Below are 72,089 nucleotides of genomic sequence, written 5' to 3' on the forward strand. Positions count from 1 at the left end.
AGATGTCTCATTAAATTATTGGTTTCAGATCTCTCCAATTTGTTGATGTAAGAACTCAGAGTTATAAACTTGCCTCTGAGTACTACCTTTCCTGTGTCCCAGAGGAGCTGGTAATTTGTGTGCTCATTTTTGTTGAATAGCATGAACATTTGAATTTCCTTCATAATCTCTTCCTTCACCCACTTGTGATTCAGCAGTGCGTGGTTCAGCCTCCATGTGTTACGGGACTTTCTTTGGTGGCTTTTGGTGTTGAGTTCTAATTTTATTCCCTTGTGGTCTGTGAGAATGCAAGGTATAATTCGATGTTTTTGAATTTGGACGTTTGCTTTCTGGCCTAAAATATGGTCTATTTTAGAAAATTTTCCATGTGCTGCTGAGAAAAACGTGTATTCTGATGCTGCTGCATGAAATATTCGGTAGATGTCTGTTAAATCTAGTTGATCTATGCAGCTGTTTAGATCTGCGGTTTCTGTGTTGAGTTTTGCTGAGTTGATTTATCTAGTGGGGAGAGTGGTGTGTTAAAATCCCCTACAATTAATGTCTTTGGATCTATATGGGATTTGTGGGAATGTAGTGTTTCTTGGATAAATTTGGGTGCTCCATTGTTTGACGAATAGATATTTAGAATTGTAATATCCTCCTGAAGGAGAGATCCCTTAATTAGTATGTAGCGACCATCTTTATATCTTCTCACAAATTTTAATTTGAAGTCTATTTTATCTGATATTAGTATTGCAACTCCCGACTGTTTATGGGGGCCGTTTGCTTGGTAGATTTTGTTCCAGCCTTTAACATTGAAAATGTGTTTGTTTTTATAGGCAAGATGTGACGCCTGAAGGCAGCAGATGAAAGGATCTTGTTTTTTAATTCAACTTGACACTCTATGTCACTTAATTGGAGAGTTAACTCCGATAACGTTAAGAGATTGTACTGAGAGGTATTTGGGAGTTCCTGCCATGTTTTCCACCTTCTTGGGGGCTGTGAAAACTGGGTTCTTCCTATGTTTTTTGGATTCTCAGTTTGGGTGCACTTTCTTGGCCTTTATTGTGGTCTTGTTGGTTTTCTATGTGTAGGACGTCTTTAAGAATCTTTTGTAGGGCTGGTTTGGTGGAGATGTATTGTTTCAATTTTTCTTTGCTATGGAAGGTTTTTATTTGGCCTTCAGTTATGAAGGAGAGTTTATCTAGGTACAGCAATCTTGGTTGATAGTTGTTTGTTTTAATCGCATGGCATACATCATTCCAGGCTCTTCTTGCTGTGATTGTCTCTGCTGAGAAATCTGAGGTGATTCTAATTGGTTTCCCTTTATACGTGATTAATCTTTTCTCCTTGACAGCTTTAAGGATCTTTTCTGTGGTCTGAATTGATCCTGTGTGGATTATAATGTGGTGGTGGGATGTCCTACTCTGGTCTGGTCTATTTGGAGCTCTAAAAGCTTCTTTATCTGATTAGGCCTATCTTTTTGCATGTTTGGTAAGTTCTTTGCTAGGATCCTGTTAAACAAATTTCCTGGAACATTAACTTCTGTTTCTACGTGCCCCTCTACACCCATTATCCTTAGATTAGGCCTTCTGATGGTGTCTTCCAAGTGTTGGATAGATCTCTCATATTTCTTTGATTTGTCTTGGATTGTTGTATGTCCGTTTTCTATACTATCTAGGCTGTCTTCAATCCCTGAGATTCGATCTTCTGCATGGTCTAACCTGCTGTCAAGACTTTCTACTTTGTTTTTTTATTTCTTTTCCTTCTAATTGGTTGGCTTTAAGGGCTTCAAATTCTTTGTTGGAACTTTGTTCTAGACCTTGTAAGGACTTCTTTACTTCCTTAATTTGGTGTTCAGTGTTTATTCTCAAATCACTTAGTTGATTGGTTATGGTTTCCTTGGACTCCCATTCCTTCTGTTGGGTTCCATTCAGCATTCCTTTTGTGGTCTCCCTGACTTCCTTCAGCTCTATTTTAATGGATTCCATGAATGACTTCAGTGATCTTTGTGTATTCTGATCCTGCTCTCTCAATTCCTGTATTACTCTTGGATTAGCTTCCTCCCGTTTGTGGGATTCCTGTAGTTCTCTTTGAGTGTTCTCAGCCTGTTCATGCCATTCCTGCCTTTCTCTTTGAGTATTCTCAAGCTGCTCACCCAAATCCTGTATCAGTTTTTGAGTAGCTTTGCAGGCTCATGATATTCCTTTATAAAACTTTGGATTGCCTCCTCTCTGTCCCTCTCACACTCATACAGAGTTCTTTGTAGGTTTTTGATCATTGCATTATCATGTTTGCCAGCCGTGTTTCTAGAGCTGTTTAGGTACTGTCTCTGGATTATTCATTATCTGTTCTGTCCCCTGATTATCATGAGTGGGAGTTGAGATACCCGTACTTGCCATTTTTCTTGTGTTTTTCTGGCTTACTCTGCCCATTTGGGATGAAAATAACACAAGTTTTGTTCTAGAACACTTTCTTAGGGCAATCATCAACCAAAGTCTGTATTTGCACAGTCAATATTCTACAGATAGAATCTCTACAGATACATCTATTCTAAATTAAACAACTATATATTAATGGTCCACGAACTGCAAAGAATTTGACAAACCAGAAATTATTAGGGTTAGGGAGAGATGTGGGTAAAAAATAGGAATAGGGAGATGTGGGAAGGCACAAGGAGAGTTATTTTAACTAAGTCCTAATCTCAAAGCAGGAAATAGGTTGGACAGGATGAAAGTAGAGGGAGAGAAAAAGAAGAAGAAAGAGAAAGGGAACAATAAGAGACCACAAAAAATAGAAAGGTAAAAATTAAAGATATTATTCAGATTCGAAAACAAACTATTCAGAGAAGAACATGAATATTATGAGAGAAGGGGAGGGATATAAAGGAGATGTGAAAAACTTAAAAATAAAAATATTTAAAATATTATATAGGTATAAAGAGGTAGTATTTCTATTAAGGAATTTAAGTCTAAGAGGTTTTGAATTGAGTAATAAATTTGTGGAGTATGTGTGTACACAATGGGGGATAAGGTCTAATAATCGACTGTGGGTTTATCTGAGGATGTGCAGAACAGCAATTAAGTCACGTAAATAAAGAAAGAGAAGAGCAGGTGAAAAAGATAAGAAAGAAAGAAAAAGGATCAGAAGTTCAGTAGAGCTAATCAGAAAACAAAACAAAACAAAAAACAAAAAAAGAAGAAAAACGCACACACACACTTATACCCCTAAAATAAAATTCTGAGAGGAAAAAAAATTACTACAAAATAATTTTTTTCAAAAAAGGTAAATATTAAAGATTAAAAAAATTTAGAAAAACAATTTTTTAATTTAATTTTATTTTATTTGTGAACATACTGTACAGAGGGGTTACAATTTTTCTATAAAAGATACAACAAAATAAAGTTCTTTGATTTTTTTGGGAAGGGTGGGAAAAATCCAGTGTCTCCCTTGTGTCCATAACCAGCCTCTTGTTGAAGTCTCTGGTCTGCTTGTGTTCCTGTTTCTTGGTTGGTTACTTAAGTCAGTTTCTTTGAATAGGCAGAAAAATGCTCTGCAATTCTCCTCCCAGGTTAGTAAAATGGGAGGAGATGGATTTTTCCTCGAGTTTGGAGATGCTGTGATGAGGCTAGGTTCTGGGTAGGGTTGAGGCCTTTCAGCAAACAGTAGCTTTTCCCAGGGGATGGTTTGTGAGAAACTGACAGAGCCCAGCCTGGAGCCACTCTCAGGGTTTCTGTTTACTGAATTTCAATTGATTGTCAAGGCTGCTAAAGGGAGGAGCAGCTCTGGCTCTGATTATCCGCTGAAGAAAGCCACTCTTGGGGCTGGGGCCGGAGCTGGGTGACTTTTCCCTGGGTAGAGCTGAGTCTGGCAGGTCAGGTTAAGCTGTTGGGACCTGCTAGATGACTCTAGATTTATTCAAAGGCCTGAGTTGGAGCTAGCAGCTCCGCCGAGCTTTTTTGGTATCCAAGATGGAGATCTCCAGTACTGGGAGAGGAGGGGTGGCCTTCCCTCCTCTGCTCCCGGAGAAGGAGTGAAGTCATTAAGCTTCTACTCACACTGAGTCTTGGTTCCTGGGTCGTCTCTGGTCTGTGAACTGCAGGATGAAGATGTCTGCTCCTTGTTGGTTCTTGCTGGTGTTGAGTAGAATCTGCTCGCCCGCTGTGTCTGACTCCTTCGTCCCAGACTCTCTGTGATTCAGGTATGGCGGCTGCAGTCCCCACCGCCACCACTGCCGTCGCTGCGGTGGCTGCTGGCAAGTGCTCAGGGCTGTCTCCTTGCCTGGATTTTCTCTCTCTGGCCTAACTCTCTGTCCTGTGAAGGCACACTTGGTGTGATTCTCTGGCTTAGGTCTGTTCACTGGAAATCTAAAACTGCTTTCTATGCGAGAGCTTGTTTATCCTCCAGTTTCTCCTCCGCCATCTTCCTACAAAAAAAGATTAGAAAGAAAATTTCTTTGGGGTGATAAATGCAGTTTATTCTATAACAAGTCTCACTTCAGCAATAAATTCAAAAGCTAGACCTCAAGTAAGTGAAATTAACTAAGAAGTTGAGTTTAAAAAAGAAAAAAAATAACTCCACCCACTCTTTCTTGCTTGGACACCTGGTGTGGGTAAAAATGCATCATGCTCCTGAATTGGAACCAAAGTGACAAGGACCTTACTTGCTGGGTCTAACTTCACTGTCGCCTATTAAATTAGCTCGAGAACAGCATTGAATCCATCAGTCTCAAGTGAAACAGACAGTGGACCAAGATACAAAGAAGGCTGCAAGATGGATTGTTCAGAGACACTCAACAGATCCCTTTAAGGATAAGACTTTCTAAGTGTTAATTCGTGCTAACACGTGTGTTTCTATAATTTTCCTGTTTTCTACTAAATTTACATTTTAAGCCTGTTCATTAGGTGGAGAGAAGGGAATTTTTAGCATTTGGTAAGAAGAAATCAAGGATTTGATTGCACATGAAAACCTGTGGGGGATGTATAAAACAACTGGGCCATAATACTCAGCAGGGCCCAGAAATCAATGTGGCCCCATGTCCTGGCCCTTGGAGTGCACGGGGCATGCCACCAAAGGGTCAGGGCATGCTGCTGGAGGGGGTAGGATGTCATCCTCACATGATGAGCTGTGAAGAAGTGATTGGGGGACAAGCAGTTTGTGAAGTGATGGTTGAAAGCTGTTAGGCAGGAGACCCACTAGAATGATGGAGGGGTTCAACCTATATATAGGCTGCATGGTCAGAGTATTGGAATTGAAGAAAATCAAAGGAAGATCTGGAAGAAAGGAAGTGATGAGGTAGCAAGAGGTGAAAAATCTGGGAGAAGAATTTGAGGGAGAGCAGGAAGGGAAGGATGCCAATAGGCCACCAGGCCAGAGAAGTGTAGGCCTATGGATAATGGAGAGGCCTAAAGAGAAGAAGTAAGTGATGGAAGGAAAAAATGTAAATTAGGAAAGGTCTCTAAAGAAGGATTGTGTAAGGAAAAAGGAGAAAGCCTTAACTATTGAAGTTTGGAGCTTTGGAGATAATTTGGGTGTGGGGGGGGGTGGTGGTTTGCAGACCAAACTATGTGTGCGACTGCCCATTGGAGATCTGGGATTTGGTGGTTGGTGCTGGCTTGTCACTGAGTGTACAGCCCAGGACAAGGTAAATGCAGGCCCATTTCTAGTGTAAATAATGTTTTCTTCAATGTGTCTCATTGGATTGTCTTGTTTTATACGTCATAAGTATACAAGGTCACATTAATGGTCTCAAAGGCCACGAATTTTTTAAAATGTTGAGGTCATAATAGGTTTGCAAAACCCAATGAGAAGGTGATATTGCAATGGCAATATGATATCACAATATTAAGTCATAATAATATTTTGATGTCATAATTAGTTGGTGATGCCATAATGGTGATGAGGTCACAATAGATTTATGATATCCCAGTGGGTTGATGATGTCACAATTGCATACTTGACTTCAATTTTCATTAACTCCCAAATGAGAATATGAATTCAGAATGGGATTGTGAGATCTACAAAGTCATACATTGCCCCAAACGTGATGAACTCCCAACAGGTATGTGATGTCACAATGTGACAAAATGCTCATGATATCTGACAGAGTGATGACACAATTTTCAAGATATCAGAGTGTATTTCTAATATCACATGTCATACGAGAAATATGAAGTCAAAAACAGATTATGAGATCACAAAGGGCCTATGTATCACAAGGGCATCATGACAAAGTTATGAGGAAAGAACTGGTTAATGATGTCACACTGGTGATTCTGCCTCCAAGGGTTTGTAATATAACAATGGTGTAGCTGATCTCAATTGTTAGACCATAATGATTATATGAGTAAAGAACTGAATTTTGTTCCATATCTTAGCTATGGTAAATAATGCTGCAATAAACATAGTTGTGCTGGTAGCTTTAGTGTGGTCTTGTTTGTAAACATTTGAGTAAATGCCCAAAAGTGGGATTGCTGGGTCATAGGGGAGCTCTATGTGAAGTCTTTTGAGGAACCTCCATACTGCTTTCCAAAGTGGTTGAAAAAGTTTACATTCCCACCGACAATGAAGTTAGGTTCCCTTCTGTCCAAATCCCCTCCAGCATCTGTTGTTGTTAGGAGTTCTTGATTTTTGCCATTGTAACTGGAGTGAGGTGGTTTCTCAAAGTTGTTTTGGTTTGCATTACTTTTATGGCTAGGGATGTTGAGCATTTCTTCATGTGTCTATTGGCCATCCTTCTTTCTTATTCAGAGAAGTTTCTCTTTAAGTCTTTAGCCCACTTATTTATTGGGCAGTTGTTTCTTTGAGGATTTGTTGTTGGGGAATTTAATTTTTTGAGTTCCAAGTATATTTTAGATATGAGACCCTTGTCCTTTATATGGCTAGTAAAGATCTTCTCCCACCATAGCTAAGATATGGAACCTACCCAGATGCCCTTCAGTAGATGAATGGATCAAGAAAATGTGGTATATATACACAATGGAATTCTATGCCTCCATCAGAAAGAATGACATTGTCCCATTTGTTAGGAAATGGAAAAATTTGGAAAAAGTTATATTAATTGAATTAAGCCAGGCCCAAAGAAACACAGGTCCCAAGGTTTCCCTTATTTGCAATATCTTGTATATGTATGAGTCAAGCGGAAAAGGTCAGATAATGTGATGTTAGGAAAACGATCCCTTAAATATGTATTTTAATGTTTTTTTTTCTTTCATGCCTCTGTTTCTAACGCATTTCTAAGATTATTTCTTTGTTGCTTTGTATGTCCCTCCCCCACAGTATAACCCCCACTTTCACTATATTTGATGTCATTATAACTTGTGGAAGAGATGGGGAAAAAGAAGTCATTTAAGGATTTAGGTGGACCTGTTGCCAGAATGAGAAGTACAAATTGTCATGACAAAAACGAGCTTTACAATGTCGGTGGGGGGGAGGGGGGGAAGGATTGGGTGGGGGGGGAGGGGGAGGCTGGGAAGGGAGGTGAAGGGTAAACAAAAAAAAAGAATTGAATTTTGATGTCACAAAGGCCATATGCTTTTTCAAAGGTGCTAAGAGGTCATAAACGATTGAAATGTCTGAATGGCAATGTGATGACGCAAGAGGTTAGTGATATCACGGTGGTAATGAGGTCACCTATGGAATAGTGATGTCACTACTAGTTTGTAATATTATAATCACATGTCTGATTTCTATTGCTACTAGTTCACAATCAGGTTAAATGTTCAAGGAAGGAGCTAGAAGTCCTAAAACCCATGAATTTTCTAACATGTGATTTCCAAAAAGGATTGTGAAAACAGAATGGCACAGTGATATCACAATGTCAATGTGATGTCACAATATCATGTCATAATATTGTTAAGGGTGTTTGGAGGAAGATGGCGGAGGAAAAGCTGAAGGGCCAACAAGCTCTCTCATAGAGAGCAGTTTTAGTGTTCCAGTGAACAGTCCTAGGGTAGAGAATCACACCAAGTGTTCCATAACAGTACAGAGAGTTTGGCCAGAGAGGGAAAATCTAGGCAAGGAGACAGATCTGAACACTTACCAGTAGCCGTGGCTGCAGCAGATGCAGAGGCAGTGGTAGCTGTAGCCTCCATACCTACAACAGAGAGAGTCCAGGACAAAGGTGCCTGACACAGAAGACTAGGTGATTCTACTCACCACCAGGAAGAACTGAGAAGGAGCATATATCTTCATCCTGCAGATCACAAACCAGTGATGACCCAGGAATCAAGACTCTGGCTTGAGTTGAACCCTGACATCCTCACGCCTTATCAGGGAGCAGAGGTGGGAAGGTCAGCCCTTGTCCCTCCCCCCCCTCCCCACTGGAGATCTCCATTTTTGTGACTGACAAAGGCCCGGCTGAGTAGCTAGCTCAAACTCAGGCCTTGAAAGAAAGCAAAAGAGTCATTTTGCAGGTCATAGGAACTAGAAGTTACCTGCCAGCTCAGTTCCACCCAGGGGAAAGTCACCCAGCCCAGGCCTCTAGAGATAGCTCTGCCCTAATGAGAGTGACTTTCTTCACCGGGTAAACAGAGCCAAAGTCTGTCCCTCCCTGGAGCAGCCTAGACAAACAATTGAAATTCAGTAAACATAAACCCTGAGAATGGCTCCAAGCTGGGATCTGTGAGTGTCTCAGGAGCTAGCCCCTCAGGGAAAAGCTACTGTATACTGAAAGGCCTCAACCCTACCCAGAACCTAGCCTCATCACAGCATCTCCAAACTAAAGGAAACAGCCAACTCCCTCTTTTGTGATACTCAAAGAAGATCTCCCTCCCACTAAACTAGCCTGGAAAGAGGATCAGAAAATCCTGCCTAACACAGAGCATTTTCTGCCTGCCCAAACAAAATGACTTAAGAAACCAATCAGGCCATAAGAAAACCAAACACCACAAGCATACCAGAAACTCCAGAATGGTTACAAACACAGGGGAGATACAGGGTCTTCCCATTCCCCCCCTCCAAAAAAAAAAAAAACAAAAAACAAAAAAGCAAAGAACTTTTTTGAACCTTTTTAATTTTTTTTTTTTTTGGGTCCGGTCATGGGGTCTGAACTCTGGGCCTGGGCACTGTCCCTCAGCTCTTCAGCTCAAGGCTAGCACTCTACCACTTGAGCCACAGCGCCACTTCCGGCTTTTTTCTTTTTGCTTATGTGGTGCTTAGGAATAGAACTCAGGGCCTCAGGCATCCAAGGCAAGCGCTCTACCACTGAGCCACCTTCCCAGCCCTTAAAATTTTTATTTTTAAGTGTTTTCTGTTACTCTTTTTATTATCATAATTTTTATTTTTGGTGTGTGTGTGTGTGTGTGTGTGTGTGTGTGTGTGTGTGTTTAAACTCTTTTGATCTTTTGGTCCTTTTTTGTTGTTTACATTTTTTCTCTTTCTTTTTTTCATCACTTAATTGTTGCTCTGCTCATGCCCAGATATACACCTGTTGTCAATTATTAGACCTTATTCCCCTTTGTGTACATACGTCATCCAGAAATTACTCAACAACCTCTTAGGCTTAATTTCTTTAATAGCAGTATTATTTCTTTATAACTACATAATTTTCAAGTAACTAATTTTAAATATATTTTTGTTGTGAAAATACTGAACAAAGGGTTTACAATTACATGGGCAAAATAATGAGTACATTTCTTATCAAGCATTGTAGCTTCCTCCTTTGTTACCCTTTCTCATCCCTTGCCATCCCTCCCTTCCCCCCACCAACTCCCCCCCCAAAGTTGTAAAGTTCGTTTTTCGACATAACAACTTGTACATTTAATTATTGCAATGTGTCCACCTGTATCCTTATTTAAACGATTTGTTTTTTTTCCTTGCTTCCACAAATTTATGTTTCCTTTCTATCCCTCCCTTCCTCTCCTCCTATCATTTTCTTCTCAATATAATTTCTTTAAACTTATGTAATTTTAAGTGTTTCACTTCTTAAACTTAAATTTTTGTGTTTCCATTTTTTTTTGTTTTTTTAATTTCTCTCCTATCATTCTGTCCAATTCATTTCCCTCTCAAAGATTAGGACTTGGTTAAATTTCCTCTCATTTTACCTCTCCACATGCCTCTAGTCTTATTTTTCCCCACATTTCCCCCTAAAGCTAATAATTTCTGGTTTGCCAAATCCTTCTTTGCTGTTCTTAACCCATTAATCAATGGTTGTTTGATGTTGAATAGATTGTGTCTATTGAACTAGATTGTATCTTCAGCCATTTTGATTGTGCAACTATAGGACTCTGGTTGATGGTTGCCTTAAAATAGTGCTCTAGCACAAAATTGGTATTACTTTCATACAAAATGGGCAGAACAAGCCAGAAAAACACAAGAAAAATGACAAGTCCAGGTACCTGAACTCCCACTCATGATAATCAGGTGACAGAATAGTTAATGAATAATCCAGCGAAAAGTTCCCTGAAAGCTCTACAAATACTACTGGTAAACATGGTGATTGAAATTATTGAAATTTTGCATAGGGAGCAAGAGGAGGCAACCCAAAAATTAATACAGGAATCTTGTTAGCATTAAGAAGCTACTTAAATATAAATACAGGAGTTATGTAAGCAGGTTGAGAACAGTCAAAGAGAAATACAAGAATCACGTGAGCAGGCTGAGAACAGTCATAGAGACTTACAGGAGTTGTGTAAAACATGAGGAAGCTAATCAAAGAGTATTGCTGGAATTGTAAGAGTGGGATGAGAATAGACAAAGAACCATAAAGGTATTCATGGAATCCATAAACAGACAGCAGATAGAATTCTGGAAGACCATAAAGGAAATGCTGAATGGAGCCCGACAGAAGGAACGGCAGTCCAAGGAAAACATAAGCAATCAACTAAGTGATTTGAGAATAAACACGGAACACCAAATTAAGGAAGTAAAGTTCATAAAGATCTAAAACAAAGCTCCAACAAAGAACTTGAAGCCATCAAAGCCGACCAAGTAGAAGGAAAAGAAATTAAAAACAACACAGAGAGACTGACAGTAGGTTAGACCATGCAGAAGATCCAATCTCGGGGATTGAACACAGCCTAGATATTATAGAGAAAGAACATACAACTATCCAAGACAAATTCAAGAAATATGATAGAGCTATTCAATATTTGGAAGACACTATCAGAAGGGCTAATCTCAGGATAATGGGTGTGGAGGAGCACCTAGAGACAGAAGTTAATGGTCTAGGAAATTTATTTAACAGAATCCTAACAGAGAACTTCCCAAACATGCAAAAAGATATGCCTATTCAGATTCAAGAAGCTTTTAGAACCCCAAATAGACCAGACCAGAACAGGACAACCCACCATCACATTATAATCTGCACAGCATCAATTCAGAACAAGTAAAGGATCCTTAAAGCTCTCAAAGAGAAAAGATCAATTACCTATAGAGGAAAACCCATTAGAATCACCTCAGATTTCTCAGCAGAAATGATTCAAGCAAGAAGAGCCTGCAAGGATGTATGCCATGCCTTAAAGACAAACAACTGTCAACCAAGAATTCTGTACACAGCTAAACTCTCCTTCATAACCGAAGATCAAATGAAAAGCATCCATAGCAAAGAAAAATTGAAACAATATATTTCCACCAAACCAGGCCTACAAAAGATACTTAAAGATGTTCTAAACATAGAAAACCAAGAAGACCACAGTAAAGGCTAGGAAATGGCATCCAAGGGAATAAAATTAGAACTTAACACCAAAAGCCGCCAAAGAAAGTATTGTAGCACATGGCGGCTGAACAACACATTGTTGAATCACCAATGGGTCATGGGAGAGATTAGAACAGAAATTCAAATGTTCATGACATTCAACAAAAATGAACACACAAATTGTCACCTCCTGTGGGACACAGCAAATGCAGTACTCAGAGGCAAGTTTATAAAAATCTCCTCTACATCAATAAATTACAAAGATCTGAAACCAACAATTTAATAAGACATCTGAACCTCCTTGAAAAAGAGCAGCAAGATAAACCTCAATCCAGTAAATGGTAAGAAATAATTATAATTAAAATTAAATCAAAATTAAATTAATTAGAATCCCAAAACACCATAAAAAGAATCAACAAAACAAAGAGTTGGTTCTTTAAAAAAAATTAACAAAATGGACAGACCCTTAGCAAATCTTATCAGAAAAAGAAGAGAACACACCCAAATAAACAAACTCAGAGATGAGAATGTAAATATCACCACAGAAACAACAAAAATTCAGAACATTATAAGGGAATACTTCTTAAAGCTTTATGCTAATAAGTTTGAGAACCTGGCAAAAATGGAAGTTTTTCTAGCAAATATCTTCATGCCGAAACTAAACCAAGTTGAGTTAAATCAACTTAACATGCCCCTATCAAGCATTGAAATAGAAGCAGCAATAAGAGACCTCCCATCTAAGAAAAGTCGGGACCAGATGGATTTACAACAGAATTCTACAAGGCCTTCAAAGCAGAGCTCACACCAATACCCCTACAACTCTTCAATGAAATTGAAAGAGGAAGTTGACTACTGCACTCATTCTATGAAGCCATCATGACCCTCATCCCAAAACCAGGCAAGGACTCATCAAAGAAAGAGAACTAGAGACCCATTTCTTTGATCTACATTGATGCAAATCTCCTCTACATAATTTTAGCCAATCGACTTTAACAATTCCTCCAAAAAAACATACACCAAGATCAAACAAGTTTCATTTCAGGGATGCAAATCTGGTTCAATATATGCAAATCAATTAATATAATTCATCACATCAACAAGAGGAAGAATAAGAACCACATGGTTACCTCAATAGATGCAGAGAAAGCATTTGACAAGATCCAACACCACTTTATGATGAAGGCTCTGGAAAAACTATGAATCCAGTGAAACTTCTCAATACAATAAAGGCTGCATATGACAAATCTACAGCCAGCATTATACTTAATGGTTAAAAACTAAAGCCATTTCCTCCTAACTCACAAACAAGGAAAGGATGTCCACTCTCTCCACTTCTGTTCAATTTAGTATTAGGATGCCTATGTACAGCAATAAGACGAGATGGAAACATAAAAGTGATCAAAATAGGGAAAGATGTTATAAAACTCTCCCTCTTGGCAGATGACATGGTCTTGTATTTAAGGAATCCCATTGACTCCAATCCCAAATTACTCATGCTGATTCAAAACTTTGGCAAAGTAGCAGGGTATAAAATTAACTCTGAAAAATCAATGGCTTTTCTATATGCCAACATTGAGAAAAGCGTGGCTGAAATCAGGAAAGCAACTACATTCATAATAGCCCAACAAAAAAGAAAATAACTAGGAATTAACTTAATCAAAGAACTGAGGGATGTTTATGAGGGAAAAAAAAGTGAAATAGGAAATCAAAACGGAACTTAGAAAGTTGAAAAATCTCCAATGTTCTTGGATTGGAAGGATCCACATCGTGAAAATGGCAATACTTCCCAAGGCTATCTACAAGTTCAATGCCATACCTATCAATATTCCAAGCTTGTTCTTCAAGAAAATAGAAGAGGCAATCCAAAAAGTCATATGGAACAATAAAAGACCCCAAATAGCAAAAATGATACTTAATAGAAAGAACAGTGTTGGAGGAATATCAGTATCAATTTTCAAACTCTACTACCAAGCCATAATAATAAAACATCTCGGTACTGGCACAAGAACAGACCTCACAACAAAAGGAATAGAATTGAAAACCCAGAAATGAACCCACAGACCTATAGCCATCTAATTTTCCATAAAGGAGCTAAAAAATACCTCTTCAGTAAATGGTGCTGGCAAAATTGGTTAATCAATTTTAGAAAACTAAAGCTAGATCCTTATATATCACCCTGCACAAGACTCAACTCCAAATGGATCAAAGACCTTGGAGTCAAGGCAGAAACCCTGAAAACATTACAGATCAAAATAGGAGAAACGATAGGTCTCATTGACATAGGCTGGAATTTTCTTAATAGAAATCCAGAAACACAACAAATCAAAGAAAGGTTAGACAAATAGGATTGCATAAAATTGCAGAGCTTCTGCATGGCAAAGGCATAGCTAGCAATATCAATAGAAAGCCCACAGATTGGGAGAAGATCATCACTAGCCATACAACAGACAATGGTCTCATATCTGAAATATACCTGGAACTCAAAAAATTTAATCCCCCAACAACAAATCCTCAAAGAAACAACTGCCCAATAAATAAGTGGGCTAAAGACTTATAGAGAAACTTCTCTGAAGAGGAAATTAGAATGGCCAATAGACACATGAAGAAATGCTTTATTTCTCTAGACATAAAAGAAATGCAAATCAAAACAACATTGAGATTACACCCCGCCCCAGTTAGAATGGCTATAATCAAAATATCTAATCACAACAGATGCTGGAGTGGATGTGGATAGAAGGGAACTTTACTGCATTGTTGTTGAGAGTGAAAACTTGTTCAACCACTTTGGAAAGTAGTATGGAGGTTCCTCAAAAGACTCCACATAGAGCTCCTCTATGACCCAGAAATTACAGTTTGGGGCATCTACCCAAATGATCACAGACATGGCAATACTAAAGCTATCAGCACAGTACGTTTATCACAGCATTATTTACCATAGTTAAGATATGGGACCCACCCAGATGCCTCTCAGTAGATGAATGTATCAAGAAAATGTTATATTCATATATATATATATTCATATATATATATATATATATATATATATATATATATGAATTTTATGCTTCTATCAGAAGTAATTGCATTGCCCCATTTGTTAGGAAATGGAAAGACTTGGAAAAAATTATATTAAGTGAAGTAAGCCAGGCCCAAAGAAACATAGGTCCCACGGTTTACCTTATTTGCAATATCTAGTACATATGTAGGACAAACAGTAAAGGCCAAAAGCTATGTACATATGACCATATATGATGATATTAAGTGAAATGAACCCCAAGATAGGGACACAAATATCTTTTTTCTTTCTTACTATAGTTTCTAATGTATTTATAATGTGCCATGTAATTTTTTTGTTGCTTTGTATGTTCTCCCCTCATGGTATAACCCCTATTTTAACTGTATTTGTTGTCGTTGGCCTGTATCTTCTCTAATTCAGGGAGGAGAAGGGAAAAAACAAAATGCTTAGAAAAGGATACAAGTTGACCGATAGTAACAATGAGATGTACAAGACATTATGTTGAAAATGAACTTTACAACTTCGGCAGGGGTGTGTGGTAGTTGTTGAGGTGGGACGGAAGTAATGGTAGGGGGAAAACAGAGGAGGAGGCAAGTATGTAGTGACGATAAACTCTAGGGAGGAAGCCAGAGACAAAATGTTGTTAGTAGCTGTATTCTTTTCTGAAAGGATGCCCTTTCTCTGTCATTAGAATGACTTGTCACAGAGTTGAACTTTAAGCTACAGCCTCATCCAGAGCTGAAAACAATACCCACCATTCTATGTCTTCTTCTTCCTGTAGAAAAAGACCCAATCCTCAGGGTTCTTGGGCACATCACAACACTTATGGCCTCTAGTGCTTGCCCATGTCCAACACACATACACACACACACACACACACACACACACACACACACACACACCCCAACATGCTGAAGAAAATTATCCTCCCTTGAAACCAAAGCACTCTTACTTTCTGAGTTGGTCCTATGATATGAAGTTCAAATTGGAGTTGAGAATTTCATTCTGTCTAGATGAGTCTTTGAGGACTTCACACCTACTGAACTCTTCAGGATTTCTAGTGTTAAAGAGAAGTCTCTATTTCCTGAAACCCAGCAGAGCATGGGTTTCCTGATCATCTTAGGAAACTATGCTCAGTTTCTAGAAATAACGCTTTTATGTTGTAGGTGCTCCATACATATGGACAACCAACCCCAGATATGTCTGTGTGACTAGAGTCTTCTCAGTCTGATCTCTGCTATCCTTGCTCTGTATATATCTAGGTTAGGAAATTTCTTCCAGATAGAATCTGGTGTCCTCTTCATAAAAATGTCTTCTTTGTTTCTTGCCTCATATAACTGAAACTAAATGCAGAGAATGTTATACTTATAAGGAAAGAGAGGCACAGAAAAGTTTCCACATCTGTGGACAGCACACTTCACAGGACCAGCCTAAGCTAGCACCACCACTGTTTATGGACACGTGGTTCTGACATCAGCCAAAAAGGATGCTTCTCTGAGCACATACTTCACAAGCCTATTCCTTATGTTCATCCTGCAGATAAAGAGTCCCATGGTATTACAATTGGCACTCACCTTTTGAACAGATAGTTCAGTATATGCTGGGTGTTAGCTAACTTATGGTAGGTGTACAGAAAGGGTGGGCTGTGAAGTCAAGTTCTAGAACACCTTGTAAAAGACTTAACCCTGTCCAGGTCACAGTGACAATGTGTTGTACTTTGATATCCTAATGGCATTAGGGAAGACAAACTATACATACAATGATTCTAGGGGCATAGAGATACTCTATCTTTCACTCAAATAGCAGGTAAAATCTTTGTTGTACTATTCATTTTGAGCAGAAATGCCCTATTTTTGCCATTAGTGTATGTGGACCATCTGCAATTATAATTCAATTCAATATCCCCTTAATTCTTACAAACACTTAATGGATACATACTTCATCTTAGAAGATTATTCTTTTATTGTTATGATAAAAGTGATGAACAGATGGCTTACTGTTAAGTAAGTCAATTAATGAATACATTTCTTTTTGAACAGCATCAACCCTACCCTTTCTTCCTCCATTTTTTCCATCCCAATCTTGCTCACGAGTTGTAGATCATTTTCAAAATAGTGTCTAGTGATTATCTCTGCTGAATTTTGTCCTACAATCTCTATGCTCCCCCTTTACACTCCCCAAAAGAGTTAAACTTACATATAAGACAAAATGTACAGAAAATAAAAATAAGACAAAGAAAACATAAACAAAATATCGAAACCTTCATTTCCAAGTCTTTGAGTTCATTTCTATAAATATCATTTTATATGCTCATATGCAATCACTTATTGGGATTCATGACCCTCTTTAGAATATCCTCCTTGGGTCTCACAGTGTGAATGATTGGAGTCCAGTATAATTTATCATGTGTTTTTGTGTATTTTTTTGTCTTTTTCCATCCAGTGTATTTTTTGTCTTTTAACATCCAGCGTGTTTACTTTTAACTTATATGAATATTCTAGTTAGAAAAAAGGAGGGAAACCATGCAACCTATGTCTCTGTGGGTATGGCTTACTTTACTTAATATAATTTTTTCCACATCTTTCCATTTCCTCCTGAGTGGCACAGTATTATTCTGTCTTATGGAAGCATATAATTCCATTGTGTCCTTTTTTGATGCATTTGTCTTTTGTAGGACTTTACTCAGTGTCCTGGAAACAATTGCTGTCTGCAGAGAGAGAGAGAGAGAGAGAGAGAGAGCGCCAGGCAGCCATGCCCCTGGGTGTATAGACCCCACATGTGTACACACAAGGCCAGCCCATGTGCTGATTAAGTGCTCCCTTTCACAGAGGTTCTTTAGGCACACACTTGCCGCCATCTTCCCTGGACACCGTGTCCAAGTACCAAGGATGCCCAATATTGTGAATGATCTTTATTTTTCAGCACCCTGATGTTTAAGAGCTAAAACTTGAGATAAAGCACTACAATATGGACAAAAATGGAACATTTTGTTTAGGTAGTAACTTCCTGATTAATACTCCAAATAGCTCAGTAAATAAGAACAAGAAATACCAACTGGGATTATATCAAACTAAAAACTTTTAGCACAACAAAGTAAACAATCAATAGATCAGGAACATTGTTGCTTCCTTATGCAATGGTAAATGGATGCATTTGTAGAGACCTCTGTATATTGAATCTGGATTGTAACCTGCTTGAATCAACCAGCAATGTTCTGTAGCTGTTTTAGATAATAGGTGTGTGAATTTACCATCAGGGTATGATGCAATAATATCTTTCATTGACATCTCACTGGCATATTTTTTTTTTTTGGCCATTTCACCATGCACCTGAAATGGCATATTCTGATGCAATCCAATTGCGTCATCCCAAATAACTTTGATGCAAATATTTCCTTGACACAGATATTAGAGCAAATACATCAAAGACAACTTCATCCCTGGGGCATCACTATCTGAGGTCCTGGAGGAAATCACATTACTTAGGATGAAGAAGGAGAATCTGCAAACATGTTTTCAATTCATGTTTTACTCTGCATTCAGGGCCGCAGATGCAGAGCCCCAGGGAAGTTTTACCCATTCTTCCTGAGGATTCACAGAGGCTTTAATGAAAGATGCGCTAGAGTGTACCTCTCTGTCAATAAAAGACACATAGACACCAATAAAAAGATTTATGAATATATATACCTGACAGCCAGAATTTCACCTAGGCAGGTGCATCAAAAATGAGCCTTTTGATGTTCACAATTGTTCTTCTCCAGCTTCCCCTCCTTATCAGGTCCTGTGCTGGCACTGGCTGCTTTTCTACTATGAAGCAACGAGCACACATGGATGGAGATGTAATGATTGCTGGGTTTTTCCCTCTCTACACTTTGGGAACAGATCGCAGTCAAAGTGATGATTCTGGAGATGGACAGAACAAGCCGTAAGTAACTCATAATTGTATTTCCATTTACTAATTTGTTCTCAGGATGGGCAATGGTAACTCCAAGTGTACACATGAATGCTCTCTGTCTTCTCTACCCTGACATCCCATCCTTTTGCTAGAGAAACACCTCAGTTTCATTATTTTATCTCGCATCTACTTTTGAGCGGTTTTCTGCCTACAAGTAAGAGAGAAATCTAGTTTCCATCCAAGTATATTCTTCTTTCTATGATGGTAAGCTCTTCGTGATATTTACTTCAGTTTTATCTACCTTTTGATTTGTAGAACGTCCTCTTTGCTTGATTGATTATTGCTACTGTGTTTTCACACTCTAGTTCCTTTTCTTTTTGAATTTAATTTTAATATAAAGATGATTATAGAGAGGTTATAGTTATGAAAGTCAGGTAAAGAATACATTTCTTTTCGAACAATGTTACTCCTCCACATGTTTCCTCCCACTTCTTAATCTCCTGACTCCTCTTCCGCTCCAAGATGTAAAATTCATTTCCAAAGCAGTGTCTAGTAAGTATTACTGTTAAATTGGCACATCTTTTGTCTCACTGTTTCTACTTGATTATTTCATTCCTTTTACTAACTTGCGGAAGTTTTTACCATTTCCTAAATTTTCTATAGCCATAGGTTTTTTTTTAAATTTTCTTTTATCTTCATTATTTTATTTTCAATTTTTTAAAAATTACATTGTAAAGAACGTATACAAAGAAGATATACAAAGGGGTTACATAATTAAGCTAGTGAGTATATTTCTTTTTGAACAGTGTCACTCCCTCCTTCATTCTCCTTCAGTTTCTCCTATCCCGACTACTCTCCCTGACAAGGGGTATAGTTTCTGCCATATTGTCTAATGTGTATCATTGCTTAATTGTTTCACCTTTTGTCCCACCCTTTCTGTTTTCCATTCTCTTCCACAAATTAGATAAGCTTATATGCAAAACAGAGGGTAGAAGAATAACAAACAGGACAAGAGGGGATTAAACCAAAGAAAAGGCGAAAGGAAAAAATGGAAAAAGAGGAAAAAGAAGAACAGAAAACAGTACAATAAAAAAAACACTTTGTTTCTAGCTCCTTCAGATGCAGTGCAGGTGCTTCAGCTAATTATCTGTTCTCTTGATTTATAGGAAAGGTTATGTTTTCCTTTTATTCCCCTTTTTCTATACCCATATGGTTTTCATTTTCATTTGTTCCAAGGAACAGTTTATTTCTTGAAATTTGCCTTGAAAACAATTCACTTTATTATGCATTAATCATTTAATTAAATTGAATAATCTTAATTATTATTTTACCACTTAATTTTGGTTAATGGATAATTCATGTAATTTTCATGTTATATGCTTATTTTCCTTGTTAATTTCTATCCTTACTATATGTGTTTGTATATATGCTCAATATACTTTCAACATTTTAAAAATCTGGATGGCTTTGTGTCCCAACCCATGATTGTTTGCTTGGAGAGAAGTTTTACTCAGAAGTTGAATGAGGTGTTCTGCTGGTGTATGTGAGGATCTTCTGATCAAGTGTGAAATTTAGATCTGCTGCCTCCCTGTTGCTTTTGTCTGAATGATCCATCCATAAAATCTTCAGCTATTATTATATTGAGGACTATCAAAGTCTGCTTAACATAGTTTAGTGATTGTATAGTATGTAAATACACATTTTGAATTGCTATTTCATCTTGTAAATTTGATATCTTCATCATTACATTACAAAATATCACTTCATTGCTTTGATTAAAGTCTATTGGATATGTTATAGACACTCCTACTTTCTTTTGTATTTCAATTGTATTTACTGACCTTTCTTATACTCACTGAGGGCCATTGATGGTGAAGTGAGTTTCTTGGCATCAACGTTTCCTTTGGCCTTGAGTTTTTATTCATTCAGCCATTTTAGCTCTTACTGGTAGAATTTCATGCATTTACCTTTGCAGTCATTGTTAACAGGTCACAGCTCCTTATTGCTATTATGTTAATTGAACTTCTTCAACTCTTTCTCTCCTTCAGTGGTTATGAAGGAAGTTCAATAGTAATGTCTTTTGATTACTGGATTATGAGCTTTCATTTGCTGTTATATATTTTCTATTAATTACTGGGCTGAAAATAGATGGCAGGAAGCTATTTTGGAATAACAACTATCTGGGATGAGGAGGATGAAATAAAAAGAGAAAATAAACATACAAGCAATAGAGGGTTATGATCAAAGTCCATAAATGAATGTTCAGAAATGTCATAATGAAATCTTTTAATTTAATTTTAAATTAAATCTTTCATTTAATATATTAAGATGAAATGTTAAAGACAAACAGGAACTGCAACTGCATTATATTCCTCTTATCATTTGTAATATTGGATATCCAATTTTATATTCTACAGTAATTACAAGATATAATTATATTAACAATTTTTCCCTCTGCATAAAAATTGTGTGTGTGATTTTGCTAGCACATTTACAATTTTAGAGTATTTTCAACTAGTTTTATAGCCACTTTGACTAGTAGGTTTTATACATTCTTGAATATTTTTATTACTCATCAATGGTTCAATCTTTTGGACAGAATGCTTTTCTGTTAACTATGCAAAAATAACTGTTTATTTTTGTATACATTGGTTCCATAAACATTTAACATTTCCCATTTAAAAACTTCTTCAAACAGCTGTCTAACCCATTCTGATTTTCTCGCAAAGTGGTCATGTTACATGGGCATTAAATTTGGATGACAAATAGAATACTTTGTTTTTTTTTTTTTTTTTGTGGAACAGGTGTGTGGGAGTATATTCTTTTAATTGTACTTGTCTGGGAATACTTTTACCATTTTATCCTTCACTTCTAATGGATATCTTTGCTGGCAACAGTAATCTTAGTACACAATTTATCCATTTTTGTCCCTAATATTTTAAAGATTGTCTGCCGTGCTCTCCAGGATTCTATGGATTTTAATGAGGAGTCAGCCATTAGGAAAACAGAGGAATACTTATGTGTTATGAGTTCCATTTATAGCTTCTGTACACAAGTATGTGTTGTGGTTAAACATTTGATTAAGCTTTCATCTCTAGATATCTCATATTTCTATCATTGTCTACATTAGGAAATTTAAATTCTGCCATTGCTTCTTAGAACAAGCATTTTAACTTTTGTCATTCTCAACCATTTACTAAATCCTCAATACACTAATATTTACTTTTTCAAAATAGTGTTGTAAGCTTTTGACCAATCATTTTCCACATGTCTTCATTCTTACTTTCAGGTTCCTCCTACATATGCATATGTTCAATTAGACTTTATTCAAGCTTACTATTTGTTTCTGTTTAGAAGACATCATTAACATGATAGGCTTCTAAAATTGAAATTTCAAGTATGTGTATACCATGTGTTAAACAAGTTAAGCCTCACATTTTTATTTCTTTCTTGCCTCCATTATTTCCTTTTTAAACAATATGTATTGATTCAATATTATTTCTTTAGAATGTGTGTGTACACATACTCACACCATTGCACAGACATAACAGAGAGAGAGAGCAAAGTGTTGATTCTCTTTATTCCTCTGTAGTCTTTCTAGAATCTCAACCTAACAATATTGAGAAGGCAATAGAGATTACTGCATTTTACAATGGTGGCTTTGAATCTTTGGATTTCAATGTAAAGCTTACAATTCTTTCATTACTCTTCATGTTGGAGATTTCTTTCTCCATTATGATGTGCTTGCAGTTAGATTCATCCCCTTGGTTTTATTACATAAATAAGAATAAAATTCCTTCACCTGGTATTTGAGCTGTCTTCTGGCTGATATTGCAGGAAGAGCTGTTCAATATGTCAGGTCTGTTAGTTAGAGAAACTTAATATAGAATCTTCCTTAAATAACTATTGAAGATGTATTACTTAGCCCAGCCTGCCTTATAACCACATAAGATAAACTGGGTGACCGAAAACACAAGATTTTTCACACAGTGGAGCTAGTTACTCGAAGATAAAAAGCAAGAGAATATTTGGTGTCTCATGAAAGACTATTCTATGTTTAATGGGCAACATTAGTGTTTGCTGTGGTGCATGTGATAATGGGGAATAAGCAAGCTCTCTCTTAAGTTTCTTAATCTTATGCATGACAAATTCCCTTCATGTCCTTAAACCCATAGACAAGCATAAAAGACTATATTTGCATTCAATCATAGTTGGGATAATGCTTTAACATATTCATTGGCAGAGAAGCAAGTATTTAGTCCATCAAATTGATGTTTTAAATTTCTATGCTCATTATGCAGGTTTATCTTCAACAACTACCAGTTTGTTTTGGCCTTGGCTTTTGCTATTGAAGAGATCAATGAAAATCCTCATATTTTACATAACTTGACACTAGGATTTAATATCTGTAATGCTCACATGGAAACTTGGAAAACATTTAAAAATCCCTTCACGAGCCTCTTTGGGAAGGACAACCTTCCAAACTACTCCTGTGTGAGAGTGAGCAAGTCTATAGCAGTACTGACAGGACCATCAGGATTATTATCTGCCCAGATTGGTATATTGCTGAACCTGTACAGGTTTCCCCAGGTGAGAGCGGGAGGAGTGAAGGGATATAAAAAAGTATCTAATTTGGTGCCATTTCAGCTGTTAGAAGATAATTATAGGAAGATACTGGATTTATGAACCTATCAAATTTTGTGATATCAAGAGTAAGTATTCAAAGTAATAGAGATCCACACTACCATTTTTAGGAAAGGTACTGGAAAAGTGAGAGCCACAAAGAGATTGTTTGGACTTTTAAGCCTTGTCAATAATTTTCTTAAAAAATCAGGAAATGGAAAAATGACTTTAAAGTATAGCAATATGTTGAGCTGTGTCCTGATGGCTAACTGCAAACCTAGCTACTAAGGAGACATCTCTAATTAACCAACAAAAAGCAGGAAGTAATGTGTGGTTTGAGTGATAGAGAGGTAGCTTTGAGGGAGAAAGCCAAGGAAGTGCACGAGGCCATGAGTTCATGCCCCTACAATAGTACACACACACACACTCTCTCTCTCTCTCACACACACACACACGTGTGTGCGCATGCACGTAAGATATTATGTTGAATGATGTAACTCAGACTCACAAAGGGAAAGGGACATGTGTTCTCTCATATGTGAAAGTTAAATCTAAAATATGAACATGTAATATAAAACAAATATAGGACACACACATATCCATTTACAAATAGATTTGATTAATCTGTAAACTATGGTACACATAGAGGTGGAATCCCATGGTATAACATTTCTGATCAACTAAGAGATATAAATAACTAACACTAGAACATTGAAGCATAACTTGTCTGGGGAAAGTTGTTAGAGGGATGTGCAAAGGGGCAGAGAAATATGGAGTAGATAGGTGGGAAAATACAACATATCACATATATGTATGTATATGTCTATATATAGATATTTAGATATATATACATATTCAGATGTGTGTGTGAAAATGGACCTAGGAAAGTCAAGGAATGGGTAGAGTTGCTATAGATTGAATGAGTTGATGGAAATAGTGACAAAGATCAAGGAGCTTTGTAGGAACAAATTGAAATGTACAACTATTAAAAACATTTTTTTTAACTAAGAAAAATCTACCTTCCACCTACTTCAAATGGTTATTTAATACATATCATAAGTGAGATCATAATGGATAGAAATCTTCTCATTCATGGAGCATCCAATTTTCATTCCCTTTAGCTTACATTTGGGCCTTTTGATCATGCTCTGAGTGACCATAAGAACTTTCCTGCTCTGTATCAGATGGCCTCAAAGGACACATCGATAGCCATTGCCCTGATCTCCTTACTCCTTCAATTCAGCTGGAACTGGGTTGGACTATTGACCTCACAAGATGAGAATGGCTTGTGGATTCTTCCTGAATTGAAAGAAGAGATGGACAAGAATAGAATTTGTGTAGACTTTGAGCTAGCAATCCCAACCTCTGGCTTGGCATATGTTTTTAAAGTCATGGCACTTTATAAACAGATTAATAAATCTTCAGCAAACGTCCTCATCATACATGTTGATAATGAAGCCTTACTAGATATGGTAAGATGTATTGAGCAATTTTTAGTAAAAGGAAAAGTTTGTATCATGAACTCACAGCTAGAGTTCACCATGAGGAGGAAATATTTTGTATTAGGTTCATTACATGTACCTCTCATTTTTTCACACCATCATCCAGATATTTTGGGATTCACAGATTTTGTCAAGGCAGTTAACCCTTTCAAATATCCAGAAGACTTTTTCCTAGCGAGGCTATGGTTTCTGTCTTTTAATTGTTCAGATTCAGAGTCAGACTGTGTAACGTGGGAGAACTGTCCTCACGAAGCCTCCTTGGATTTGTTGCCTGGACACATTTTTGACACGACTATGTCTGGAGACAGTTACCATATATACAATGCTGTGTATGCTGTGGCCCAGGCTCTCCATGAGCTGCTTCTTCATCAAACAGAAACACAAACAGTGGGAAAGAGGGAAGGGGCAGTGACTTCCCCTGCACAGGTAAGGCCTTCTGTGTTAGATGACATACCCCATACGCAATGTCACTTCCTAGATAGTTTTCATGCCATATAAAATTTAAGCATTTTTGGTATGTTTTCCAAAAACCAACAAATAATATTTGTTTAAATGTCTGTGAAGTACTCTGGACGTATTTTTGTGCTCTTCAGGAAAAGCAGGCCATAACAAGGATCAAGTGAGTTCCATGTTTCATAAATTCTTTTAATTACAAATAGGGTCAACATATTCATAGCAGATAGTTTTTCGTATTTTTTATTGTCAAGGTGATATACAGAGCAGTTACAGTTACACAAGTAAGATAGTAAGTACATTTCTTGTCAAACTTGTTACCCCTTCATTCATTTTTCTCTTACTTTCCCTCCCCCTCCCCCTAAAATTGTACAGATCATTTCCAAAATATTGTCTTGTGTATATTGCTGTTGCTTTGGCCCCTACCTTATAGCAGATGTTTTGAAAACTATAAATGCACCTTGAGTTTCCCTATGAGTTTCTTATAGCAAAAGAATGACCTGCTGAAAAGAATTATCCACATTTTGCATAAGGAACCTAGTTTTATTCTACTTTAAATATTAAAATTTTACCAAGTTCATATTAGCAACATGCATAAAATTAGTGGTTGTGGGAAACAATGGCTAGACGACTGAGAGTCATCTTATTTGTGACTCTCTAGACTTGGTTTCTTTTGAAAAGATTGCATCTACCCCTTTGCTGAGTGACCAAGATTTGGCAAAATTATTTTCATTCCTCCATAGATTTTCTTCTGGAATGCTTCATTAGGTGGTTCTACTATTCTTTCATTCTACATCAAAATTTAAAGGCAATCAGGAACTTTTTTTCTTCAGGTTTTCTTTCGTAACTCGGGATGTACTTCACCATAAGATGATGTATGTCTTTTAGCTGCACTTTTTTCTGAAGAACATCCAGATTCACAATACTGCTGGAGATCAAGTGACTTTGGATGAGAAAAGGAAATTGGAAGCAGACTATGACATTGTAAACATATGGAATTTCCCAGAAGGTCTTGAACTTGAGGTGAAAGTAGGAAAGTTTTCTCCATATGCTCATCAACTGTCTTTATCTGAAGATATGGTACACTGGGCCATAGGAACTACAGAGGTGGGTTGGGTTTAAGTGCAATGATTTTAAGGACATATAAGTAAGAAAATTTCAGCCTTAAAATGTATATCTGGTTGGATAACATATAAGAAAATTTCAGCCTTAAAATGTATATCTGGTTGGATGCCAGCAACCTATTCCTGTAATACTAGCTAATTAGGAGACTGAAATAAAAATATTGTGGTTTGAAGGCAGTCCAAGCAGGATCTTCTCTGAGAGGCTTATTTTCATTTAACCACCAAAAAAGCAGGGCTGGACACTATTGACTCATGCCTGTAAACCTATCTACTCAGGAGAAAGATATCCTCAGGTCTAAGATTACATATCTGTTGAAAGTCCAACTGGGCAGAAAAGTCTTTGAGACTCTTTTCTCAATTGACCATCAAAAACCTCAGATGGAACCTCAGATCAAGTGGTAGAGTGCTTACCTTTAGGAGAAAAAAGCCCAAGGAAAATGAACATGTACTTATATCAAACCCTGGGACTAGGACAAAAAAAAATAGACATTCACAGTCTCTACATGGTGATTTAGAATAGTGTCATAAAATGCATATTTCTTTATTTTATTTTTTATTTTATTTTATTTTTTTGTGAACATACTGTACAGAGGGGTTACAATTACATGAGTAGGATAATGCGTACATTTCTTATCAAGCATTGCAGCCTCCTCCTTTGTTTACCCTTCACATCCCTTCCCAGCCTCCCCCCCCCAATCCGTCCCCCCACCCCCCTCCCGCACCAATGTTGTAAAGCTCATTTTCGACATGACTACTTGTACATCTCATTGTTGCAACAAGTCCACCTGTATCCTTAAACGATTTGTTTTTCCCCATGTCATCCACAAGTTACACTGACATCAAATATAGTGAAACAGGGGTTATACTGTGGGATAGGGACATACAAAGCAACAAAGAGATAATCTTATAAATGCGTTAGAAATGAATGAAAGAAAAAACATTAAAATACATATCTAAGGGTTCATTTTCCTAACATCACATTATCTGACCTTTTCCACTTGACTCATACATATACAAGATATTGTAATAAGGGAAACCATGGGACCTATGTTTCTTTGGGCTTGGCTTACTTCATTTAATATAATTTTTTTCAAGTTTTTCTATTTCCTAACAAATGGGGCAATGTCCTTCTTTCTGATGGAGGCATAGAATTCCATTGTGTATATATACCACATTTTCTTGATCCATTCATCTACTGAGGGGCATCTGGTTTGGTTCCAGATCTTAGCTATGGTAAATAATGCTGCAATAAACATAATTGTGCTGGTAGCTTTAGTGTGGTCTTGTTTGTAAACATTTGGGTAAATGCCCAAAAGTGGGATTGCTGGGTTATAGGGGAGCTCTATGTGAAGTCTTTTGAGAAACCTCCATACTGCTTTCCAAAGTGGTTGAACAAGTTTACATTCCCACCAACAATGAAGTAAGGTTCCCTTCTCTCCACATCTCTTCCAGCATCTGTTGTTGTTAGTGTTCTTGATTTTTGCCATTCTAACTTGAGTGAGGTTGTATCTCCATGTTGTTTTGATTTGCATTTCTTTTATGGCTAGGGACGTTGAGCATTTCTTCATGTGTCTATTGGCCATCCTTCTTTCTTCTTCAGAGAAGTTTCTCTTTAAGTCATTAGCCCACTTATTTATTGGGCAGTTGTTTCTTTGAGGATTTGTTGTTGGGGTTTTAATTTTTTGATTTCCAAGTATATTTTAGATATGAGACCCTTGTCTGTTGTATGGCTAGTGAAGATCTTCTCCTAATCTGTGGGCTTTCTATTAATCTTGCTAGCTATGTCCTTTGCCATGCATAAGCACTGCAACTTCATGCAATCCCATTTGTCCAACCTTCCTTTGATTTGTTGTGTTTCCGGGTCTCTATTCAGAAAATTTCGGCTTGGGCCAAGGAGACCTAGGGTTTCTCCTATTCCATCCTGTGATGTTTTCAGAGTGTCTGTTTGACTCTGATGTCTTTGATCCATTTGGAGTTGATTCTGGTGCAGGGTGATATATAAGGATCTAGCTTTAGTTTTCTACAAGTAGTTAACCAATTTTGCCAGCACCATTTACTGAAGAGGCTGTCTTTCTTTCATTCTATTGTTTTAGCTCCCGTATCGAAGATTAGATGGCTATAGGTCTGTAGGTTCATTTCTGGGTTTTCAATTCTATTCCATTGGTCCTGAGGTCTGTTCTCGTGCCAGTACCAAGCTGTTTTGATTACTATGGCTTTATAGTAGAGTTTGAAATTTGGTATTGATATTCCTCCAGCAGTGTTCTTTCCGTTGAAGAGCGTTTTTGCTATTCGGGGTCTTTTATTGTTCCATATGAATTTTTGGATTGCCTCTTCTATTTCCCTGAAGAATGAGGTTGAAATTTTGATAGGTATCGCGTTGAATTTGTAGATACCATTGTGAAGTATTGCCATTTTCACGATGTTAATCTTTCCAATCCAGGAGCATGGGAGGTTTTGCCATTTTCTAAGTTCTGTTTTGATTGCCTTTTACAAGATTTCAAAGTTTTCATCATAGAGGTCCTTCACTTCTTTGGTTAAGTTAATTCCTAGGTACTTTATTTTTTGTGGGGCTATTACAAATGGAGTTGCTTCCCTAATTTCAGCCCCATTTTTCTCATTGTTGGCATACAGAAAAGCCATTGATTTTGGGGGGTTAATTTTATACCCTGCTACTTTGCCAAAGTTTTGAATCAGCTTGAGTAATTTGGGAGTGAAATCTATGGGATTCTTTAAATAAAAGATCAGGTCATCTGCAAAGAGAGAGAGTATTATTTCTTCCTTCCCTATTTGGATCAACATTATGTCTGCATCTTGTCTTATTGCTGAAGCTAGGCAATTTAATACTAGATTGAAGAGAAGTGGAGAGAGTGGACATCCTTGTCTTGTTCCTGAGTTAAGAGGAAATGGCTTTAGTTTTTCACCATTAAGTATAATGCTGGCTGTAGCTTTGTCATATACAGTCTTTATTGTATTGAGGAATGTTTCTTGGATTCCTAATTTTTCCAAAACCTTCATCATAAAGGGGTGTTGGATCTTGTCGAATGCTTTTTCTGCATCTGTTGAGATAACCATATGGTTATTTTCTTGCTCCTGTTGATGTGATGAATAATATTAATTGATTTGCGTATATTGAACCAGTTTTGCATCCCTGAAATGAATCCTGTTTGATCGTGGTGTATAATTTTTTGGAAGAATTGTTGAAGTTGGTTGGCCAAAATTTGTTGAGAACTTTTGAATCAATGTTCATCAAAGAAATGGTCTATAGTTCTCTTTCTTTGATGAGTCCTTGCCTGGTTTGGGGATGTGGGTTATGATGGCTTCATAGAATGTGTTTGGTAGTGAACTCTCCCTTTCAATTTCATTGAGGAGTTGGAGGAGTATTGGTGTGAACTCTGCTTTGAAGGCTGTGTAAAATTCTGCTGTAACACCATCTGGTCCTGGACTTTTCTTAGCTGGCAGGTCTCTTATTGCTGTTTCTATTTCAATGCTTGATATGGGCCTGTTAAGATGGTTAAACTCATCTTGGTTTAGTTTTGGCATGTCAATATTTGCTAGGAAAAGGTCCATTTGTGTCAAGTTCTCAAACTTATTAGCATAAAGTTTTGAGAACTATTCCCTTTTAATATTCTGAATCTTGGTTGTTTCTGTGGTGATGTTTCCATTCTCATCTATGAGTTTATTTATTTGGGTGTGTTCTCTTCTTTTTCTGATAAGATTTGCTAAGGGTTTGTCAATTTTGTTAAGTATTTCGAAGAACCAACTCTTTGTTTTGTTGATTGTTTCTATAGTTTTTTTGGATTCTGATTCATTTAATTCTGATTTAATTTTAATTATTTCTTTCTGTCTGCTGGATTGGGGTTTATCTTGCTACTCTTTATTAAAGAGGTTTAGATGTGTCATTAAATTGTTGGATGTAGCTCTCTCCAATTTGTTGATGTAGGAGCTCAGAGCTATAAACTTGCCTCTGAGTGCTGCTTTGCTGTGTAGCAGAGGAGCTGGTAATTTGTGTGTTCATTTTTGTTGAATAGAATGAAAATTAGAATTTCCTTTCTAATCTCTTCCATGACCCACTCGTGATTCAACAGTGTGTTTTTCAGCCTCCATGTGATACCGGACTTTCTTTGGTGGCGTTTGGTGTTGAGTTCTAATTTTATTCCCTTGTGGTCAGATGGAATGCAAGGTATAACTTCAATGTTTCTGAATTTAGCCAAGATTGCTTTGTGGCGTAACATGAGGTCTATTTTAGAAAATGTTCCCTGTCCTGCTGAGAAAAATGTGTATTCTGATGCTGGTAGGTGAAATGTTCGGTAGATGTCTGTTAAATCTAGTTGATCTATGCAGCTGTTTAGATCTGCGGTTTCTCTGTTGAGTTTTTGCCGAGTTGATCTATCTAGTGGGGAGATTGGTGTGTTAAAATCCCCAACAATTAATGTCTTTGGATCTATATGGAATTTGCGAGAAAGTAGTGTTTCTTGGATAAACGTGGGTGTTCCATTGTTTGGTGAATAGATATTTAGAATTGTAATATCCTCCTGAAGGAGATATCCCTTAATTTGTATGTATTGACCGTCTTTACTTCTTCTCACAAATTTTAATTTGAAGTCTATTTTATCTGATATTAGTATTGCAACTCCCGCCTGTTTTATGGGGACCGTTTCCTTGGTAGATTTTGTTCCAGCCTTTAACATTGAAAATGTGTTTGTTTTTACGCCAAGATGTGACTCCTGAAGGCAGCAGATTGAAGGGTCTTGTTTTTAAATCCAACTACACAGTCTAGGTTGCTTAATTGGAGAGTTAAGTCCATTAATGTTAAGCTATAAGACTGAGAGATATTTGGGATTCTTGCCATATTACCCACCTTTTTGGAGGCTGGGAAAACTGGCTTCTTCCTATGGTTCTTGGATTCTCAGTTTGGGTGCAGTTTCTTGGCCTTTGTTGTGGTCTTGTTGGTTTTCTATGTGTAAGACATCTTTAAGAATCTTTTGTAGGGCTGGTTTGGTGGAGATGTATTGTTTCATTTTTTCTTTGCTATGGAAAATTTTTATTTGGCCTTCAGTTATGAAGGAGAGTTTAGCTGGTTACAGTATTTTTGGTTGATTGTTATTTGTCTTTTGGGCATGGCATACATAATTCCAGGCTCTTCTTGCTTTGATTGTCTGTGCTTAGAAATCTGAGGTGATTCTAATTGGTTTCCCTTTATAGGTGATTAATCTTTTCTCCTTGACAGATTTAAGGATCTTTTCCTTGGTCTGAGTTGGTACTGTTTGGATTATAATGGGGCAGTGGGATGTTCTATTCTGGTCTGGTCTATTTGGGGTTCTAAAACCTTCTTGCATCTGAATAGGCCTATCTTTTTGCATATTTGGGAAGTTCTCTGCTAGGATCCTGTTAAATATATTTCCTAGGCCATTAACTTCTGTTTCTAGGTGCTCCTCTTCACCCATTATCTTTAGATTAGGCCTTCTGATGGTGTCTTCCAAGTGTTGCACAGATCTATCATATTTCTTGGACTTGTCTTGGATGGTTGTATGTTCTTTCTCTATGATATCTAGGCTGTCTTCAATACCTGCTGTCTAGACTTTCTACTTTATTTTTTATCTCTTTTCCTTCTAATTGGTCAGCTTTGATGGCATCAAATTCTTTGTTGAAACTTTGTTTTAGATCTTGTATGAACTTCTTTACTTCCTTAATTTGGTGTTCTGTGTTTATTCTCAAATCACTTAGTTGATTGGTTATGGTGTCCTTGGATTCGCATTCCTTCTGTTGGGTTCCATTCAGCATTCCTTTTGTGGTTTCCCTGACTTCCTTCAGCTCTTTGTTAATGGATTCCATGAATGCCTTTAGTGATCTTTGTGTATTCTCTTCCTGCTCTCTCAATTCCTGTATTACTCTTGGATTAGCTTCCTCCCGTTTGTGGGATTCCTGCAGTTCTCTTTGAGTGTTCTCAGCCTGCTCACGCCATTCCGGCCTTTCTCTTTGAGTATTCTCAAGCTACTCACACAAATCCTGTATCAGTTTTTGAGTAGCTTCCTCACGCTTATGATATTCCTGTATAAACTTTTGGATTGCCTCCTCTCTCTCCTTTTCACACTCATACTGAGTCCTTCGTATGTTTTCAATCTTTTCATTTATTATGTTTGCCAGCAGTGTTTGTAGATCTATTTGGGAACTCTCATCTGGATTATTCATTATCTGTTCTGTCCCCTGATTATCAAGATTGGGAATTGAGATACCCGATTTGCCATTTTTCTAGTGTTTTTCCGGCTTACTCTGCTGATTTGAGATGAAAATAGCACCAGTTTTGTGCTAGAACACTATCTTAAGGCAAGCATCAACCAAAGTCTGGATTTCCACAGTCAATGTCTACAGATACAATCTAGTTCAACAAATACATCTATTCAACATCAAACAACTATATGTTAATGGACTACGAACCACAAAGAATTTGGAAAACCAGAAATTATTAGGGCTAGGGAGAGATGTGGGTAAAAAATAGAAATAGATTGATTTGGGGAGGCACAGGGTGAGTTTACTAACTCCTAATATCAAAGCAGGAAATAGGTTGGGTAGGATGAAAGTAGAGAGAGAGAGAAAAAGAAGAAAGGGAAAAGGAAAAGAAAAGAGACCAGAAAAAATAGAAAAGTAAAAATTAATAATATTATGCAGAAGCGAAAACAATCTATTTAGAGAAGAATGTGAATATATGGAGAGAAAGGGAGGGATATAAAGGAGCTGTATGAAGAGGAGAGGTATAAAGAGGTAGTACTGCTATTAAGGAATTTAAGTCTCAGAGGTTTTGAATTGAGTAATAAATTTGTGGATTAAGTGTGTACACAATGGAGGAAAGGGTCTAATATTCAACTACGTGTTTATCTGAGGATGTGCAGGAAAAGAATTAAGTCACATAAAGAAGAATGAAAGAGAGGAAAACGTGAAAAGGATATGAAAGGAAGTAAAAAAGATCAGAAGTTCAGTATAGCTAAACAAAAAACAAAAAGATAATTTACAAAGAAAAAAAGAGAAAGAAAACAAAAAAAGAAAGAAAAACGCATGCTCACGTATCCCTAAAATAAAAATTATAAGAGGAAAAAAAAGTTACTGGAAAACATTTTTTTTTCAAAAAAGGCACAAATTAAACATTAAAAAAAGTTTTAGAAAAGAAAAAAGAAGAAGAAGAAGAAGAAGAAAAACGTTCTTTGATTTTTTTGGAGTGGTGGGAAAAATCCTGTATCTCCCTTGTGTCCATAACTAGCCTCTTCTTGGAGTCTCTGGTCTGCTTGTGGTCCTGTGGCTTGGTTGGTTTCTTAAGTCAGTTTATTCGAACAGGCAGTAAAATGCTCTGCTTTACCCAGGATTTTGCGATCCTCCTCCCAGGCTAGTTCAATGGGAGGCAGATCTGCTTTGAGTATCACAAAAGAGGTGGATGCAGTGATGAGGCTAGGTTCTGGGTAGAATTGAGGCCTTTCAACAAAGAGTAGATTTTCCGGGGGCTAGTTTGTGAAAAATTCACAGAGCCCAGCCTGGAGCCATTCTCAGGGTTTCTGTTTACTGAATTTCAATTGATTGTTGAGGCTGCTAGAGGGAGGGGCAGCCTCTGGCTCTGATTACCCAGTGAAGAAAGCCACTCCTAATGCTGGCACCAGAGCAGGGTGACTTTTCCCTGGGTGGAGCTGATTCTGGCAGGTCACACCGATAAGTTCTTGTGACCTGCTAAATGACTCTAGTTTTATTCCAAGGCCTGAGTTGGAGCTAGTAGCTCCGTCGAGCTTTGTTGGTATCCAAGATGGAGATCTCCGCTACTGGGGGGGGAGGTGGCCTTCCCTCCTCTGCTCCCTGAGAAGGAGTGAGGACGTCAGGCTTCTAATCACGCTGAGTCTTGGTTCCTGGGTCGTCTCTGGTCTGCGAATTGCAGGATGAAGATGTCTGCTCCTTGTCGGTTCTTGCTGGTATTGAGTAGAATCCCCGTGCCCACTGCGTCTGGCTCCTTCACCCTGGACTCTCTGTGGCTCAGGTATGGCGCCTGTGATCTCCGCCGCCACCGCTTCCGCTGCCGTGGCTGCTGCTGGCAAGAGCTCAGATGTGTCTCCTTGCATGGATTTCCCCTCTCTGGTCTGACTCTCTGTCCTGTGATGGCACACTTGGTGTGATTCTCTGGCTTAGGACTGTTCACTGGAACTCTAAAACTGCTTTCTATATGTGAAAGCTTGTTTGGACTCCAGCTTCTCCTCCGCCATCTTCCCGGAACTCTCATAAAATGCATATTTCTTTACAAGTTTTTAACATTATGAAAAAGTACTCAAGGAATCACTTAGTGTGATGAAAGGGTTATTTTTCTCCCTTCTGTGGAGCTTTCATTCAATGGTTATTTGGTTATGCATCTTTGGTGAGAGGAGTCCTTCTATTACGCTATGTGAGAAGATTCTCACTTCATGGGCACTGGAAAACTAAGACAATACTATGTGCATGGAGTTCACATAACCTATAAAGGGGAGGTCTGTGCCCTATCTTACAGCACACTTTTAAAGCTTCAAAGAGTATTCTTCCTTCTTGCACTTCACAATTTCACAGATGAGTAGGAGACAAAATATAATAACATGACTTCAAGGAAGTTCCATAGGGTTGGACACTGGAACATACTTTTTCACCATTAAGGTCTACATTTAAAGGTCTCACATTTTCAATAGTTCCACAGGCTATAGATCAAGGCTGTAGCACATAGTACTTTTGTAATTAAGTGATTGGCAATCTATAACAGCATTTAAATCATTAATTATATTTATGTGTATAGAAATAAAACACTTAATAATTCAATATTTTTTTCAAAATTTTTATTGTGTTTAAGTGGTTACATAATTTCCCAAATTTCATAGTATTGTGAGATAGTGATGCTCAGTTAAAGTCACAAACACATTCTAACTTTCTTGGAGCAAATTGTCTATCACAGTCTATAACATTTATGAGTTCTATGAGCTTTGCGATACAGTTATTTCTTCCACATTGGGTGGTATGTACATTTCATTTGTTTTGCATAGCATCAGCTCTTCCCTCTTTCCCACTTGTTCTCTCCCTCCAATCACTGCCATTAAGTTGTTTAGTTCACTTTGTCAATGTCCAGTGCAGCTGATGGATCCCTGTTACATGTTTTTTTTCCTGATTCCATCTAGTCCGTGTCGTCGTCCTGGTTCCCCTCCAGTGTAGACAAATATACCATACATGTGATCAGCAGCATGGGGTTATTTAGTAGTGATTCGCCCAGATGAGTGGAAGTCCTTTGTTTCTTAAGTCCTGTTAATTTTGTCATATCACCTAACATTTTGGATTTATCAGCCATAATCAGGGAGACCATGTACCATTGTTTCTTTGTTCTTCACTTACCTCGCTCAACATGATTTCTTCTAGCTCCATCTATTTCCCTGCAAATGCCATTATTTTGTCATTTCTAATGGCTGCATAATATTCCATTGTGTATAGATACCACAATTTTTGGATCCATTCATCTGTGGTGGGACATCTGATTTGTTTCCATATCCTGGCTATTATGAACAGTGCTGCAATAAACGTGGAGGTGCATGTGTCCTTGTATAGTGGTTCCTGTTGTTCAGGATAGATGCCTAGAAGTGGTTTGACTCAGTCATAAGGGAGGTCAATATTTAGCTTTCTGAGGACCCTCCAGACTGCTTTCCAAAGTGGTTGTATAAGTGTACATTCCCACCAGCAGTATAATAGGGTTCCTCTTTCTCCACATCCCCTCCAGCATTTGTCATTGGCTGCCTTGAGGATCTGGGACATTCTGACTGGGGTAAGGTGACATCTCAGTGTTGTCTTTATTTGCATTTCCTTCACATCCAGCGATGGTGAACATTTCCTCATGTGTTTCTTTGCCATTTTTATCTCTTCATCTGAGAAGTCTCTCTTTAGTTCCCTTTCCCATTTAGTAATTGGTTTGGAAGGGATTAGTTTCTTGAGTTCCCTGTATGTACTGGACATTAACCCCTTCTCTGATATATTGCTGGTAAATATTTTTTCCCCAATTAGATGGTTGCTTTTCTAGCTTGGTTGTTATAGCTTTAGCTGTGCGGAAGCTTTTTATTTTAAGGTAGTCTCATTTGTCGAGACTTTTTCCAATTTGTTGTGACCCTGGGACTCTGTTCAGGAATTTCCTTCCTGTGCCTATAAGTTCAGGTGTCTCTCCTACTCTGTCCTGCAATAGTAGTTTCAGAGATGCTGGTTTAATGTTAAGGTCTTTAATCCATCTTGAGCTGATATTGGTGAAGGATGATAGCCTGGGGTTCCCTTTTAGTCTTCTCCATGTGGCCACCCAGTTTTCCCAGCATCAGTGGTTGAAGAGACTGTGTTTCTTCCATTGTATGTCTTTGGCCTCTTTGTCAAGTATCAGCTGACTGGAGGCCTGTGGTTTTATTTTTGGATCTTCTATTCTATTCCACTGTTCTTCGGGTCTGTTTTCATGCCAGTACCATGCTGTCTTTGTTATTTGTTTGGCATGGATATCTCTTCCATGTTATCTTTATTCCCTAGAATTGTTTTGGCTATTCTAGGTCTTTTGTTGTTCCACATGGATTTTTGGACTATTTTCTATATTTTAGAGATGTATGTCATTGGGATTTTAATAGGAATTGCATTGAATTTGTATATTAATTTTGGCAGTATTGCCATTTTCACTATATTAAGTCTGCCTATCCAAGAGCATGGGAGGTCTTTCCATTTCCTAGTGTCTTCTGTAATTTCTTTCTTTAACTTTTAATAGTTTTCATTAAATAGTTCTTTTATATCTGTGGCTAGGTTAGTTCCTAAATATTTCATTTTGGGGGAGGTTATTGTGAATGGGGTTGCTTCCTTTATTTCCCACTCTACTTGTACATTGTCAGTGTACAGGAAGACAACTGATATTTGTGGGTTGATTTTGTATCCTGCTACTTTGCCAAAGTGATTTATGATTTCTAAGAGTTTGGGGATGGAGTTTTTGTGATCGTGAATGTATAGTATCATGTCATCTGCAAAAAGGGATAGTTTAACTTCTTCTTTTCCTATGTGGATCCTTTTAGTGTCTTTTTCTTGCCTTATTACACTGGCTAAGTGTTCCAGGACTATATTGAAGAGGAGTGGAGACAGTGGGCATCCTTGCCTTGTTCCTGATTTTAGGAGAATTGGTTGTAGCTTTTCCCCATTAAGTATAATATTGGCTATTAGTCTGTAGTAAATGGCTTTTATTGTTTTAAGAAAAGTTCCTTCTATTCCTATTTTCTCCAGAGCTTTTAGAATGAATGAATGTTGAATTTTATCAAAGGCCATTTCTGCATCTGTGTAGATAATCATGTGATTCTTGACGTTGGCTCTGTTGATGTGTTGGATTACATTTATTGACTTACATATGTTAACCATCCCTGCATCTCTGGGATGAAGCCTACCTGGTTGTAGTGTATGATTTTTTAATGTTTTTCTGGATTCTATTAGCTAGAATTTTGTTAAGGATCTTTCCATCTGTTCATCAAGGAAATTGGCCTGTAATTCTCTTTTTAGTTGGGTCTTTGTCTGATTTGGGGATGAGTGTGATATTAGTATCATAGAATGAGTTTGGGATAGCTCTCTCCTTCTCTATTTCTCTGAAGAGCTTGAGGAGTATGGGTATTATTTCTTCTTTAAGGATCTTAAGGGTCTTCTTTAAGGGTCTTTAAGAATTCTCTTGTGAATCCATCTGGTCCTGGGCTTTTCTCTGTTGGAAGACTTCTGATTGCTTCCTGTATCTTGTTGTAGGATATTGGCTTATTTAATTGATTTACTTCTTTGCTCAGTTTGGGCAACTTGTGTTACTCTAAAAATGCACCCATTTCTGCCAGGTTTTCTTTCTTTAGAGAGTATAACTTTTGAAAGTAGTCAGTTAAAATTGTTTGGATATCTTGGGTATGTGTTGTGATTTTTCCCATGGCATCCCTAATCCTGTTAATATGGGTTTCCTCTCTTCTTTTTTTAAATTAATCTTGCCAGTGGTCCATCAATGTTGTTTATTTTTTCAAAGAAACAGCTTTTTGTTTGGTTAATTTTGGCTATGATTCACCGATTCTCTATTTCATTAATCTCCACTCTTAGTTTGGTTATCTGGCTCCATCTAGTAACTTTAGGTTCCATTTTTTTCTTTTTTTTTTCTAGCTGTTTTAATTGCAACATGAGATTATTTACTTGGTCTGTCTCCATTTTCTTGATGTGGGCACTGAGGGCAATAAATTTGCCCCTCAGGACTGTTTTTGCTGTGTCCACAAGTTTCTTTGTGATGGGTTTTTCATTGTCATTGAGTTGTAGGAATATTTAAATTTCATCTTTGATCTCTTCCATTACCCAGGCATTGCTTAGAAGTGTACTGTTCAATTTTCATGTATTTGAGTAATTTCTGCGGTATGCTTTTTTATTGAGAACTAGTTTGATTCCACTGTGGTCAGATAGGATACAGGGGATTATGTTGATCACATTGTATTTGCTTAAGTTCCTTGCATGAACTTTGATATGGTCTATATTGGAGAAAGTTCCATGAGTTGCTGAAAAGAATGTGTACTCTGTTGATTCAGGGTGAAATACTCGGTAGATGTCAGTTAGTTCCACATGAAGTTTTGCCTCACTTAACTCGGTAGCCAATCCTCTGGTTGGTAGACCTAACCTTTGGTGAGAGTGGGGCATTAAAGTCTCCTAGTATTATCAGATTGGGATCTATTTTATTCTGTAAGTTTGAGAGTATTTGCCTAACATATTTGGGTGCACCAATGTTTGGGGAATGTAAGTTGATGATAGTAATATTCTCCTCTTGGATTGTTCCCTGTATTAGTATGTTGTGTCCGTCCTTGTCTTTGTGCATTGAATTCAATGAAAAGTTCATTTTGTCAGATATCAGGATTGCTACACCTGCTTTATTGCTACACCTGCTTTCTTACTGGGGGCATTTGATTGGTAGATCCTTTTCAACCCTTCACTCTGAGTTTGTTTGTATGTTTGGCTGAGAAGTGGGTCTCCTGAAGGCAACAGATGGATGGGTCATGTTTTCTGATCCAGTCTGCAGTTCTTTTTCTTTTGATTGGCGAATTAAGCCTGCTAATATTAAAAGACAGTATAAAGAGATGCATTGTGGTCCCTGTCATTCCTTGTTTTCCTAAGTTTTTCTTCTTTCCTTTCCTCCTGTGTTTGCTCAGTTAGACGTCTATTACTGCCTGTCTGGGTACAGGTCCCTGTTCCCGGTTGCTTTCTTCAGGTTGTGTGCCCCCTCTTAGTATTCTTTGTAATGCTGGCTTAATGTTTGTGTATTCATTTAGTTTTTCTTTGCTATTAAAAATTTTCAGTTCTCCATCTAGTGTGAATGCTATCTTTGCCGGGTACATCAGTCTGGGTTGGCAGTTGTTTGCTCTCAGGGCTCGTATGGTACTTTCCCAGGCCTTTCTTGCATTCAGTGTTTGTGTGGAGATCTGCAGTGATTCTAAATTTTTCCCGTTGTAGTATAGTTCCTTTTTCATTTTTGCGGCATGCAAGATTGTTTCCTTATTATTCAGATCTATCATTTTTACTATAATGTGTCTAGAAGTGTTTCTCCTGGGTTATTGCTTGTTAAGTTTTCTATATGCTTCTGTATTGTAGGTAAGATGTTCTTTTTTGAGATGGGGAAATTTTCACTGATTACCTTGTTGAATAGGTGTTGCATTCCCTTGCTTTGATATTCCTCACCTTCGTCCACTCCAATTATACGAAAGTTAAATTTCTTGGCACTATCTGCTTACTCTTGAATTTCCCTTCGGCATATTTTATGTGATTTTACCATATCTGTAAATTTTTGGTCCAGTTGGTATATTCTGTCTTCTGTATCTGATACTCTACATTTCATTTCATTCTCTCTGTTATCTGTGGCTTCCATTGTGGATTGCATGGAGGAAATGGACTCATTTATGGATTCAATATTGATTCTCAAAGTCCTAATCTCACCTTTTAATGAGGAGTGTACTGCCTCTATTTTGGCACTAATCTCACCTCGTAGTGAGGTGTGGTCTGCCTCTATTTTTGCTTACATCTCCTGTTTGATATCCTGCATCTCTTTCAATATTTCGACCCTGTGCTCTTTCAATTTCTGGTCTATTTCTCGCTTTATTTCTTGAGTCATTGCCCACAGCATCTCTTGGATATAGCTTTTGTCTTCCATTCCTGTTTGCTCCCACTGGAGCTCTCCCCTGGGTGGCTGCTTGCTTTTGGAGATAGCTTGCTATCCTGGGTATTGATAAACCTTGTAATTTTTCTCTGTGATTTTGCAGGTGATTCAGGGATTATTGGAAACTAATCTGAAATTTTGTTTTGTTCAATAGGTGTTTGTCATTGCTTGGTTGCTGTTTCTGTGCTGGTAGAGAGAGTCTGTACCTGATTTCGGTTCTGTTGGAGGCCAACCTCCAGTTGTTGGTCTGAACCACATAGGGGTTCTCGGCTCTCTGCTGTAGATCACTGGCAGTTCCCGCCTTTAGAAGGTTGAACGGCCTAGACTGCTCCTGTTTGCTCCTACAGATGCTCTTGGCGAGATCGGATGTGCTGGATGCACTCTTCCAGATGTTGGAGTCTGCTATGGGCTCCTGATTTTTTTTTTTTTTTGGCCGGTTGTGGGTTTGAACTCTGGGCCTGGGTGCTGTCCCTCAGCTCTTCAGGTCAAGGCTGGCAGCCTACCATTTGAGCCACAGCACCATTTCTGGCCCTTTCTGCTTATGTGGTGCTGAGTAATCAGATCCACGGCCTCATGCACCCAAGACAAGCACTCTACTGCTGAGCCACCTTACCAGCCTAAGATCATGACTATTATCAGATGCTCGTGGCCTGTGTTGTCCAATTCCCAGCCTAAAATATATGGGTCAGGTTATGGTGCAGATTGGGCTTCTCTTGTCCTGACCCCTCGGGTCTTTTTCTGTCACAGGCGTGCTTCCCAAGGGGTGCAGTTCCCTGTTTTTCTCCCCTCTGCTGAGGCATATGCTCAGCTTCTGATTTCTGTTGGGAAGAATTGGTTGTGTTGCTCAGGCACTGGATTCCCAGGCCTGGTCCCAGCCCCTAGCCTGGGGCAAGCTGGTTGGACCTGTGCTGTTGTGTATCCTGCCTAGGTTATTCAGCCTGGAATACACAGTTCAAATTTCTTCCACTGTTGGGTGTCTTGACACAATGGTGGTGTTCCTGGCTTGGGCATTTAAGGTCCCTTCCGGGGGCACTCTTGCTCTAGCCTGGCCAGCTGAGTGTGCTCCATGGGCTGATGGAGCTCTCGAAAAGTTCCCATTTTTAGTGGGTCCTGGGGTCCAGATGTTGGGATAGGGAGGCTGGGTCAGGTTCTGGGGATTCCCACCAGCTGTGGTCTCCCTTGAGGTATACACTGTCCCTTGTACGGTACTCACCCTGGAGCTAGTAACTGTTTCTGTGTGATGTAGGTCATTGGTTGTTGTTGCAATCAGAGTTCAGTTGAGGTGGTTGTGGGCTGGGATGGGCAGGGTCGCTCTGCATGTTTCTCTTCTGTCTCTGTCTCAGTTGATGCTTTCTGGTCTGCACCACAGGGTGGGCCTCCAGCATCTGCCCAAGAAGTAGGGGAGGGGCCTCCGTGCACTGAGCACTGGGGTTTATCTCTGCTTGTGCTCTCTGGATCAGCACTGGTTCCTTGCAGGTCTTCTGCTCTGGTGTTCTGTGGGCGTCCAGTGTAGCTCTGGGGTTCCCCCAGTCGTACAGACTGGCTTTGATGGGATGGAACCTCTCTGCTCAGATATACAGTGAGGGGTGGGGGTGGGATTTTTGTGCAAGTTCCTGGCTCAGAGGTTTCTCTGTTCATAGCGATCAGCAAGTCCAACATCGGTACCTCAGGTGGCTTCTGTGTGGGTGACCTGCAGACAAACCCTTGTGTCTCTAGGTCTCTGGCAGCCCCCACCGGGCTGGGCTGGCAGCGGCTTCACACACAGCAGTGTGGCCAGTAAAGATTTGGGGAGGGGTCTTCGCTTTTCTCTTGTCTGAAATTCTTCTTTTTCTCTCTTATTCTGTTTTTTTCCTCCTTCTGTTTTTCTCTGGGTGTTTGTCTTTTTGTTGTTGCCAGTCTCTTGGGGAGATTAAGCGATGGAACTTGAACTCTCTTTTTGGTTGGGGAGAGTTGTGGTGTTTCCCTACTGCCCAGTCGCAAACTTAGTTCCCCCTTTAGATTCAGTTCTAATAATTCAATATTTTAAAACTATGGATTGTTGGAGCATTATGTAAAGTCTAAACAATTACTGACACATATCTGCTTGTCCTCAGCCTACTCAATCTGCCTGCAGTGAGAGTTGTAGTCCTGGATTCAGGAAATCCCCTCAGGAAGAAAAGGCAGCCTTTTGCTTTGATTGCACACCGTGCTCAGAGAATGAGATTGCTAATGGGTCAGGTAAGTTCATGCCATAGTGAAAAATTCATTTTCTTTGCTGGTATCCCCAATCCATGCAAGCCAATGCAAAAGTTGTATATTATGATTACAGAATCAAATTCTTCCTTCCTCCACTTAATCATCTAATTGTGACACTGGTTGATTCTTCTTGAAAAAAAAAACATCATGGACTCTGATTTATGCATAAGATTAATTTTTTCTGGTCTATTGTATATATGTTTATTCAAATACTCAGTAATGTAAGCTTAACTTCTATCATAGTAAGTGCAAATCTTTTTAAGCACTAGGACTCCATCTTCTTCAAAATTACTTTCAGACTACAAAGAAAACACAGATCTTGTATATCTTTATTTCCTAGATCTTAGAACTGTTCTTGCAATGGAGAAAATACTCTGGGTTTGGTTTGGTGTAAGAAGCAGGCAAAAGTGTTGTGCATAGCATGACTTTATAGTTTCAAAGAGTGATTTCTCCATCCTCTATAGGTGAGTAGAAGAGACAAATATAACAACTTCAAGGAAGGATCACAGTTGTCCAACTTATATTGTACAGCGAATATAGAGGAAGTTACAAAATTTTACTACCCACAATTTTGAATAAGAGGTTTGACTTGTGCACACATGTCTGAGAATTATGGCAGCATGAAGAGGCACAGAAAATTATTCATAGGATATTAGAAATGGCAAGAAACAATATTTGTGATTGTCATTACAAGCAAAAGAATTTCAATCAGACAAATATGAGAATATGGGAATGAGTGTGGGAACATGACGAAGACATAAAAATAATAGTGAACATGTCTGGTAATACTTGGTAATATTTACTTTATGCTACTAAGTATTCACGTGTCAGTATTATCTCTAGAGAGGGACTTTCTAATTTCCTTTTAAGTATTGGAAATGGATAAATGTTTATTTGAATTCTTCACTAGATATGGAGCAGTGTATGAAGTGTCCAGATCATCAGTATGCCAATACAGAGAGAAACCAGTGCCTCCCAAGAGCTGCAAGATTCTTGACTTATGAAGAACCCTTAGGGATGGCCTTGGCCTGCATGGCTCTTTCTTTATCTACACTCACAACAGGTGTTCTTGGGGTCTTTGTGAAACACAAGAACACTCCCATTGTCAAGGCTAATAATCAAGCTCTCAGCTACATCCTACTCATCTCCCTCATCTTCTGCTTCCTCTGTTCCTTGCTCTTCATTGGCCGTCCCAACACCAGCACCTGCATTCTACAACAGACCACATTTGGAGTTGTGTTCACTGTAGCTGTTTCTGCTGTCTTGGCCAAAACTGTAACTGTGGTTCTGGCCTTCAAGGTCACTTCTCCAGGGAGAAGGATGAGGTGGCTTATGCTATCAGGAGCTCCTAACTTCATCATCCCCATCTGCACCCTGATCCAGGTGACTCTCTGTGGAATCTGGCTGGGAACCTCTCCTCCCTTCATTGACACAGATGCACACTCTGAACATGGCCACCTCATCATCCTGTGTAACAAGGGCTCCTTCACTGCTTTCTACTGTGTCCTGGGATACCTGGGCTTCCTGGCTCTGGTCAGCTTCACTTTGGCTTTCCTGGCCAGGAACCTGCCTAATACGTTCAATGAGGCCAAGTTCCTGACCTTTAGCATGCTGTTGTTCTGCATTGTCTGGCTCACTTTTCTGCCTGTCTACCACAGTGCCAAGGGGGAGGTCATGGTGGCTGTAGAGATCTTCTCCATCTTGGTGTCTAGTGCAGGGCTACTGGGGTGTATCTTTGCCCCCAAGTGCTACATTATCTTGTTAAGACCAGATAGAAATTTTCTGCTTGGCTTCCGGGACAGAAGTCATGCCGGGAGAAATACACCCTCTTAAGGTGAAACTTACATGTTAGGTCAAATATATTCCTTTTTCCATCAGATATGAGTTTATATTGTTGAAATAACTTCGATGAATAAATGACTCTTACTCATTTTTCTAGCCAGAGCCAAGTAAATTTGAAATTTATTCTCTATATGTTTTATTATCTCATCATGTCAACTACTATATTTTCTCTGCTGACATGTTTTCTAATATTGCTTTCTTAACCATTTGCCTAAAATTTCCTATTTGGTGCCAGTACTGGGGCTTGAACTTAAATTCTGGGTACTTTCTCTGAGTTTGTTGTTTGTGTTTCTTTACTCAAAACTGTGGCATTTCCACTTAAGTCACAGCTCCACTGTTGGCTCTTTGGTGGTTAACGAGATAACATTTTCATGAACTTTCTTGCCCAGTTTGGCTTCATACTGTGATAATCACATCTTAGCTCTTAGAGTAGCTAGAATTATGGTATTTTCTAAATTTTAAAGAACATTAGCTTCTTGCCTACACATCACTATGCTGTTTAATCCTCAATGAAATCCATTAATATTGTCCTCATGATGAAGTTCCAGGCTTTTATATACTTGGTAGAGCATACTTTGTTTGATAATTGTGTATTTACACTCCTACGTGTGTTTTTTGCCAATATTCTTCAATATGTTTTGTTTCGGTTTTCTTTCCCTCTCTCTCTTACTTTTATTTTTCTTCATGTGCCTTGAAGGTCACATTTTCCACATGTATTTAATACCGACCTGCCCCACCATGACTGCCTTACCACGTCCAATGGAGCCAGGCACAGCCGGGACTTCCACAACAGGGGTATCATAGCATCTCCCCATGGTGGTGTGCGGCACGCTAAACGCCGTCACCACTTCCCAGGGGAAAAAGCACACGTGGAGTGACCCAGGCCATGTGGATAGGGACAGGCACGAGGGAGCACACAGCCACTGGTGCTTGGAGGAAAAGAGGGGAAGCAGCGATGCCCTGGGAGTGAGTCAAGGACAGAGCTCAGCAGACTGTGCAAGAGTGAGAGGCCGTCTTCAGGGACCTAAGTGTGCAACTGAAGCATTCAGGTCAAGCATCTGCCCAACGGCTGGTTATTTTGCATACGTGTGTGTGTGTGTGTGTGTGTGTGTGTGTGTGTGTGTGTGTGTATGTGTGTGTGCCTGTGAGTGTGTGTGTGAATAACCAGCTTGGTTTTCTCCAGCATAAGCCATACCTGTAAAAGCTAGAGACAGAATCACTGAGTAAAACCTTCTTAAGAACAATTACACATCTGAGAAAGATGAGATTTAGCAAAAATTAAGCAGTCAAATTTGGAGTTGGAGAGAGTGACAACTACAGGAATGATCTTACAAGTGAAGCAATTAAGATAGCCAACAGTGTGCTGTCATATTACTGTGGACAAGAAGAAGAACTGATGATTTATGTTACCCTTAAGTTACGGGGTGAGTTGCCATAACACCATGCCACCACGGGTAAGGTGCAGGTGCGGAGATGTGGCTGGCTTCCGGCTGTACCTTCCTGAACTTCACCACTACAAAATCTCAGCCAAAAAGTACCAGACAGAACCTTGCGACACTCAAAGAACACGCTCGTGGGTTTAGTGCTGGAGAAGATCTAAGGAACGAGTCGAGGCTGTGTCCCAAACATCTACCAGGCCACCTGCAATGCCTTGACCAGGCCAATCCATGAGTGCGTGCTAGCCATCGCCATCTAGTCAGGCAGAAGCTGTGACCCAGGGCACATAGGTGGGCTCGCGGTTCCTGTGGTCAGCTTCCTCTTCTCCGACTCCTTATTCTGCTCCTGCTTCTTCCTCTTGCCCCACCTTGACCTCTGTATTGCCAAGGACTTGTCCTACCGTATTCTTCAATTTCTACTCTTCTTGGCCATTCTACTCTTCTTTTACTCTTCTTGGTAGCTCCTTTCCTGCCGTTAACTGTGTTAGTGGACATTGGTGTGGACTTGGAGCTGCCCATCCCACCATGGCCAAATGACACGGAGGAGACGGGGGCGAGGGAGAGGCCTCCATGACCCACTGACCCAGGTGAAGGAAACCGGGAAGGCAGAGTAACACAAGCCTTCACCCTGCTTCCCACTTCCTCCAAGACCCCTTTGGTCCCCAAAAGGTCAGCAAATGGGTCTTCAAAAAGGTCTAATGAAAATGGATCCCTTCCACCAAAACATCCCTGAAGCCAGCATCTGGGTTCCAGAATGCACAACTCGGTCAGAATGACTTCCTCTTCCTCCTCCACCATGCAGCCACTTTTGGCATTCTGGATCCTAGATGACCATCTTTGAGCTTCTACCATCACCTCCTGTTTGAGTTTTCTATCTGCTGCTTCTTGGTTCTCAGGGTTTTTGCCAAATGCGCTTCACTGCTGTTTTGGGGCATGTTTCTTCTCCTCGCATTGGAGGTGTCTTCTGAAGGCTTCACTTCACGGCCATCCACCGCGTGTCAGCAGACTGGGGGCTGCAGGTGGCCACCGTCTGCCCAGGTGGCTGTGGTGGTGGCCGGTCCCCAGCCTTTCCTTTGTCTCCCTCTCTCTAAGGTCGTAGAATTTCAACAATGTAGTGCATATTCTACAAAAACACACTTCAACTGTATATCAAAATAATTGGATTTAGGAATAATAGCTGAGGGAAGTGTAGATTCCTAATAGTTTGCTTATCCATGGCGGGATATACTGTTCAACTTATTCTTGTTTAATCACTTAAAATATTAAACATACAGGATGTATACACATTTTGTCATTTTATATCATCAATTGATGTTGTTATATCTCTTGATAACAAAAATGTTATATTTCCAACACTTTATTTTTAGAAGAAATGCATTATACATTATTTTTAACAGACTGAATTATTTGGTTCTATACATCTTTAAGGAACACAGGACTATTTAAGACATGGTTGCATAATGGCAGTCTTTCAAGCTCTTTTCTATTGCTCATTTAACCTTTAGAAGTTTGTATTTCTAATAGGCAAGTGATTATATACTGACAATGGACTTCTATTTAATTTTAAGTTGGAAATATGATAATGTATTGGCTAAAATTGTATGTTCCTTTATACAGGGATACTATTTGGCAAATATTTATAAATTGTTAATGTTTTATCAAGAGATGGTAAAATATTCCCATTTCTATTGCAGTTCATATTGTATTTTTTTTTCTTGATTTGAATGATTTCATCAATGTGGTTGGATTACTGTTGCTGTGTAAAGCACTGCTTACCCATTAGGTAGCAATCAATTAACAATCATCACAACATACAAGTTCCTCAATATCAACTATGAAGAAGTGAGAGTGCCTGGTAGCCATCAGCAAGTTATTAACTCCGTGTAAGGAAAAAGAGACAAGAGACAGTCCTTAAGACATCCTGTCAATGTTGTGCAACCATCATCATCTTGGTTAAGTTCTGGCTTTAACATTAGTGATCATAAGGCATTAAAAATCAAGAGAACATTCAAATGCTTACAACTCAATTAAATAATAGGTCATGAGATGAGCAGGCCACTCAAACTGGTAGCAAGTTTCCCACATGTATTTTATGCATGTCTATAGTGAGTATTCACTGACAAAGGCAGAGATATGAGTGGTCTGAGGCCACTCACAGTTCCATAGGATGATGTCCCTGGATTTTGATCACCTTAATTTCATGTGAGTCACAAAAAAGAGTGACGCTGCATTACAATCATGATTAAATGAAGTCACACACTTTTACATTACAGTTCTTGCTGGAGGGTACAGAAGACCAGATTCTCAAACACACAAGAAAAAGCAAAGGAGGTTAAAATCAACAACTCTTTTAGAGACAGAATGTTAAGATCAAATGCAATACATAGTATACATATTGGTGATAAAAACAAGACTCAGCCTGGTGCTGGTGGCTCATGTCTGTTAGCCCTAGTTACTCAGGAGGTTGAGATCTGAGTTCAAAGCCAGTTTGGGCAGGAAAAGCCTATGACACCTTTATGTCCAACTAACCTCCATCTACCCGAAAATAAAGCCAGAAGTGGGACTGTGGTTCAAATGATAGAATGCTAACCTTGAGAACAAAAGCTGACAGCACTCAGGCTCTTGTTCCAATCCTTAAGACCTACACACACACACACACACACACACACACACACAAATCAATTTACAAAAGAACAGGTACATATGAAGTCCATCACCAGGCATCTGTTTGAGAAGCCTAATCTTTCACTTATTTGTCCAAAATTGAATTAATGTGATAATCGTTGGATCTCATTGGCCTTCAAGTTCCCAGACCTGCTATTGCTAGGTATTCTCTCTTTTCTTTTCTTGACTAAAAAAATGTCCACACAAGGATGCTTGCTGATGAAAATCAAACAAAATCCTTTGAAAGACGAAATTTAAATAGCCAAGTAAAAGTAATTTACCCATCACATTTATAATCTGGAAGTAAATAATACATTCTGACAGACTTCTATTTATTTAAGTATCGTGACAAAAAATCTGCTTATGTTTAACAATTGCAAAAATGTAGTGTCACCTCTTCTGCCTCAATTCTTCTCCCTTTAGGTTGAAAGAAACATGTGGAGTGTACCTCCTTGCTCCAATGTGATAGCCTACCCTTCTAAACATAGAACTGAAACTAAAACACTGACTTCTTAGAAAAGAGACATGAAAAGGCTGTTTAAAATACAAAGAGCTTTTGTAGGAAATAGGTTAAAATACAGTATTACTACGTTGCACTCATTAGTCTAACAATTTTAGTTATGGTTAACTTTTAATAAAGACTTTACTGAGAATATTTTATCCAGAGCTACTGATTCCTTGGGATGAAAAAAAGATTTTCACATTTAAATAGGAAAAAATTGAGTTTATGGCCTAAGATTAGATACTTAGTTTATACTGATTTCAAACATAGGACTTTAAATCTTATGTTTTCTGAGATATTGCAACACATAGTCTTAAACAGTCCTTTGTTTAAATTTTAAAAGTTTTATACTGAAAAAGTGAAAACAAACACAACAACCTGTATCATGTCACAACAACAAATATTTCCTAAATGTCTAAACACCTCCGACATGTATACAACCAAAGATTTCTATACTGGAAAAAGGTGAATCTGAGGTCTGAACTTCTACCATTCTACTATGCAAATGTTCACTCTCCAATGACAAGGAAGAAATAAAATATGAAAATAAAATATCAATGGAAATAATATAAATATGAACAATGAAACAGGGAAATAATTTGTCAATGGAAATGAAACAATTTCCAACAAATCTCGGACACAAAACTTATTAGAAAACACTCACTAGCAAGTATGAAGTGTGGTGAAAGGGCTCATAGCACCATAATGAAAAATTCCTTAGAAACAAGGGGGAAATACGTTTATATATGAAATATCAACAAATAATCAGAAATTACCAAAAAGATTACAGAGAAATTATGCATGTATAAAGTCACTTAAAGGAAGCCATGATTACATTTGCTCAATGGGTCACTAGAGTAAGAGGAATAAAAAAAAAGTCATGAAGATAAAATTAAGGAAATCATACAGCCTGAAGAAAACAATAAAAGGAAGGGACTCCATCACCAGCTTCCACATTACAAGAACTATTAATAGGAATTTTCTAGATAGAAAGAAAATGTATACTAAGAACTCAGTACAAAAGTGCAGTATTAAGAATACTTACATGAATGTGAAGCAAAATAATCAACTTCTTATGTTCAAATCTGTATTCACAAAAAATGTTTTCTGACAAGATAGGAACCTCAACAATGTAGAAGGAGTTCATAGTAATGATAATATAAAGTGAATGATTTCATTTATTTAAAGGATGGACACCAGGAGTTGGGAACATGCCAAGATACTTACACTGACACAGTACACTGTAATAGGAAAGACCATTTAGATGAATTGTATACATATGTCTGTAAGTGGGACATCAATAACAGTATACAAAATATACTTGATTTCTGAAGGGAGCAAAGAAAACACATAAAGCACCGAATTATAATGAGTGCACAGAAAGCATTAGAAATTTATACATAATCTGTAAGGACTAAACAAATAGAAAACTTTCAACTATGCATAATAATATCAGTAGATCAATGATAACTTTCTACTTGAATTATCTACATATGATAATTAAAATATAGAGACAGTAAACTAGAAGATAAGGACAAAATTTTGTTGCTACACAAGAAAAACCATTTTAAATACAAAGACACACGCTGTGGAGTAGTTCTGGAGATACCATTCAATGGATTCAAATTTTCATCTATACAAAAAACAGAGTGACAGATCTATAATAAAAAATGATGACCACAGTTAAGAACATTGAAAGGCACTCGGAAAATCTCCAAGGAATTCGGTTTTAAGTCACCTTACCACAGCAGAATGACAGACAAGAGCTCATATTTACATCAATTGCCTGGTCCATTCGGCAAAGTTTACATATTTCAAAACATTATGGTCTATATAATCAAAGTATTACATTTTTATGTGTAAATAGATATGGATATTTTAAAAGTAAATCAATATGAAGATATATAGATAACATAAAGGCATAAAAATATATTTATGTGAAACTATTCAAATCATACCTCAGAAAAAACAAGACTAAGGGAATAAAGGGACTAAAAGCTCAAGTTTTATTCCTAGAGGTATAATTGTCCTTAATTTATTTGATGCTAATAAGTATTATGCTAAAGAGACCATCAAATCACAAAACGAATAGAAAACTAAAATCAAGATCCAGACTGTATGTGGAGATTTTGACGCATCTAGATCAGTAATAGATTAGAAAGCCAAGAATACCCGTAATTACATCATGGCAATTCACAGCATACTCCATCTACTGAAGTCTTTTGACATTACAGAACACTTCATGTCAACAACTGCAATGTGCGTAATCTACTGAAATAACATAGTGCACTCATCAGCATAGATGACGTCCTGATGTACAAATAGACACTAACAGCTATAACTTTTGTAAATGTGATATGCTCTCAAGCTATCCTGAAATAAAAATGGAAATCAACATATTTAAAATATCTGAAGAAACAAGTCATCACAAATTTTAAATTGCACACATTAAAGGGAAGACTTCAGAGAAACTTAAGAATTCCACAGTATGCAGGGGCAGAAATATATGCTACTAGTAGTGAGCTAATGTAATAGCTAGTATGCTCGAGGACATAGAGTCTATGTACAACACCATATAAAAGTGTCAAAATATATGGTAACACGTATTTTGAGAAGAAAAACGTCTTTGTTCTCATATGGCATTATTGTCTATATAGTCAATACCATGTGTGAACATTCCTGGAACTAATGGATGATAGCAGTATCATACAACACCAGACTAATACACAAAGATGCATCATTTGACTTCATTTACTATGAAATATAAACTTCAAATTAAAAACAGAATACTAGTACTAAGAGGTAAGGAAAAGAAGAAATGGAGAGACAATGGACAGAAAGAGAATACAATATAAAGACAGGAGAGAGATACATTTTCAAATATGAAAGAACACATAGGAACTAAGCTCCATGCAAACAACCATTAAAAATTCTGATGAAATGTTTGTACTACCAAATTTTCTTACTAATTTTGAATCATCCATAATCATTACACAATTGATGTTTCCTTAACGTAATTTATGATGCAATGAGATTTCAGACAACATAAATAGCATAGTCAATTTATTTTAAAAAGAAACAAATCAAGACATATGGAGAGAAATGACCAATAAAACAACCTGAAAATGTCTTTTAACATTCTCCATAATGTGCAAGTTTATGGCATGTAAACTGTTTCTGCATGAGTACATAAAAACCAAAAAATAACTCAGAATCCAAGATAGGTAAAACCATGAAAGATGGTAAAAAAAAAAAAAAAGTCTCTTTCACACAGACTAAATTAAACAGCCATCAGTCTCTGAGAGAGACTGAAATAATGATTTGGCATGTTGTTTTTTTCTTCCAACATTTCTGATACCAAACCTGTGGTGTTTCTTTTTTTATTCTGAAAATACCATACAGAGGACTTACAATTACATAGGCAAGATAACGAGTACATTTCTTATCAAGCATTGTTGCCTCCTCTTTGCTTCCCCTTCCCTTCCCTTCCCATACTCTCCCCACCCTAACCTACCCCCCACCAGCAAAGTTGTAAAGTTCGTTTTTCGACATAACGACTTGTTCTCAACCCCAACTGAATGGCCCACAATGTAATTCTGACACCACCTAGACTTAGCGCAGTCCACACAAGTTCAGATCTCAGCCCTGCCACACTCTCTCCAGGGCAGAAGCCAATGCAAAGCATGTGTTCACTCTGTGTAGTCACCAATAATCTTGAAGACAGAGGTCTTGCACCACAGTCACCTCATTAACATCAATTATCAACAGGCTGGAAGGTGATTATGTAAAACAAAGATGCTCCTGTTCAAACATGATAGACCTTGCACATAGACCAGTCCTTAACATTCATACTGTATAGAATTGGTTCTATGGTTCAAAGAGGTAGAGAACTAGCCTTGAGCAAAAAGATAAGAGACCGTGCCCAGAGTTCAAGCCCCACAACAGACAAAAAAAGGAAACATATTGTACACGCACACCAACACTCAAACACACAAAACCTTTCTCCATCAGGCAGAACCAAAGGTGTCTTTCAGACTGCCCCTTCTCAACCTTTCTCAAATGCAGTGAATTACCCTGTCTGACCAACTACCTGAAGACAAAATAACAGGTGAAATATTTTCCCCAAATGCTGTAGTCCATCTGGATAAGTAGCTATGATACAGAGCTCTGACTTCAGCCTTTCTATTTAAAGACATAATGGAGAAAGCAAACATCCTAAAAAGTTACATGAACTCTTGTATCCTCTTTTCTTGTTGTTGTTGTTGTTGTTGTTGTTTGTCATGGGAATGATCTCTGGGCCTGGGCACTGTCCCTCAGCTCTTCAGCTCAGGGTGAGCACTCTACAACTTGAGCCATGGCAACACTTCCAGCTTTTTTTCTTTTTGCTTATGTGGTGCTGAAGAATCGAACCCAGAGCCTCATGCATGCATGGTGAGTGCTCTACCCCTAAGCCTCCTTCCCAGCCCCTCTAGGGTCACCTTAAAAACAAGATGATCATAAGGAAAATCTTTTATAGACGGAGAGTTGATTTTGCACATTCAAGCATCTGATACTAATTAGTATCTTTTTAAAAGTCTGTAGAGAGTCACTGGGGCTAAGCGGTCATAGAGGGGCCCCTCTCTTCCCACTCCGTCCTCAGCCACATGTGTAGCAATGTGGGCAAACATGAAGTTCAGAGGCTCCATCAGCAAATCCTGAAGGGATACAATCAAAGCCTCCCTACGGAAGAGAGGGAAGGCACTGAGCCCTCAAGTCTCTCCCAGCTCCTGTCCTATGCAAGTGCAGTCCCCCTGTGCCCCATTTCCTGTCTGGAGATGTAGAGGCCTGGGCAGGAGGACCCAGGCCTCAGGTCCCTCGGAGGGGACTGCAGGGGTCACAGCCAGTCCTCCAGTTTCCCACCCACAGGCGCCATGGTCTTCTCATCTATGTTGTCTCCCCTAATGTTTCCCAAAGTTACCAGAGAAACAGTTTCCATGCTGTCCCCACCTTGGGCCTCATGGAGCAACAGGTGAACCGGGCGATGCCATGCCTTGCTTCACTGCCCCTTTTTCTCATTGGACAGTTAGCCTTTGTGATTGGCAACCAATACTGGCCCAGGCCTGTACACTGACTGACAAGCCAGGCAAATCAGATCCTTAATGCCCAGTGCCAGCAACCGTCCTCCCTTCTCTGACAGGGGTCCCCACCCCAGCAGGACAGAGAGATTTGCCACAGCAGGTGTCAGCCCTGCCTGTTTCCAGCTTGCTCTCCCTGTTCCCCCTCTTGTAAGCTGCCCCTTGGGGTGTTCTGCTATCTGTTAGCACACCTCCCTCCACTGGGGTTTGACTTGCTGCACCCTAGGTCATCTGCTCTCTCCCAGATTGAGTGACTCAGCAGTCCTAGCCACAGCCGTTGCCCCAAAGTCCCCTCCCGGGGTCGCTTGTTACCTTTAACTTCCCTCTGTAATCACAGAACACTCCCCACTCGAAGGGGAACTTTCTACCCCTGCACCCTTAATAATACTCCTCTGCACATAAACAGGCTACTGCACCCCCTGACAGTGGTGTCTGTCAATTGCTGACAATAAGCTTTGCCATATGTGCTTGGATTTCCGGGGGGTCTTTTGGGCTTGAGCTTTCATTGGTGCCACGACCCTGATCTTGGTCCCCCCCGTGGCTCTTGTTCTTCCCCCTGGGAATTCCAGCTCCCCCCAGACCTTGTGCTGGTCTCAGACCCACACAGAGGACCTCCAAGGCTACCCTCCCCACCCCACGACTGTGCATGCTACATCCCCAGCTTCCAGTCCCCCCTCTTCTGGGCGACTGGCCACTTCTCTAGGCCAGGGGCTTTGAGTCTGTGTTTTTGATTTTCAGTGGAGAATCTAGGTACCAAGTTCTGAGCATTCTCGGGCCTGGGCCCCAATTGTAAAACCACTCCCCCCCTACTGATTAAGGGTGGCTGGAATCCCTGGACAGGCCAGTGGATTGCCAGATGCAGTGCCACGGGCCAATCAGCGGGAGGGACCAGCCCCAAATTACTCAACATTCCTTTCGAGCTTGTCTTTTACACAGCCTGAGGCCCGCAAGGTCTTGCCCAAGCTCAAGCCTATGGGCTAGCGCACATAGTTCATCAAGCCTGGCCCCACTATTTGCTGAAAAATGAGTCCAGGTCTCCCAATATTTTATGGAGCCTATGTAATTTCCATGAGTGCATGAGAAAATGGAAGGAAATCCACTATGTGTTCTTTCCTTCTCGCTCTCCTCTCCCTCTCCCTCTCCCTTCCTTCCTCCCTCCCTCCCTCCCTCCCTTCTTTGCTTGCCTCTCTGCTTGTGCCCTTGAAAGGTGAAGTGCAGACAGGGTCTCAGGGAACCTCCTCTAGGTTCCCTCTGAAGGCAAGCCATCCTGACTTAAATTCTCTTAGCTAAAACTTTCTCTATCTCTCCTCGAGTACATCCACACTGTGTTACCGTGTTACTGTGTGATCTGTCTTTCTGGCTTTCTGCTTATATATTTGTCTGCTTCCTGTTTGCCTGCTTCTCTTTGCTTACTTACTTAATGTTCCACCAAGTTTTCTTACCATCCTGACATTTTTTTGCCATCTTGGACATGTGGTTGGTTTTTATAAAACCCCACACTTTTAGCAAGTATTTAAAGGTCAATTAATGTGATAGTATGACTTATTATTAAAATTGTTTTAAAGGTTTGACTTTTACTTTGTTTGGTGTTACCTGTTTTTCTAGCATTGAGTCCATGGTTTAATCATAAAATGGCCAAAATATATTTTGCCACTAGAATTCTGAAGAACTTATGGTCGATTTTCATTTTTTTAAAAAAATAATCATGGTTTAAAATTTTTGTGCAAAAGTGTATGTGTGTGTGTGTAAATACATTTAAAGTACTTTCATTGTAATGCATAAAAATTGTTACCATAATCTAAAATTATTTGCTTTTGGGGCTGGGAAGGTGGCTCAGTGGTAGAGCGCTTGCCTTGCATGCATGAGGGCCTGGGTTCAATTCCTCAACACCACATAAGCAAAAAGAAAAAAACTGGAAGTGGCACTGTGGCTCAAGTGGCAGAGCGCTAGCCTTGAGCTGAAGAGCTGAGAGACAGCGCCCAGGCCCAGAGTTCAGGCCCCACGACTGGACCCAAAATTAAATTAAATTATAATTAAATTATTTGCTTTTTTCATTTAATGTAACTAATGTGAACCTGGGTCAAAGGACCTAATTATTAATTTTTCTGCTTTTTAAAAGGAAAAACTTTTATCATTGGAAGTGGTGATGTGAGCCTAAAATCAACAAAATTGATCTGACCATACAGCCTGACTAGGAAGATCCACAGTAAATTGTTTTGAGGAAGTTCTGAGATAACCTGGCTCAACAGGCCAAAGGAAAAAAAGGGAAATGGTTTTAAACTCAAATATCAGAGAAGCTCATCAATATTGGTGCAAACAAATGTGTCTACGAGTTATCACATTATCTTTTTTCAAAAAAATAGAGAAAAAGAAAGAAATTAACATTAACCACAAAACAGTTGAGTAACATGATATGAGTACATCTTGAATTTTAAAAGATAGGAAAAGGAGTGAAGCCTTGCTAAAGTCGCACCTGCTCAGGGGGTGGAGGTAGAGAGGAATGAAACCCTGGAGAAAATGAAGCATTCTGGAAAGAAGGGAACAGAGCCTCATTAAAGTGGTTCCTGTTGGCTAGGCAGGTCAGAGAGGGGCGGGACTAAGGTGAAAGTAGCAGCAGTTGGCTAGGTGGGGCTATGAAGGGCAGAGCACTGTTCTCACAGCTGAAGGGTTTCCATTCACTGCATCTTGCTGAGCAGGTGAGCTGGAGACTGAGTCTCTGGTGATTTTGTACTGGGTTTGAAATCACAGGTAGTGATTTCAGATGCTGTGTAGAGGTCTTATTACCTCACCAGATCACAAACCCTCTGAATCTGGCCACCACCTGTCCACATTTAGCTGACTCATGAGACACTTCCCTCATTTGAGAGATGATTCCTCAACTTTTCCATTGAGTAAAAGGAAAAAAACTCTGATGGCAGCACTTCCTATCAGCAATGGGCTTGCCCTTCATTCATCTTCTTTGAAAACAGCAGCACACATGAACATATAACAGCTCCTCTTATATGTTCCAACCCCTCGTCTTTCTGAGCTCACTTGGTCCTTTCTGAAACCCGGAGGCTATTCAGGAGGCCAAGAACAATATAAAGCATGTAGAGTATCAGCTCTAAAGAACACTTACCTGAAATTTCTGAGAAAAATGCAAAGAACATAAAGGAATGGAATGGATATCTGTTTGATATCCAGAGGAACTGAAAAATGTGTGTGTGTGTGTGTACAATATAATAGATAATGACAAACACTTCACTCTCACACTCTTTCTATAATCAGAGTTATGTAATACATAACACATAAACCAAAAGGTGTTAGAAATTTGCAACTCCAAAGACTTCAAACCCTGTTCCAATACCAAAGGAATGAAATTCTCATGCCAGCCTTTGAGGCAGTACTCAATATATTGGTGGTATTTATTTATCAAGATTCATTGTAATGTCACCTTCTTTTGGATTTTTTCCTTTTTCTGTGACTGGAATTATGAATCCTTAGAATTGTATGAATAAATGTCCCAAAACAATATCACAGGAGGCTTCTCTAGTCTGGAAAGGGTTTGTTCTGGGAGAAGCCATTCTGACAGAAGGCTAGGAACACATGAGTGAAATGGTCTTATGTCAGAATTTTGGCCTTAACAGGTTAGCTTCAAACTTAAATGGGATGGAGGAGGCAGTTCCATTAGAGGTCATCTCTCTCAAGGGTTTGGAAACCAAGAAAAGTGATGGTGGACTCGGTAGTTAATTGCTATTTGAGACCTCACTATGGGTAACATAAAAACAGTTGCAGCAGCCAGGCACTGATAGCTCATGCCTTTAATCCTAGCTACTTATGCTTTAAGGACTACAGTTGGGAACCAGCCTGTGCAGTATTGTTCACCACACTCATATCTCAAATTAACCACCAGAATTCTGGATGTGGAGCAGTGACTCAAGAGATATGGTGTAATCCCTGAGCAAAAAATGCTCAGGAGCATCCAGGGCCTGAGTTTAATCCCTAGCTTAGGCACAAAAATGTTAAGAGCAAAAATATGTCTACTGTGGAGATTTCAGGACAATTTAGGATGTGGACATTCCAAACTAACCTTGGAGACTGTGTTTTGATAACGACTCTTATTTTGCCTATAAATGAATTGTGCCCAACTACAGAAATGAGAGCACACATTGGTAGAACCTTTTCTGAATGTGGGAAGAGAAGAGGCTAGCTGGATGATGGAAGAAGTCTAAGTTTGCAGCTCTTAAAGCACTGCTCTTACATGGTGGCAATCACCTGATAGTCCCCAGGGTTACCTTGGAAGCATGGAGAATAATATGGAAGAAAATTCTTTTCTGTTTGTTTTTATACTAGAGAGTTATAAGATGAATTGTTTTTCTTACAGCATAAAAGAAAAGTTGTGTCCAGGAAAAGAAACCAATTACTCACAGTCCTGGGTTGATATTGGGACATTGAACCAGATTGTCCTCTAATTCAAGCTGCTTGTGAATGATTATCTGCTTAGCAGCCCTTAGCTGGTTGCTAGTTGGGTACTCCCTTAGCCACCATAGAGAGTTGTCATTTTCCACTTAGGTAGTCCTGACTGGAATCTGTGTCTGCCTGGATATGATCCCATGCTCTCAGGACTAGACTAGAGGCTGGACTACCAGGCTCTAACTGTGCAAGCCTACACACCTACACATGCTGAAGTGGAAGCACTGGGACTGGAATGACATCCTTGGCCTGGAAGGAAGACCAACAGAGGAGGGAGAATTGGAAAAAATCTTTGGAGCCACGATGAAGAAAACAAAGGATTCATTTTGTCTAAGAAAGGGAAAATCCAGCCTAAAGGCTCTCCTTGCATATATGAATGTGTGAAGACTTGTTGGGACTATAGCTAGCAAGTGCAAAGTCAAGATGTACCCTATGCTGGTGGCAGAGCCACACCTGGGAGTATCCAATATCTCTGGGCCATTGAGTGGACCCTTTATGTCCTCTAGACATGGTAGCAATGGCTTATCATATCAAAGTGGAAGCCAGGCCTTAGGGTCACCCCTCACTCCACCAGCTTCACTAATATACTCTAATCAACCTCCACATCTGACAACTGCAGAAGGTCCATAGACACTCCCTTGTGGTATCTGGGCTGGTGCACACCATGAGCACTTAGACTATGAAGATTCTCTCTGTTCTAAATCAGAGGATCTTTGCCAGATATGATCTCCCTATGGCACATGCTCATGTCAGTGAAAGCTGATTTCTGCGATAGTGTGTTAATAATTGTCTAAGGAGAACTGGGGAAAGTAGAGTCGTCCATTGAATCCATGTGGATTTAGATTATGGTTTAGTAACTAGCAGCAACCACAACAAATTTGGTCAATAAGTCAATATCAAGGAGTACTAAAGCTCCACAGTGGTTACACATACCTATAATCCCAGCTCCTCAGGAGGTTGAGATATTAGGCTCAGAGTATGAAACCAGACTGTCCCGAAAATTCCTGTAATACTCTTAAGTACAACTAACCATGAAAAAGCTGCAATTGGTAGATCCCTGGCCTGAGCGTAGGAATAGTACACAGAGCCTCCATTTCAGCATCAGTACTAGCATGCACACACACACACACACACACACACACACACACACACACACACACACACAAGTGTTTACATGCCCAGACACACACATGTTAACTAGTTAGGCATGGAAGATTGAAATGTAAATTCAGTCTCTAGGCATATGTTACATTTTCCTATCAGACATCAATTACCAGGCAAGATTTGAAATTTACTGTAGCAAGAATTTTAATTTTTATTGCCCAGCTTCTTGCCACTGCTGGGATCACATTTCTTTCAACATCATATATCACCTCAATCTACCTAGCTCCTTTTAAAATATGTACATTGAGTATAATGATTGCATTTATCCACTCTTCCTTTCTCCATGCCTTTGCTCCTTTCCCTTGACTTCATCCTGCCACCACTCACCAACAACACATGTTCCATCTTCCTGATATTTATTTTCTTAAACTGTAAAAATTACTCAAAACAGTTACACCACTGAAATCGTCCAGTGTATATACTATACAGTAATTATTCAGTTAGTAAGAAATGCATATGACCCTGTATGTGTTTTCATAAATATGTATACTTTAAATCTAAAGTCCATATGTGAAAGAAAACATGTTCTTTGTATCTCTGGGCTATACCTGCTTCACTTAACATGATTTTTTCCATCCATCTCCTTGAAATTATACAATAATATTCTTCCTTATGGATGAATTAAATTCCATTGTGGATCAATACCATATTTTCTTGATCCATTTGAAGGCATCTAGGCTGATTCCTAACTTGGCTACCGTGAATAGTGCAGCAATGAACATGGGTGTGCAAATATCTTTACCATATCATGACTTGTAAACATTTGAATAGATTCCCAAGAGTGGCTGGATCATTCTACATTGGTTATTTTAAGAATCCCTAAACTGCCTTCCATAATGTCTACACTATTTTATATTCTCACAAATAATTCATCCTCATTAGCATCTGTTGTTTGTAATTTTGATGATGACCATGCTCACTGGGGTGAAATGGAGTCTCACTTTGTTCTGATTTGCGTTTACTTCATGACCAGAGATGTTCAGCAATTCCTGATATATTTATTTTCCTTTTTTACTTCTCTTCTTAAGAAATCTGTATTTAGTTCCTTTGCCCATTTATTTATTGGGTTATTAATTCTTTGACTTCTAATTTCATAATCTTTCAATTCTGGATATTAGACCCTTATTGAATGTACAGCTGGTAGCGTTCTCCCATTCTCCTATTTTCTGATGTTATTTATTTCATTGGTCTGAAATACATATACTTGCTGTACATTAGTTTCAAATGGAAAGCACAAGTTTAATTAAAATAGTTGATTTTAGCTTGGTGCCAGTAGTTCACACCTATAATTCTAAATACTCAGGAGGCTGAAATCTAAGAATTGTAGTTCAAATATAGCTTAGGCAGGAAAAATCCAGGAGACTCTTACCTCTAATTAATCACCAAAAAGCCAGAGATGAAGGTCAGGCTCAAGTGATGGTGCAGTAGAATTAAGATGGAGAGGGAAAGCTCAAGGACAGCACCTAGACCTCTGAGGTTCAAGCCCCAGGCATGCACGCACGTGTGTGCGAACCCCTCCCCCCCAAACACAGTTGATCTTTATTTTATTCATTTTGCTTCTTACAGTATATGGTCTTTTTTAAATTGATTATTTTAAACAATCTGAGAAAATTGATAGAAATGGTGAAGACGTTTTAATTTTCCTGAGTTCATTTGAGAGCTTATTGCTAACAAGCTCTGATCAACCCTAAGTGTTTTATTGGATACCTCCCTAAATAAGTATGTGCTTCTATATAGGGACAAAATAAACAATCCAGGTCCAAGAATATATTCACATTAATACATCACAAGAAACAAAACTTGAAACTCCATTGTTTTATTACCAAACATAACCCCTAAAATTATTCAGTCTTGGCATTCTCACTTGCAAAAAGGATGGTTAAGATTCCTTTTTATTGTTTTCTTTTCTTTTTCTTATTGTGAAAATACTGTACAGAGGGGTTGCAATTACACGGGCAAGATAATGAGTACATTTTTTATCAAGCATTGTAGCCTCCTCCTTTGTTTCCCCTTCCCATTCCTTCCCATCCTCCCCCCGCACCCCCACCCAATCCTCCCCACCCCCACTCCCTCCTCACCAAAATTGTAAAGTTCATTTTCTACATACGACTTGTACATCTCATCTTATTTATTCTTTAAGTAGTTTTGCACAGGGTATTCATCAAATTTGTCAGTTTCTAAGGTCTCTTTCATTTGTGATCACTTACCCCTTTGCTTTCCTACCCAAGGCATTTCCAGACAGGCGCAGTGTTGTGGTGTATACTTAAGGAACCCACTCTCATTGCAGTATGATTTTCTCTCCTTTATACCATTCAACCTTTTTAATTGCATGTAAGATAACATTCTTGTGACACACAATAAATTATGTCAGTGGTGTACATCTTTAAAACATAAACTAGTTAAGACAGAGAAAGGTAAGCAATTTCTACTTAGAATAGTGCTCCCATCTTTACATGGTTATTAACTATTTAAACTCCTTCATAACATATTCAATTGGAAAAGATTATAATTATATTATTATAGTTGACCTCTTTCTTTCTGTTTCTTTCTTTCTTTCTTTTTTCTTCCTTTCTTCCTCCCTTCCTTCCTTTCTTCCTTTCTTCCTTCCTTCCTTCCTCCCTTCCTTCCTTCCTTTCTTTCTTTTTGTCATTCATGTGGCTTGAACTCAGGGCCTGATACTGTCCAGGCTTTGAACTTCCATCCTGAGCTCAGCCTCCTGAGTAGCTAGGATTACAGGTATAAACCACCTGCTCCTGTCTATAGTTGACCCTCTCATTGTAAGAAAATTCTCCTTTATTGTTTTCTATTCATTGATTGCCATGTCATAGCTCCAATTCTTACTTTTATGGTACTTAAGATAAGTTTCATGGAGCCAAGTACATGGTAGGTACTCAGGAGCCTGAGCTTAGAAGCTCATGGTTCAAAGCCATCCCCAGGCAGCAAAGTCTGTGAGACACTTAGTTTCAATTAATCACAGAAAAAAAATGTGATGTGTCTAGAGTTAAAGCCCCAGGACTACGCAAAAAAAGAAAACAAACAGAAAAAACGAGTTTCATGGACTTTTCTTCCCAGACTGGCTTCAAAACACATCCTCAGACCTCAGCCTCCTGAGTTGGTAGGATTATAGGCATAAGGTACCAATAAAAGCGCTTGGTCAGTATTTTAGTCATATATAAACATAACTATATAATAAGACCTTGTTTTGTTCGAAGTTAAATTTCTGAGATCATCTATATTGCTGTGTATTCTGATAGTTTATATAATATTATTGCAGTGTACTATTCAGTTATATATTTGTTCTACTCATCCATTGTAAAGTAATTGATATTTGGGTGGTACTTAATTCCTAGCTGTTTTGAATAGTGCTCTATAAACATTCTTGTAGATATTTTTAGTGAACAGCTTACCCACATTTTCCCTTTGGCCAATAGTGAGAACCATGATTCTAGAACTTAATGATGTTTCAACTTCCATTCCTCAGAGCAATGTAAAGCATTCCACTGACTCCTGATTCTCACCTCACCAGGTTTTCATTACAAAATTAAATATTATTATTAATATATGCCTATAGTTAAAGAAGCACATGATTTTTTGAAACACTGAAGCTTTAAATAAAAAAATATAATCTTTGCAGAAAAGCTCTGTCTCATGCTACATATTATACATATTATAGTATATACTATGTATACACAATTATACTATATCATATATATAATCTATGATAACCTATAATGTATTATATGTCATCGATATAATCTATATTTTTATATGCCATATATAATCTATGATATAATTTATATATTATAGATATAATATGATATAGATTATATAATAATATATATAGTGTATAATATATAGAATATGTTATGTAATATTATATATCATAGATATAACCTATGACATATATAGATATAATACAGATATTATAGATACAATCTGTAATGTAATTAATAATATAAAATAAATACATACAACTCTAATTACTATAGATATAATATTTAATATAATATGGATATAATCTATGATAACTTTATATTGCTAAATAAACTATACATATTTTGTAATTATATAATAATCCATTATATATAATGTGTGTGTATATATATATATATATATATATATATATATATATATATATATATATATATATATATATATATATATATATATATATAAATCAGTCCTAACTGAAAGATACTTTTGTTCCAGTACTGGGGCTTGAAATCAGGGCTTCATGTTCTTAGATTTTTGCTCAAGTCTGGCACTCTACTACATGAGTTACACATCTATTTTCACCATTTTGGTGGCTCATTGGATATAAGAATCTCATGGATTTTCCCACCAGGGCTAGCTTTGGAAACTTACTCATTAGATCTCAGCTTCCTGAGTAGCTAAGATTACAGGCTTGAACCATGGATGCTTGGCTAAAATAAATCTTTTAGAAAGATGCAGTCTGTGGTTCACTGTAAATATGTTGCTTGTATGAGAAGGCACTAGGTGGCCGTGTTGTTTTACGGTGGAGATCAGAGTCGGGGAGAGGAGGGAGAGGAAGAAGAGAAAAGAAATGAGGGGAAAGGAAGAGAAAATAAAGAAGGAAAGGGAAGGGAAGGGTCATGGTCACACGATTATCATATAGAGATAACCTTATGATTTGTTCTTTAATTAATTGTTTAAATTTTTTATGTTAACTGGGTACTTATGGCTCATGCTTGTAATCCTTGCTACTCAGAAGGCTGAGATCTGAGGATCACAGGTCCACCCAGGCAGACAAGTCAGAGAAACTTATGTCCAATTAACCACTAAACATCCAGAAGTGGAGCTGGTGCTTAAGTGATAGAGTGCTAGCCTTGAGCAAAAAAACTTAGGTCCAGGGCTGGGAATATAACTTAGTGGTAGAGTGCTCGCCTAGCCTACAGAAAGCCCTGGATTTGATTCCTCAGTACCACATGCACAGAAAAAGCCGGAAGTGGCACTGTGGCTCAAGTGGTAGAGCACTAGCCTTTAGCAAAAGAAGCTCAGGGATAGTGCCCAGGTTTAAGCCCCAGGACTGGCAAGGAAGAAAGAAACAAAAAAAAGAGATGGGGGAGAGGAGGAGAGAAATAAGAAGGAGGAAAATTGCTCAGGGACAGCACACCAGGACTGGCAGGCAGCAGGGCAGAGTGGGGTTAGAAAAGACATGCATTCTCTTCCCTTTCCTTTAGATAAAATGATTCCTGTCTATATGACATTAGAGCCGATCATGAAAAATTGAACAATAATAAGCCTCTGATTATATGTGAAGGAAAATGTAAATGTCTATAATATAAAACAGAAACAATAAATGAAATATAAAAATATAATAATAATAGTGAAGTTTTCTTTAACACCTTCATTAGGGCAAGCACTGAAACTGCAATTTTACTTTTAATGAAACCCCTAAAACACTTGTTCTCTAATTCAGCTTACCCCAGGCCGTTTGACCTCAGTTTTGTTTAGAACTTTCATCACCAATCTTCCTCAAAGAAAGTGGCTTTGAAGTGTGCAAGCTATCACAGTGACTCACAAAAGATGTTCTTCCATTTCTATCTCAGCCACAGGAATTCGCTCCATGAATTGCATGTCCAGTTTCAGTCGCTTTTCCTTTGCAATGTCATATTCTGCAAATTAAATAAGTGAGGGCAAAAGATTACAGTACTAGGTGATCTTGATATAGATGCATTGTACTAATGAACAACCATGTTGAATTGAAATCTTTTTGTACAATTACTTAAAGATTTTTTAAAAGGTCCCCTCATAGTAAAAATAAAAAATAAGGCCAGGTCTTGGTGACTTATGCCTGTAATCCTAGCTACTCAAGAAACTGAAATCCAAGGATCCCATTTCAAAGCCAGCCCTGATAGGAACGTCCATGAGACTCTTATCTCTAATTCCCTACCAAAAAAGTTGAAAGTAAAGATGTGCCTCAAGTGATAGAGTGCTAGCCTTGAGTGATAAAACTCTGAGTTCATGCTACAATACCAGCACAAAAAATAAAACGATAAATGGAAAAAAGATACAGTATTAACTATTCTTGATTAAAATTATATTTATATAAAATTCTAAAGCCTAAATTAGGGATGGTAGCCTGGATTCTGAGACAGAGCCTGAAGATCGAGATCTTAGACCTATAGGAACGACCATCTTAGCATTCTAGACATCAAATATTCAAAATGCATAATACAGGCATAAATTCTGTGGATATAAGTGGAAAAGGCACTACCTCAGACCCAATTTACCACAATCCTAATATTTGAGTTCCATAACTAGGGTTCAGATAAAATTGTATGGAAATCCAATAAATAAATACATACATAAATACATAAATACACAAATCTAGCTGGGCACTGGTGACTCAAGCTAATCATCCTAGCTACTCAGGAGGTTGAGATTGTGAAAATCAAAGTTCAAAATTAGCCCAGGCTTCAAAGTCTATGACATTCTTGGTAATTAACCACAACAACTCGCAGTAGAACTGTGATGCAAGTGGCAGAGTGCCAGCCATGAGTGAAAAAGCTAAGAGACTATCCGCAAGCCCTTGTACCAGGAGAGACAAAGAGAGAGGGATGAAGGAAGAGAGAGGGAGGGACTGATGGGGGAGAGGGAAGAAAGAGAGGAGGTTCATGGGTCTTAGGGACTGTGCAACTTAAGGGAATTCTTGTCTAGGTGTTACTGCATACTTCTCCAATTAAGAAATAATAACAAAAACAAAAGACAAATATGAAAACATCCCAACTTCACTTTGAACTTGACCTCTCCTGCATTTTTTCTTGTTTGATTCATGTAAATAATATTTCTAGATAAACAAGCCACCACACTACCCCCATCCCTTTTCAATACATTTAATTTTGGCTACCTACTTAAAAAAAATAAAAAATCAGAAATGTAGTACTTGATATTTCTCTTTTTGATATAAATATGATTACATATTTTTTAAACTATCAACATATAAGTAAAAGTCTGAGCATTAAGATACGTAGATATCTAGGGATCACTTGTGAGTATAAAGTAGTTAAAATGACCCAAAGCTATACAGAGATATAAAAAAATAAGAACCACTGCAATGCAAATAAGAATTTTTGCAATTTATAAGATTCTGGGTAGGAGAGAGACTAAAAAGAACCAGAGGAAGAAATAAACGCCAGACAGGATGAGTCACATCATGTTCTCCACGCCCCCACCACCAATCATCAAATTTCCACTCTCTAAAATAAACAACTTGGTTAAAACTCTTTTTACCAACGGTATAAAAACTTTAATTTATTCACAGCATTGCTAAACACTAAACAGAAGCATGGTGTCTTTTTAGTTGTTTTTCCTGAGAGCATGTTGCACACCATTCTTTTCTAGGACTTGATATATAAGATCTTTTATTCCAGAGCAATTAGAACTCATGTTTGTGTAAAACCTGCACTTTTCCCATGGTATCCATGAACTTTGAAGGGAAGATTTACCTCCTAACTACAATAGTGAATCACTTAGTAGCTTTAACAATCCATTGAGTCATCCTTCCAGAATCTTCCTTGAATTTCATCAGTTTTTTCTTTTGTTGCTTAGAGAACTTGGGCTGCGCTTAGATGAATCTCATATAAGACATACTCCTTAATGGATGAGCATCATGAACTTCCTCAAACAGGCAACTCTCTACATTAACCTAATGATACGCAAAGCTATGAGGGTAGTGGGAGAAAAAAAAGCAAACTAAACGACTCCAAACCCAAACTCTAGCACTAACTGTACCCATAAAAACCGATGGCAGCAATTTTAGTAGAATAGAGACTTACAAGGGAATGGTAAATTAATACATCATGGAAACTCTGCATTCATGTACCCTGTAGTCAGGCTGTAGTAGTTTTACTTACAGTTTTATTTCTATATTTTAATTTTCCCACCTAGTATGTCACATTTTATTGACATTGAAGGTTTGGGGTTTTTTTTTTGCAAGAATAAAGACAGAATTAAACTAATTGAAATAATATTGATTCCTCAGTAGGGAAAATGGTGCGGTTTTTTAATTATAGTAATTTCAACTCATGAAAGAAGTTGGGCTTATTATTTCAGGAATAGTTGCCAGTTCTTTAGACTTAAAGGTGTTCAAAAAGTCCCTATATCACACTGGATCTGTATTTGTTGCCCTGCAGTCTCTGCCTGAGCCAGTGGGACTGGTCTCTGCTCTGTGTCTGGTTTTTAATGTCCACAGCCTGGGCAGGAACTCCTGAGGTGAGACGTTTATCAGCCCTGGGCTCTTGGAAAAGCTCATCACCAAAGAATTTCCCCCGAGGGAACAGAACGCAACCCAGCTCTGTCATCTTTCTTCTGCTTCTGATTAGAGAAGTCCTTTATACAGCTGATTTGTTTTCCTAGCAATTGAGTATGCTCAGATGCATTGTTTCATTTGCTGACTATTTCACTGATGATGGGGTGGGGAAGCAAAAAACCTGCTACAAAAATTTCCTTAGCAGGCTGGGAAGTTGGCTCAGTGATACAGCGATTGCCTTGCATGCCTGAGGCCCTGGGTTCAATTTCTCTGCACCACATAAGCAAAAATGAAAAAAAACCCGAAAGTGGCGCTGTGACTCAAGTGGTAGAGCGCTAGCCTTGAGCTGAAGAGCTAGTGCCCAGGCTCAAAGTTCAGCTCCCATGACCAGACCAAAAAAAAAAAAAAAGAATTTCCTTAGCAACCCTGAAATGTCATGGGGCTCATCAAAGAACTTCCCATTTGGAGCACTCTTTCTACCCAGCAATGTCTCTAATAATTTCTCTATATTTCCAGCATTTCATCTCTGTGGCCTTTTTGAAAAAGTGCAAAACGGCTGTCCACTCACAAAAAAAGAAAAAAAAAGGGGGCTGGGAATGTGGCTCAGTGGTAGAGTGCTTGCCTAGCAGGCATGAAACCCTCGGTTCAATGGCTCAGTACCACATACACAGAAAAAACTGGAAGTAACATTGTGGCTCACGTGGTAGAGCCTTGAGCAAAAGATGCTCAGGGGCAGTGTCCAGACCCTGAGTTCAAGCCTCAGGACTTGCAAAAAGAAAGAGGAAGAGAGAGACAGACAGAGAGAGAGAGAAGACAGAGAGAGGAGAGACAGAGAGACAGAGGCAGAGGCACAGAGAGAGAGAGAACAAAAGAAAGAAAGGAAGAAAGAGAGAGAGAGAAGAAAGAAAGAAAGAAAGAAAGAAAGAAAGAAAGAAAGAAAGAAAGAAAGAAAGAAGAAAGAAAAAGAAAGAAAGAAGAAAGAAAGAAAGAAGAAGAAAGAAAGAAAGAAAGAAAGAAAGAAAGAAAGAAGGAAGGAAGGAAGGAAGAAGGAAGGAAGGAAGGAAGGAAAGAAAGAAAGAAAGAAAGAAAGAAAGAAAGAAAGAAAGAAAGAAAGAAAGAAAGAAAGAAAGAAAGAAAGAAAGAAAGAAAGAAGAAGGAAGGAAGGAAGGAAGGAAGGAAGGAAGGAGGAAGGAAGGAGGGAGATAGAGAGGGAGGAGGAGGGGAGAAAGGGAAGGAAGGAGGGAGGGAGGGAGGGAGAAGGAGAGAGAAAGAGGAGGGGGAGAAAGATCCATTGGAAGAAACACATTTTTAATGATTCCAACAATTTTCTCCCCATTGTCAGCTTATGCACAATTAAACAATTCTAAAACTTGCATGTGCATGTGGAGTGTCCACACTCTCTCAGGTACCATTAAAAGAATAAGCAGCTGGGTGCAGATGGCTCATGCCTGTAATCCTAGCTAATCATGAGGCTGAGCTCTGGGGATCATGATTTAAAGCCTACCTAGGCAGGCTTAAACTCCTGGAGAATCTTATGTTCAATTAACTACTCAAAAAAGTCAGAAATGGCGCTGTGGCTCAAGTGGTAGAGTGATCACCTTGAGCAAAAGAAGCTCAGAAAATGTCCATTTTGCTTAACATCATCTTATTTGGTCCTATGTACAGAGCTTTTGACCTTTTCTGCTTATCCTATACATGCACTAGTTATTGCAAATAAGGGAAACCATGGGACCTATGTTTCTTTGGGCCTGGCATAATTCACTTAATATAGTTTTTTCCAAAAGTTCCCATTTCCTAACTTTCTGATTGAGGCATAGAATTCCATGATATATTTATACCACATTTTCTTGATCCATTCATCTACTGTGGGGCATCTGGGTTGGTTCCATAACTTAGCTGCAATATACATACTTGTGCTGGTAGCATTAGTATAGTCTTGTTTGTGATCATTTGGGTAAATGTCCAAAAGTGAGATTGCTGGGTCATAGGGAAGCTCTATGTGGAGTCTAAGCGAAATGAACCCCAAGATAGGGATAGAAGTTTTTTTTTTTTCTTGCTTGCTATTGTTCCTAATGTATTTAAAATGTACCATGTGATTTCTTTCCATTTTTTTATTTTATTGTGAAAATACTATACAGAGGGGTTAAAATTACATGGGCAAGATAATGAGTACCTTTCTTATTAAGCATTGTAGCTTCCTCCTTTGTTTCCCCTTCACTTCCCATCCCTTCCCATCCTCCCCCCACCCACCCAATACTCCTCTCCCCTTTCCCCCTACGAAAGTTGCAAAGTTCGTTTTCGACATAACGACTTGTACATCTCATTGTTTCAATGGGTCCACCTGCATCCCTATTTAAACGATTTGTATTTTCCCTTCCCCTCCACAAATTATACCAACATAAAATACAGTGAAAGCAGGGGTTATACTGTGGGGGAGGGACTTACAAAGCAACAAAGAAATAATATTATAAATGTATTAGAGACAATCACATGTAAGAAAAATACATTTGAATACATATCTTAGGGTTCATTTCCCTAACATCAACTTACCTGACCTTTTCTGCTTGACTCAGAAATATACTAGTTATTGCAAATAAGGACAGAAGGGAACCTTACTGCATTGTTGGTGGGAGTGTTCATCCATTTTGGAAAGCAGGAAAGGAGGTTCCTCAAAAGACTCCACATAGAGCTCCCCTATGACCCAGCAATCCCACTTTTGGGCATTTACCCAAATGTTCACAAACAAGACCACATTAAAGCTAGCAGCAGGGCTATGTTTATTGCAGCATTATTTAACATAGCTAAGATATGGAACCAACCCAGATGCCCCTCAGTAGGTGAATGGATCAAGAAAATGTGGTATATATACACAATGTAATTTTATGCCTCCATCAGAAAGAATGACATTGCCCCATTTGTTAGGAAATGGAAAGACTTTGGGAAAAAATATATTAAGTGAAGTAAGCCAGGCCCAAAGAAACATGTTTTGGTTTTTTTTTGTTTGTTGTTTCTTTCTATGTTCCTCCCCCATGGTATAACCCGTTTTCACTGTATTTGACGTCGGTCCCTGCATCTTATATATACACTTCTCTAGCTTGGGGAGGGGAAGGGGAAAAAGCAAAATTCTTAAATAGGTATACAGATTGACCCATTGTAACAATGAGATGTACAAGACACTATATTGAAAAATGAATTTTACAATTTAAGCGGGGAAGGGGGGAAGGAGAGAGTGTAGTTGGGGAGGTGGGGAGGGAAAGGATGGTAGGAGAAAAACAAAGGAGGAGGTAACAATGCTCAATAGGAAATGTACTCATTACCTGGCTTCTATAACTGTAACCCCTCTGTACAGTATTTTTACAAAAAATGTATTTAAAAGAAGGAACAAAGAAATAATGTCCGACCGAATTCAAGCCCTAGGACTGGCAAAAAGAAAAGAAAACAGACTTCTATATGTAATGGAATTCAGGAATAATCATAATAATAACAATAATAATAATAATACAGGAAGAATAATATCTTGTTTGGTTTTGGTTTAGTTTTAGTGCTTCTTGTTTTGGGTTTTCTTTTTGTGACAGGGTCTTGCAATGTAGCCCAGACTGCCTTGATCTCTTAATCCTCCTGCGTCCAGAGTGCAGGGATTATAGATATGCATTACCAAACTTGTTACTTTTTAAAATAATATATTATTCATAACCTTATTTTAATAATAGTATATATATATATAACCTTTTAACTGTTTTAATAATAGTGTATATAACCTTTTAATATAGTGTATATGTATAACATTATTCACATTATGCTTTTTCTTTGGTTTTTGCTGTTGCTGCTATTTTTGAGTGTGCTAGTATTAGGGCCTGTGCACTGTCCCTAAGATATTTTTCCCCCATGCCTGGTGCCCTATCACTTGAGCCACAGCTCCACTTCTGGCTTTTCTGCTAATTGTTAATCCTATAATGGTAAATTGATTAAAAGCCTGTTTTTAAGTGGC

The 72,089-nt window shown here is 38.4% G+C and overlaps 1 protein-coding gene across 1 annotated transcript; it reads left to right on the forward strand.

Moving 5' to 3' along the window:
- Positions 1–18,438: 18,438 nt before the first annotated feature.
- On the forward strand, positions 18,439–44,488 carry LOC122126361 (vomeronasal type-2 receptor 116-like). Its single transcript, XM_042701003.1, has 6 exons — positions 18,439–18,554; positions 22,826–23,114; positions 24,269–25,075; positions 25,991–26,209; positions 42,514–42,637; positions 43,566–44,488. Exons 1-6 carry the CDS (start codon positions 18,439–18,441, stop codon positions 44,486–44,488), a joined length of 2,478 nt encoding a protein of 825 aa, XP_042556937.1.
- Positions 44,489–72,089: the final 27,601 nt, after the last annotated feature.

This window comes from Dipodomys spectabilis, unplaced genomic scaffold, assembly GCF_019054845.1.
Source record: "Dipodomys spectabilis isolate Male_0828 unplaced genomic scaffold, ASM1905484v1 ptg000276l, whole genome shotgun sequence".
NCBI classification, from domain to species: Eukaryota; Metazoa; Chordata; class Mammalia; order Rodentia; family Heteromyidae; genus Dipodomys; species Dipodomys spectabilis.

Bases quoted from the DNA above. Each gene is read 5' to 3' on its own strand.
- LOC122126361 (XM_042701003.1), top strand. From the start codon at position 18,439: ATGAAGCAACGAGCACACATGGATGGAGATGTAATGATTGCTGGGTTT. The intron at 25,076-25,990 runs GTAAGGCCTTCT...TATGTCTTTTAG, and splicing joins CAGTGACTTCCCCTGCACAG to CTGCACTTTTTTCTGAAGAA. The intron at 42,638-43,565 runs GTAAGTTCATGC...ATTCTTCACTAG, and splicing joins TGAGATTGCTAATGGGTCAG to ATATGGAGCAGTGTATGAAG.